We start from the raw sequence: 61,875 nt of genomic DNA, 5'->3' as shown, positions 1-61,875 counted from the left end.
AAACATAATAAAATCAACAGGAAAACAAATAAAATAGAATTTTCATGAGGAGCACACAGTTGGAGCAGCCAGTCCATATGGCACAGGGACATGACAATTTCTTTCAGGCTTTGTATTTTACGTGGGGCACATGTACTAAAAAATATTATCCAATGAATGCAAATTTGCATGGTGATGTACGGTAAGGTGGGTACAGTAAGGAAAACATTGATACAATGTCTAAAGGGCTTAGGCTGATGAGCATTTGGAAGATAGTAGGTGGTGGAGATGCTCACTCCTATCGGGATTGTTTAGTCTGTTTGAGTGTAGTGCTTTATTTGTGTGTGTGGCTATTTCTCTTGAGTTATTAATTCAGCAAGCCACCCTCCCACACACAAAAATGGTCAAAGTTTTATTTTCTCCTTATGCTACAGATTGCTTTATTGTTCTAGTTGACTGTACATTATTAAATGAAAACTGTTTTAATATGTGATCAGTTAAGCTGGAATTCCTGTCCTGCATTCCATCTGCTATGGGGCACCCTCTTATCTCATCATCAGTCATGTTTCTAGTAAAGACTCTGCCTTTATTTGTGGTTGAGCAGTGGATTTTTTTGGTATGAGACTCACAATGAGGTATATGGAGTAAAGTCATTATTTTATGTTGTTTAAAATCAGCAGAGTAAGTGTGTTTGTGGGTCTTTTTAGAAACTGAATGTGAGTGACATCTTAGGAAAGTATTTTTACCCCCATATTAAATAGTCTGGCAGAAAAAGGAAACCACCATACACTTCAGACCATATATCACACTGTCACTCTGCCCTTGTGTGTGTGTGGAGGGGTAGGTGGTGCTGGAAAGCTGGTCAGACCCTGGAGACAGTGTTACAGTGTTGGTGTATGCTGACTGTGCTAGTAGTGAAGTCCATGGCCCTGATTCTCCATCACGCTTTCACCTTGTGTTGTCGTTTACATCAGTGCAAAGTGGGTATGAGATGGTCACATTTCTCCTTTGCATTGCAGTCGTGTAAATATCCTGCACCTTGTGTGGTCAGTGGAGGAATAGGCCCCTTGTCCTTAGATGGAGGAGCACAGGGAAATACTGATAGAGGGCTTAACTTCTCATTTCCTTGCTTTTGTAATAGGTATAGTGTGAGTAACTAGACTGAACTGATACACAGTGTAATGTTTTTGTGTATGAACTTGCAACTGCCATTTGTAACACAGATGCACCATTTATAGACATAATATTAGATCATGGGCTGCTCCTGGATGCGCAGATTGTAACCGTGGCCAAGAACACTTTTACCCACCTGCGCCTGGTGCGAAAAGTAGGATCTTCTCTCTGAAGCAGGCCTTACCACGGTTATCCAGGTCCCTGTCACCTGGAGACACCGCAGGGTCCTCTGCCAGGGGATATGTACTGAGTCAAGCTGCAGCTAGCGCAGAATGTGGTTACCTGCTTACTATGTGAAGTTTCACACCAGGAGCACATCACACAAGTGAAACCTGGGAAATGGCCTCTCCCTCTGCCATGCTGTGCCATTGAGATCAGCAGAGGCAGTCAAGCTGAAGCCCCCTCAGTACAAACAGGAGCAAATTGCCAGAAGGATGTTCTGAGTGGCCCTTCATGTTGGAGTTGGTTCTACCTTCAGCTGGTCCAAGGTAACCCAAATGTGTTCACCGTCAGGGCATGCTGCAAGGCCTCTATGTATTCCCTGGCCATTGGGCAAGGGGCCGGCTGGCGGAAGTTGTTAACTAGGTCTCCTGTGATGGTGTATTGTTTATATTGTTGGATGCAGATGAGATGGGAGGCCACCCAGGGTGACACTGCTGTGGAAGTTAATTATGGAAGGGTGCCCAGAGCACGGCATGGGCACCTTTTTATGTGTTGTAAGCCTAAATAAATAAATTAAAAGTATTAAAATGGAAAAAATTGTGGCTGACAGCTGGAAATTCTCCTGGAGACGTGCGTGCTACAGCAGCTGTTATCAGAAGTGGAATGGGTTGCTGGAGCCAGAGCGTCCCTCCCTATTCCTTCCTCTTTTCCATGACTGTTGCAATGCTGGCACAGAACAATGGCTCCTCTCTTCAGCCATTGTAGTTGGATGCTGCTCAGAGGAGCCTGAGCTCTCCCTGCGTGTAGACCTGTGCAGGGCCAGCCGCAATCTAGCCCTTCCTGCAGGCCAGAACAAAAGTACCATACCCACCTCTGTTTGGTCGGAGCACCTCTTTCCCTTGCCTAGCAAGTGGTTAGCGGTTTCTCCTTTGATGCGTGCATTAGTGCTTTGTAAATAGTTTTGTTGACAGTAGTTATTTAGTGAAGTAGTTAGTAAGTTAAGGTCCTGGTGAGAACTTTGCCCCAGGCAGGGCATGCCCCAGTCTCCAGGTTTTAAGTCCAGTGTTGACTGTAACAGGCCTATGCCTGTGAGTGGCCCCCATAGCAGCTGGCTGAAGTGCTTGGGAGAATCACATGTAAAAGAGAAGTGTCGCATCTGTAAGAACTTTCATCCGAGAACACAAAAGGAACGTGACATCAGTTTGAGGCCCTCCTCATGGAGGCTGCTCGCTGCCCAGCCTTGGAGCCGTCCTGGCCGGACTTGACTCCCAGTACTTCGGCCTTGATGCGCAGTGCACCTCCGGCACCAGGTTATACCTGGCACCACTCCCCTTGTCTAGTGCCTAAGAAAAAATCGAAGAAGCGTGATCTGGCACCGAGCATGAAAGACCCAAGGGGCAACAGGTAAAAGACCCTGACTGGGCCACCCACATGCCACAGAACAACATGGCGGTGCCCCCCCAAGGGATCCACAATTGACTCCAGGAAGTGGTAGGGGTCCCAGACACTTGGCGGAGCCACCACCTTCGCAGGCCCTCCCAGCACCCAGAGAGCAAAGGCCTCTCCTAGCGCAGCTGGCACCGCATGTTGCAAAGACCCCAGTAAAAGCTCCCTATAAGGGCAAGCCAGCCGTAGCAACCTCCCAGAGAGTGAGCGAATGGCTCTGGTCCCTGGAGACAAGGCAGCACTCTCTGTTGCCACGCCCCAGATCCCCACGTCAACCCAGGTTGTCAGTTTGCCGCTTCAGATCACCTGCACCATGCTCCTGGTCTCCACCCTCTTGATGAGGTTGACCCAGAGGGAGATGCTGGTCACCATATGGCCAGCACCGGTTATCCTCCCGCCAACTGTCTCCTCAAAGTAGGTCGCCAACACCTAGACCGTGCGAACATTCCCCAAAGTGGTACTGATCCCCACGCACCCGGTACTGATGTGCATATTCAAGGCATCATTCTCCTACAGTGATGGTTAGCCGCCAGACTCAGGCATCGACAGCCCCACCGTGTTCACCGGAAGGGGATTTCTCTGGCCTGGGAAGCAAGTTCAGCCCCTCACGGAGGCAGCACCCATGCAACAGGGCACCTGAAGCGGCATCCACCTGTGCGATACCGTCCTGGCAGTAGGGCAAAATGGCCCTACTCGAGTGCCTGAGGCATGCCGTTTATGCTGATGCCTCCTTTCCACCAATCATTGGTCACCGCTTCAGAAAAGCAACAGATGGCACCGGCAGCAGGATTGGTGCGCAAAATGCAATTGGATGCTGGGGTTGAGGAACAAGTGCCCACCCCAAAACCTCCTTCCCCCATGGGGGATGAAGCCCCGGGTCCTTTCCCAGTGGTCCAGTCATCCTCATCTTCTCCAATTGAGGTTGTTGTGGGGTCCTCCCATGTTAGCCCACGGGATAATTTTAAGGAGCACAACGTCCTGTTCTGAAGGATGGCCACAAACTTAACCCTAGAGGTGGCGGTGATGGTGGAACAATCGGGTACCTTGTTTAATGTGCTCTGTGAATCAACCCCCGTATATGTCGTGCTCCCGGTGGCACAATGTGGTCCTAAAGATTGCCAAAGCCCTCTGGCAATCCCACCCACCTGCAAGAGGGCTGAAAACAAGTATTTTGTCCCAGCCAAGGGGTTTGAATACTTGTACACCCACCCTCCCTTGGGGTGGTTGGTTGTTTCAGCAGCCAACAAGGAAGACAGACAGAGGCAATCCAGTTCTACCCCCAAAAATAAAGAAGCCATGAGGCTGGATCTTTTTGAAAGGAAAATTTATTCCACGGCCAGCCTTCAATTCAGGGTTGCAAGCCACCAGGCTCTTTTGGGGAGATATAACTTTAACTTATGGGACTCCCTCAGTAAGTTCAAGAACTCCCTGCCCCGCAACTCGGCCCAAGAACTCAGGGCCCTTCTTGAGGAGGGTACTATAGCGGCATGATGCTCCCTCCAAATGGAGTGGGACGTAGCTGATTCGGCAGCCAGGGTGGTCACTTCAGCAGTGGTCATGAGGCGCAGTTCCTGGCTTCAGCCTGCGGGCCTATCACAGGAGATGCAGTCCTCAATCTAGGGCCTCATGTTTGATGGGGTTGGACTCTTTGCAGAGCAGATGGATGCGAGACTGCATGGGCGGAAGGACACTCAGGCCACCCTCCTCTTTCTGGGTCTGCATATGCCTCAGTTGGCGAGGAAGTAGTGCCAGCCACCCCCTACCGCCAAGGCCTTGGCACCCTCATAGAATCATAGAATATCAGGGTTGGAAGGGACCTCAGGATGACATCTAGTCCAACCCCTTTTCAAAGCAGGATCAATCCCCAATTTTTGCCCCAATCCCTAAATGGCCCCCTCAAGGATTGAACTCATAACCCTGGGTTTAGCAGGCCAATGCTCAAACCACTGAGCTATCCCTCCCCCTGGTCTTCAAGGAGAAGGGATAGGGACGCGAGTTTTAGTCATTGCTGCCCTTCCTCCTCCTGCTCACCTGCCCAACCCAGCCCAGCGAAACATCACGGGGGCCAGAAGCACTTGTTTTGAGGGTGTCCTTGAGAGCGACACCCCAGTCAACCCCCCTGGATACGCCCCATTCTTTCCTCAACCCAGCTTGAGAGGTGTCTTGTTTGAAGAATCTTGTCTCTTTATGAAAAGGAAGTAGGGGGTTGAGGGGTCTTTTGGAAAACCTTGCTCTTCAATTTGAGAATCTTATCTGCATAGTAAACAATATCCTAATGCATTGAGTCCTCATTAAAGAGAACCAGACTGAGACATTGTTGTGTGTCATTTCAGGCTAAGATGCATTTCAATATTTTCATGATATCGAGTCACTTGGCAGATTGGTATATACCAGTGGTGCAGAGTATAGAATAATTAGCCATTCAGGGTTGTTTCTCATAACTTAAAGGAGATCAAAGCTTTGCCATTTATAATAATGTGGGACAAAACGTCCTTAAAGATAGCAAGCTAGCTTTGCATTGGTAATAAATAATTTCAGCATTTCACAGTGCTTCAGATATAGGGGCAGATTATTTAGCTTCTTATCTGACAATAATGTAAACTGTAATCACAGCTGAAAACAATTATTCATTATACCAATCATGGAGCAAAACTAAAAGTATAAATATCATGCCATCTTTGTTCTATTATCATTTCATTTCTGTTTGTAAACAAAGTGTCTTCATATGCCAATCCATTTTTGTATATTTTTGACTGATTGCTGGCAAGGTAAATATTTCTAGAAATGGACATGCAACAAACAGACCATCAGGAGTTCTGAAACTTTTTTTTTTGTGGTGGTTTTAAAAGTAGGATGTTTGTGGTGAGTTCAGTCAACAGATCCTTGTCCTATGATTAAACTATGCGATCTTTGTTCTGTTCAGGGTCTATTCTACTGAGGGTGCAGATTTATTGATTTATATTAATGCAGAATACATAAAAGGGTTAACTTTCTTTCTTTTCTTTGAATGAGTCACTTATTTAGACAGTTAATTACATGAAATTGCACCTTAACATCATCCATTCCTAACTCTCTGGGTGACTTTTCTGAAACTTTTTTTTTAATATTCCCAATAGTTTCAGTGTTGCTTGTAAAATTCCAGCTGTTGCACGCAACCCATAACAGCACCCTAAGGAAGAAAAATTCATCTTACCAGGAAAACCAAAACAAAAAACAGTCCCATGACACACAAATGCATAAGGATGTTTGAGGTTATGCCGTGGCTTTTTCTATATCCTATAGAAACTTCTTTTTAAAGGCACACGTTAGGTAGCAGCACTTTGCTCAAAATAAATGTTCAAATAGCTGTTGTCAAATAGAATAGGAAAATTTTAGTCAGTAAAATGTTATCAGTGGAACAGAGATTGCTCTGCTTCTCATGCCTGGTATACATTGCTTTGTCCAACAAACTTGCCCCAGCAGGCTTTCAATTGTGGTCTCTCTAAAGACCCTCCCAGCTGCAAGAACTGATTGACGGACTCTGTAGGCAGATGCACTTGCCAGACTCCAATAAAGACAGGCCTTGGGAAAATATAAGGCAATTATTGATGGGCAACAATCCACTAATCAGACAATTTCAAAATTAATCCCATATTCCCTTACTGTATTAGCTCTCTTACTTGTTTGTATTTATACAGCAAATTCATGACTTCAGTGAATACTCTCCCCTCCAGCCCAATTATGTCTCTCTGAGGGTATTAAATTAAAAAAGAAGAAATATTGAAAGTGGCTTGCAATTAGTTTCTTTAAAGGGGTGTAGGCACTTTCAGGCTGTGATTCATAATGTAATGTATGATAATAAAAGTAAACAACATTTTTTCATAATCTTAGGAGGACAAGTATTCTTAATATGCCTTGTTATAAAATGGTCCATTTATAATGAGAAGGAAAAAGTGATTTGATTTTGGAGTTTAATTACATTTTCATAAAATTCTTCTCAAGTATCTGACAAGCCCACAGTCTCTCAAAATAACATAAATAATTTTTACTGCATTTCAATCTGTCTTTTCTTTCCACCATTTATTGTGATCACTTTATAAAAATAGAACCACATTCAGTTTGATAATAAACTGACTCTTAGAAAAGGACTGATCTGAAAAGATAAATTTTCCACATAAAATGCAATGTAAAGTAAACGTTGTATTGTGACAGTTTTATTGTAAATAAATGTACCTACAGTATTCTTGCTTTTTTACAGTTAATTTCATATTCCCAAAACGTAGGATTCTGTTTTCTTTTTTTCCTGCAAAATTGCTTCTGCAGATCTCTGATTGCAGACTTTCTTTCATTACCTAAATTGAGAAAAACCAAAGGTAGATACAATGTTAGCAAAATGACACTGCTCACTGTCTTTGGTACTATATTGAAGACTGGCACATGGTAGGAACATAAATAAAACCCTTTCATGGTCATACTACACACTTTTTTCATATAGTAGTGTAGTGTATATAGTGATTGTTATCATCATGTTTTGGGTAGCATTCAAAAGACCAGAGCATATCTAATCGGAGGTGAATCTGTAAATTCAATTTACACATGGATTGGAGAGCAGAGGCCGAAATACCAAAAATTGTAAGCGGTTTAGGGAAAGCATTTCAAGTTCCGGTTAAAGCACTAGCCTAGGACTTTGGAGACCCAGGTTCAAGCTCTTCTCTGCCAAAAACTTCCAGTGTGACCTCGGTCAAGTCACTTAGGGCCAGATTTTTAAAGGACATCAAAGATGTAGATAGGTGCCTCATGGGATTTTCAAAAGCATTTAGGTGCCTAACTCCCATAGTTTGGCACCTTGGCCCTTTGAAAGATCCCACTAGGTGTCTATCTGCATCTTTCGGTGCTTATATACTTATAAAAATCTGGCTCTTACCACCTCTTGTGTGGTGGTATCATCCCCATCTGTAAAACGTAAAAATCTCACGGGGTGTTATGAGAATAAATACATTAAAGACTGGTTTCAGAGTAACAGCCGTGTTAGTCTGTATTCGCAAAAAGAAAAGGAGGACTTGTGGCACCTTAGAGACTAACCAATTTATTAGAGCATAAGCTTTCGTGAGCTACAGCTCACTTCTTCAGTGAGCTGTAGCTCACGAAAGCTTATGCTCTAATAAATTGGTTAGTCTCTAAGGTGCCACAAGTCCTCCTTTTCTTTTTACATTAAAGACTGTGGATAATGTCTACACAGCAAAGAAAATCCTGTGGATAGCCCATGCCAGCTGACTTGGGCGCCCAGAACTCCGGCAGGGGTGCTGGAAAAATTTGTACAGTGAGGGTGCTGAGAGCCATTGAACCCAGTATATGATAGAAATCACTTCAATTCAGGGGGTGTCGCAGCACCCCTAGTTCCAGCACCTATGGCTGTGGGGCGGTTTCATTGCTGTGTCGACTTTCAGGCTTGGGCTTGAATCTGAGCTCTGGGACCGCCCCCCCCGGCCTTGCAGGGTCCTAGAACTTGGGCTGCAGCTTGGGCCCGGACTTCTATGCAGCAATGAAGCAGTGCCATCGAGCACCGTGAACCTGAGTCAGCTGTCATAGGCCAGCTGCAGATTTTTCTTTGCTGTATAGACATACCCTGTGAGGCACTCAGATACTGGGGAACATGTAAGCATCTAACAAAGATAGATCCTGATTTAAATACTGAAAGCACATTTCAAATTCATATAATTATGCATAGGTAGTAGATCTCTGAGTAAAATATGCATATAATTTACATTGTAAGGTAGAAGCACCTAAAGGCCAACCAGATTGGAGTCACATTGTGCTAGGCACAGGCGCCAACTTTCCAAAGTGCCAGCGGGTGCTTGACCCCTGGCACTGTCCCAGGCCCCGCCCCCACTCCACCCCTTCCCCCAAGACCGCACGCCTGCCCTGTCTCTTCCCACCCCTTCTCGCCCAGTTCCACCCCCTCCCCTGAGTGTGTTGAGTCCTCATTCCTTCCCCTCCCTCCCAGCTTCCTGGATGCCACGAAACAGCTGTTCATGGCGGGCAGGAGGCGCAGGGAGGGAGGGGGAGGTGCTGATGCACAGGGCCTGCCGGCAGGTGGGAAACACTGGGGGGGGGGATGGGAGGAGCCGATAGGAGGGCTGTTGGTGCTGAGCACCCACCATTTTTTCCCCATGGTGTTCCTGTCCCAGAGCACCCATGGAGTCGGTGCCTATGTTGCTAGATGCTGTACAAACACATTTAATTAATTTAAATGTACTTTTGCCATTTCCTAAATATTTTTATCAAGACATGTAGAGGAGGAAAGGATATTCTGTACCTACATGTTCCATAGAATCTCTATGGATAGTAATTCCATGCTCTAATAAGAATATAACAGTAGGGATCTATTATCAACCACCTGACCAGGACAGAGATAGTGACGATGCAATACTAAGGGAAATTAGAGAGGCTATCAAAATGAAGAACTCAATAATAGTGGGGGATTTCGCTTATCCCCATATTGCCTGGGTACATGTCACCTCAAGATGAAATGCAGAGACAAAATTTCTCGATACTTTAAATGACTGCTTCTTGGAGCAGCTGGTACAGGAACCCACAAGAGGAGAGGCAAATATCAATCTAGTCCTGCGTGGAGCCCAGGATTGGTCCAAGAAGTAATAAAACAGGACTGCTTGGAAATAGTGACCATAATATAATAACATTTAACATTCCTGTGGTGGGAAGAACACCTCAACAGCCCAACACTGTGGCATTTAATTTCAGAAAGGGGAACTATGCAAAAATGAGGAGGTTAGTTAAACAGAAATTAAAAGGTACAGTGACTAGAGTTTCGGAGTAACAGCCGTGTTAGTCTGTATTCGCAAAAAGAAAAGGAGTACTTGTGGCACCTTAGAGACTAACCAATTTATTTGAGCATAAGCTTTTGTGAGCTACAGCTCACTTCATCGGATGCATACTGTGGAAAATACAGAAGATGTTTGTTTTTATATATACAAATCATGAAAAAATGGGTGTTTATCACTACAAAAGGTTTTATCTCCCCCACCCCACTCTCCTGCTGGTAATAGCTTATGTAAAGTGATCACTCTCCTTACAATGTGTATGATAATCAAGGTGGGCCATTTCCAGCACAAATCCAGGTTTTCTCATTGTAAGGAGAGTGATCACTTTAGATAAGCTATTACCAACAGGAGAGTGGGTTTGTTGGGGGAGGGGAGGTGGGAGAGAGGTCACTAGATCATTACCTGTTAGGTTCACTCCCTGTGGGGCACCTGGCATTGGCCACTGTCGGTAGACAGGATACTGGGCTGGATGGACCTTTGATCTGACTCAGTATGGCCATTCTTATGTTCTTATGTTCACTTGGATGAAAACCCTAATGTCTTTATTCCTCAAATGGTGTTGATTGTAGGTGGATAATCTAGGGAAAATTGACTATGACTACATATATTAAAGGCTGCAAGTGACTTTCTGGGACCTCTGTGACTTCTGCAGCCTGCCAGTGTGCCTGACCCCAGGGCCGCCAGTCACACTAGCCCCCACACCCCCAGCAGTAGTCATCCCCACCAGTGGCAACTGCGGTGGTCCTGGGCCACTCCCCTCTGGCAGTGGCAGTCCCGGACCATCTCCCCTCCCAGCACCAGCAGGTGCCCCCAGAGCCCGCTGGAACACCCAGGGGTATATAGTACAAATCATGGACAGGTCACTGGGCCATGAATTTTTGTTTATTGCCCGTGACCTATCCATGACTTTTACTAAAAATACCCAAGACTAAATCTCAGCCTTACATATAATACAATCCTGCATATCTGAAGGGTTTCAGGGATGTCCAAAATATTGTGATAATTGGTGAGGGAAATAACCACGGTTTGACTAAATGTGTTTGTAATAATAATATTTAATTTATTTTGCCCCTTCATAAAAATCACAAGATAACAACAACTATTTCTAAACTAAATAACAACTAAACAACTAAATAACTTGTAACAATATAATTTTCAAATTAAAAAAGTGGTAAATGATTCCATAAGGGTATGTACACACAATAGATATTAATAATAATCTCATAATGTGTATGTGCATATATATATATGTTATATGTTCCTTTTTTATTTTGAACAAAACAGAATCTGCATGAACAATATACTGTAACAGGACAGGACAGGTGGCTACAGGAGAGTGATAGGAGGTAGATACATTAGCCCTAGATTAAGCAGGTCCCTTTTCCCTGAGTAAGATAATGGGCTGTTCCAGAACAATCAGGAAGTTGTTGGAACCAATTATGGCAGGCAAGCTAATTAGGACATCAGTCAAGAAGCTATTAGAATCAATTAGGACAGGCAGGCTAATCAGGGCACCTGGTTTAAAAAGGACCTCACTTCAGTTAGTGAGGTGCGTACGAGGAGCTGGGAGCAAGAGGCACACAAGGAGCTGAGAGTGGGAAGGTGTGCAGCTGAAGGACTGAGGAGTACAGGTGTCATCAGGCATCAAGAGGAAGGTCCTGTGGTGAGGACAAAGAAGATGTTGGGAGGAGGCCATGGGGAAGTAGCCCAGGGAGTTGTAGCTGTCACACAGCTGTTACAAGAGACACTGTAGACAGCTACAATCCACATGGCCCTGGGCTGGAACCCAGAGTAGAGGTTGGGCCCGGGTTCCCCCCATCCTCCCAACTCCCTATTTGATACAGGAGGAGTTGACCTGGACTGAGGGTCCTACCAGAGGGGAAGGTCCCTGGCATGTCCCCCGACCCACTAGGTGGGTCAGCAGAGACTGCGGGGATTGTTCTCCTCCCTTTCCCCATGCTGGGCAGTGATGAGGTTAGCTGAGTGAATGGAAGTTTTGAGCCACTAGCAAAAGTGGCCAAACTGAGGGCTGCCATGAATCTCAGAGGTGAGCAAATCTGCCAATAAGCGCAGGACCCACCAAGGCAGAGGAGAAACTTTGTCACAATACATTTCAGATTCTTGTAAATCAGTATTAAATAATTGATTGGTCCACATAGATAACTAAAGTGTGGAAGTAACTAAATCCAAAGTAAATAATCTGTTTCCTGATAATAAATTACTTTAAAATCTGCCCAAGATTCTCCTGATAAGGCTACAGTCACTTATAGAAGGAAACTGATGTAACAGACTTGCACACATTTTTCTGATCTGGTACTACTGACATTGGAAGCTGTAGCATAGACAGGGCTAAGGTGACTCTTTGGTAAAAATGCATAAGTTTTGTCTGTATGACAGCTTCCAGCAGTGGAGCTGTACCAGTGTGGAAAAACTCTTATAGCTTTTCCTAATGTGGACAAGGCCCAGGACTGGACCACTGGCTGAATTGGGGCAATATAATTTTTATTTGATATATTACTAGAGTTATTAACACCAACTAGCTCTTTAAACAAAACAAAACCGATAAATATCAACAACAAAAGTGCAAAATAATTTGACTTTCATTTTAACTGAACTAAATAAAGAGTTGATTACCAGAGGATTAACACCTCCACATGTAACAAAAAATGCATTCTGTCAGTAGGAAGCTCCATAAGGTAACAACCTCCCGCAATTTGGAAATATCTCACTTTAGCACAGGAGGACAGCACATGGACAGTGGGAGTATGGCAAAGAGAAATGTCCTGCAAAAATCCCTCCCGCACTGAAGGACGCAGTTTGGAAAAAATACATCTACACCAAACTGCCCAGAAGACACCTTTAAAAATGCATCAACAAGTGAAATAGGTTTTACATGAAGCAAAGAAATGTATAGAGAAAATAAAATCAAAGCTGAGTACAGTTCTGGTCTAGAGAATCTGCTTTCTTTTTAAGTGAATTTACTGTTCATGAAAGGTACTGGATTGACGTGTCTTAAGGCTAACGTCCTTCTATATAAGAAGAGAATGGTCTGGTACATCTTGAGCAAGTTTCCAAACACTGCCTCTCCAGTCTGCATCAGCCTAACCTGTTTGTCTCTAATTAGGTGCACAGTTCAGTTTCTGTGCCCATTCACCTCCTCATAGCTGTTGAGATAGGGCACCATTTATAGCGCCAGGTCTTTCTTTGTTTGTTTTTAGGTGGGCAACTGTCCACTAGGAAATGGATTCAGATGATGAACTCATTTTACATAGGCCACTGAACTGCCACCAGCTGGTAACCTTCAGTTACAATTGACCTGAACTGAATTAGAACCAGTCATCAAGAAGTGAACATTGGTGTTACCAATCCCCTGAATCATTTGTCTTTTACTCATTATTTCTTAAGCACCAGCAATAAGCTTAGCAAGGCACAATAAACAGAAATAGAAAGAGTCTTCATAGGGATAATGTAAAGAATAAAGTCCCAGCACTCTCAGTTGCAGTGAATAGCTCACATTTTTATACACTTTGAAATGAGAGAGTATGACTCTCTAGTTGAAAGGATGCAGAATCAATGTACTCCCGTCTGGATTATTACATTCAATTTAGGCCATATGAACTCCTGTGCTGAAGGTATACATCTAAGAAAATGGTTGTGAATTGAGCGTGACTTGCATGAAAGAGCAAGTTGCACCTATGCTCTCTCAAAGCATCTGCTTTTAGTTAAGATCACAGTTGGTTTACTAGACAGCATATGAGGCCCCCAGTCTCTCCTCTGTATCACCCAGCACTCAAATGCTTAATATAGTAGCAATTTTATTATGGAGCTGTGCTTGAGATTCCATTGCTGAGGTTGCAACCAGGTTATTTTATAAGCACTGCATTTAATCTGCTCCGCTGTAGCTTCCACTAAGAAGACTGCCTCGAAAATGGCAAGATTTACTCTGAAGCTTATTTCCAAATGTTTAAATTCTTCGACATTTTTAATTGTAGTGTTCCTTGATCCACATCTCTTTCAGCTTTAATGTTAACTATCAGCCTTCCACTTAAAGATAGAGACTTTTTTGTCTTTTAATAATATGAAAAACTCTGGGTAGCTAGTGTGCTGTGATCCTGATTTTTACTCTAATTATAATTGTCTCATTGTTATTTCTCTGTTGTATCCTTCTGTTGTCTCTCTTAATGCTCTGATTGTAAACCTATTGGAGCAGGGATCATCTTTTTGTTGTATGTGAGACTTAGGGCAGGTCTACACTACTGGGCTCAGTTGACCTAAGTTACGCAACTCCAGCTACGTGAATAATGTCACTGGAGTTGACGTATCTTAGGTTGACTTATTGCAGTGTCTACACCGCACTGGGTTGAGGGGAGAAACTCTGCCCTCGACTTACCTTTTGCTTCTCGTTCTGGTGGAGTCAACGGCGTCAATTTAGGAGAGTGATCGGCAGTCAATTTAGGAGGTCTTCACTAGATCCGCCAAGTTGACCCCTCGTGGATCGATTGCCGCAGCGTCGGTCCGTGCTAAGTGGAGACAAGCCCTGAGACTTCTATGTATGTGCATACAGCACCTAGCACATTGGGGGCCTTATAGAATGTAAATTAATAATAATTGGTACATATTTAAATATTTCATAACATAAGACACAATTCATAACTTCTATGAGATTCACACCAATAGAGCCGGTAGAAATTTTCCAAATTTCAATTCTAACAAACATTTTAATTGAAATCTCAACTTTTGACAAAAACACTAAGCAACTCTTCACAATCTGCGAGAAGGACGGTTTGATCAGTTATAAAACTGATGACAAAAAGCTTTATATGATATTTTAATATTTTTTTCTATTTTCTTTACAATTCTATACACCACATTTTTGTGAGAATTCCAACCTCACTCAGGTGCACTTAAATGGAGGGTAAAATTTTCAAAAGCATCTCAGTGATTTAGGAGCAAGAATCCTATTTTTGGTGAGATTTTCAGTGGGAGTTAGGCTTCTAAATACCTGTCACTTTTGAAAATGGGACTTAAGCTTCTAAGTTAGGTAGATGCTTTTGAAAATATTACCCAGGCTCTTTAATATCCAGGTTCTTCAGCCAGAGGTGCCTTGGTTGCTGCTGTACCTTAGGGGCAGATCAGCTGGAAACATTGATGCAGGGACAAATCTGCAGGAAGTGGAACATGCACAGTTGTGGTGCACTGGGCATCCTTGGACTTACAAAGATGATCAAGAACTCAGGAGCAGAGGGAAGATGTGAATCTTGTAGGACTGGGAGAAAGAATCTGGGAAAGGAAGGTAAGTCTGGAAGGAAAAGTAGGATGGAATGGGAGGCACAAAGAGGTGGGAGAGAAATTAGGACTTCTTTGAGCCTTAAGTATCCTCTGTTGTCCTCTTTCTACTTAAAGAGGGAGTCATGGTTTTTACAGCACATGTGTCTTAGCCTGTCTGATGTGACTGTGAATATTTTCATTACTGTTATTCTGCAAAATTCTTGGAGTCAATATTTTCCCATAGATTAATTATTCTTGGAGTAAACTCAAATACCCTTTCCCCTAAAGTATAGACTCATACAAACTTTGAGGTGAACTTTGTTCTCTCCTTTATGTTCAGGGAAGACCCTGGCTTCAGTGGGACCAATATGGTTTCATTTCGTGGAGAATGAGATGGATCTGAGGAATCTCTGTAAAGTGACACCCTAAGTGCTCAAAGCAGAATCTGAAGGGGCTGCCAGTATAGAGGTAGGACACTGGGTCTAAGATTATTCAAGGATCTAGATTGCATAATGGAAGGTAAGTACTGAAGGAGCTCAGAAGCTGCAATACTAGGTGCAAGGTTCTGTGACACTTCTCCCCTGTAGAACCCCCTCGTTTCAAGGTGGCTTGAGCTCAGTATAGAAGCAGAAGGATTTGATTATTTCTACCTATACAAAATAAGTTAAATATCAAACCACTGGAAATTGCTTCATTATTTTAGCAGGTATTCGCTGGTTGGCATTGAATTGAGTTGCATATAAAATCATATCCTACTACCATTAACTTATTAGCTAATTGATTTATTTGAGGCCATCCTTGCCAAATCACATTGGTGAGCCACATTTCATCAAACATGGGAAGTCTTCTAACTGATTCCCTGACAGAAGAACCACCTGCAGACCACGAGCTATTCCCTCTATACAACTAACGGCACAGAGTACCATCACTATACTATATGCTGTGTATAATTATCAACTCAGAAATATCTTTTTAGGTCTTTGTCTCTTGGATGCAGCACAATAAATTCTGCCTGGTTGGTTTTTGATTCATGGGTTTTGCAGTTGTACACTTAGTGCTGAATGCAGTAAAATTCATTTAACTTGGTGTGACATTGTTTAGTAAATTCATGCAAAATGTATCAGTTAAAAAATCACTCACATTACATGCAAATTTTAATAAAATGAAATCCCTTAGCAGTCAAAGGAATTAACTCATATATGATAGGAAATACCAAGGCAGACCTTCCTATTTTTATGAAACTATGAATAATATAAGTATCCAATTGATAAAATTTTATTAAAGCTGACAGCCCTTAAGTGATCTAAGTGGTAAATATTGAAATGAAGTTTCAGCAACACCACAGTACCAAGGGAGGCCTAAGGCAGTAATAAGAATTAAACAATGATTTAATGTTGTTCCTTGGGGGTAAGGATTGTTGTTTTAATGGAGAGCAAAAGCTCACTTCCTTTCTAAATAATTAAACTGTGATTTAAGAAATTGATCTAAGGTAGTTGTAGTGGTTTGTTAAGTCCGAAAGAGATAAATGAAGGCAGAGTATCCCGGGGCAATGGGAAGTGAGGTGAGAGCAGTGAAGAGATAGTTTTGCCGGATGGATTCATGACATTTGTCCCTTGGGAGTGGGAAAGCTGGCAATGAGCATATTTTATCTTTTATTTGTAATGTAAACAGACTTGTGCCGCCTGAGGCTGGGTAATAGCTAATGAGCAGGGGGTTTCCAGGGGGTGCAGATTTTATTAGCACACTTTATAAAAAAAAAATCAGAGAAATTAAAAATGTGGTGTCTTCTAGATAATCTGATAATCAGAGATTCTACAGGGACTCTATCTACCTAAGCACTGTAAGACGAGTGAGTGTATTAACATATTTTGTTCAATTACTGTAGCCAGCTTTATGGCTTGCTCACCTTTCTAGCAGAGAGAGAGAGAGAGAGAGAATTTCACATGCTAATTGGGGATTTGGGTGTTTTAAGAATTCAAGGTTTTTTAATGCGTTTCAAATCTGTCACTTGAGCACAGACAGCGGGTTACTTAGCCAGCATTTTTCTCATAATGTATGCCTTTTATCTGATTGTCTGCCTTTCTTAAGGTGACAGATAGAATGGTGATGGGTATAGTACAAAAGAAAGACCGAAAAGAAGAAAAAAATGTGTCTTTGTCTAAATAGATAATTGCTGAGGTAACATATGAAGATAATGGAGAATTTACTTGAGGTTAACCTGGTACTCTTGGTGTAGAAATAAAGCAATAGAAATACAAGCTCTTGCTGATACTCATAACACCTGAGTTTTTTTCAGGAGTTAAAGTCCATTTATGGGCCAAGAAGAGCCAATAATTGTCCAACCTGTCCACTGACAGCACCACACTCCTGACTGAGCACAGTATGATACTAGAAAGATGGGAAGAACATTTTGCCACTCTTCTCAATTGTGAGTTGAGCGCAAATGATCAAATAGTAGACTGAATCGAGCAAAGTCCAGTTCGATTTGAACTTGAAGATCTACCAACTTTGGAGGAGGCTATGAATGCACTTACGGAAATGGCATATGGGAAGACAGCTGGAGCCAACGAAATCCCAGCTGAAGTGCTGAAACACAATGGTCCTATGCTTCACAAAGCTTTGCTAGACCTATTTACTTTCTGTTGGGAAAACAAGATTTTACCCCAGGATTTGAAAGATGCCAAAATTGTGACTATCTACAAGTGCACAGGGGACAGACACGACTGCAATTATCATGGCATTTCACTCCCCTCCATTGCTGGGAGGACCCTTGGTAAGCTGTTGCTGAAAAGGCTTCAGGTTATCCCAGATGATGTACTCCCTGAACCCCAGTGTGATTTTCGTTCATCACACAGCACTGCCGACATATTTACCTTATGCCAGTTACAGGAGAAAGCTGCTGAACAACAAATGCCCTGTACGTTGCCTTTGCTGACTCTCTCAGACACTCTGCTCTCTGGTGTCTTCTTGCAAAGTTTGGCAGCCTAGACAAACTAATCAACCCTATACGCTGCTTCCATGACAACATGCAGGCCCATGTATCAGTGGGTGCTGACTCATCTGATCCCTTTCCTGTAGCTCAGGGAGTTAATCAGGGCTGTGTGCTTGCCTCTCCATTGTTTACTTGGTTTTGGCTGGAGTGCTAGAAGTCACTGCACATACTACCACTGCAGGTGTCGATTGGATGGCGGACCTCTAAACCTCCACTGACTCAAGGCCAAAAGCAAATCCCAGCAAAGTGAAGTAAAGGACCTAGTGTATACCAACGACTCAGCGTTCGTCATCCTTTCCCGGAATGACCGGCAATGTTTACTGAATTCCTTTGCCCATGCTGTATCCCTTTTTGGCCTCTGTATTAATATAAAGAAAACAGAAATCCTGTACCAACCATCTCCTGGCAGAAATCCATCACTTCCATTACCACCAGAAATAAAATTGAACTGCTGCCAATTAAACAATGTCAAGTCCTTCTGCTACCTAGCTAGCATGGTTACTGATGACACCAGCATTGACAGAGACCTTTTAGCACTCTTAAAGTCAGCTGCTTTAGCTTTCGGACAGCTACAAAAAAAGACTATGGACAAGACGGGGGAGTCAGTGTGTCCATAAAATGCCAAGTTTACAGAACTGTTGTGCTGCCTTGTCTTCTGTACTCGCTAGAGACCTGTCCCCTTTATCATCACCATATCCAAAAACTTTAACTGTCTGCAAGAACACCACTTATGCAGCATAAAGGGAATCAAATGGCCTGACAAAATCATCAGCAATGAAGTACTAGGGCTGGCAGCCATGCTAAGCATGGAAGCAAGGCTAGTGCGGAGGCAAATGACCTGGGATGGATAACAATCAACTAACAGAGTTCGGTACCACGAATTTGAAAAAGGCCATAGGAAGACAGTCCCAAACTCTGCTACAACGGTTGCATCAAGTGGCACATACAGTCTGCCAGGCTGGACTTAATGACTTGGGAGGATAACGTCCCATGACATGTGAGCTTAGCACTCCGCTACAAAGGAAGCAGAATGAGCAACAGAATATCGTCATGCCACTTTGGCCAACAGTAGGAGGGAACATAGAGACCAGTTTGCTGTGGCATGTCTCCTTGAACCCTACTTGTGGAAACTGATTTCCAGTGGTAGACATACTCTAATACAAGTGATAATCATTTTATATATATATAAAAAACCTGGTACAAAATGACATGGGTTCCAAATATTTGGTGGGGAGCTTTCCACTGACCACTTATTTATTTGTCTAGTTTATACAATACACCTATCAATCTCTCTACAAACAAAACTATACTACTCCTCTAAATTTACATCAAATCCTGTGAAATATTTAAAATCTTCTTTACTCATTATGACTGTGTTCAATCCACACCCTCAGAAAGAGCCTGAATGTGAATGGACAGGCCTTACTGTGTGCTGAGAATGTCATCACATTTGGGCCACATCATACGTGGGCCACATCATACCAAAGGAGGGAAGTGAATTATAGGATTATAGGTCATTGAGGACACTCTGTCCATCTAAAGCTAGCATACCACAACTAATATTCTTAGGATTATCTCAATATTTGGGGCACAGTCTCTGAGGTAAACTGAGTACAAACCATGAATGGTATAAGTCTTTATAGTGTCAATTTGATTTTTATTTCTTTCAGATGCCAACAATTTCCAACAATAAAAGAAAGGGAACACCAAATGTGTGGAGTTGTAGGACACTTTGGGATTAAAATGACAGAGGTGTCTTGAAACAAGGGATACTTCACAGAAATGTGTCTTTGTGAGTGTTTTACTCCAACCTCTCCTCCAAGATAAAAGGCAGATGGTCATGAGGGTTGGATATCACTGGCTGATATGCATGATGGACCTTTGGCCACCTGTTCCTTTCTCTACTAATTAAATGGCAAAATTGGAGTGCAACTGCATCAATAACTAAGAATATAGAAAATGATTGGCTAGTCTGCACTTCCATGCAAACTTTTTTTATTCAGCTCTATTTTGGAAACATTTTAATTTTAAAAGAATTTCCCATAGCCACCCTGATGTGGGAGCAACCTCATTAATCCCTGCCCCTGATGCTGGCTGAGATAAGGCATGGTGCATGGTTCAGACAATTATTATGATTGCTTATTATTTATTAATGGTAGCCCCCACTGTGTTTTGAGAACTTTCTAAATTCTATTCTGTGCTATATAGGTTCTTATACTGTGCTCATCACCGTAGTAACAGAGTGCCTTCTATTCCTACATTAAGTAATGTGACTGACTACACATCCTATTGTATGTTGTTTGTTCTTGTATCCACCCCTCCTCCCCCAGAGGAGAAGTGTGTGCTGTGGAGTGCTTTGTTTTGGTAGGGCTTTTGTATACACACATGTTGTCATGTTTATTAGAGAAGGCAAGATCAAAAAAGTGTGTCTTATGCATGGAGCAGAAGGTGGTGATGTTTGTGTTGGTCATTCCACAGTTTCAGACCAGCCCCGAGAAAGCTTTGCTTCTCACACAGATAAGATCTATATTTATGGTTGAGGGATTCATTGTGCCAGAGGAGCATAGTTGTCAACCACAGTCTTTATCACAGAGCTCTAGGGGGTCTAGCCCAGGTCTAGGCCCTGGAGCACCTTGAAGATAAAAACTGAAGGCCTTGAACTTGATTTGATATTATGGGAAGCCAGAGTAGAGAACTGAGGACAGGTCCGATGTTCTTATAGTAGCTTGTGTTGCTGAGGACACATGCTGCAGGGTTCTGTACTGGTATGAGTTTCCTCAGGACTGATGGCTTCATGCCCAAGTATATCACATTGCTGTAATCCAGGCCTTGTCTACACTACAGGGAAAAGTCGATCTAAGCTACGCAATTGGAGTTACGTGAATAGCGTGACTCAAGTCAACGTAGCTTAGATCTCTTTTCCACGGGATCCTCACTATGCAATGTTGATGGAAGATGCTCTCCCATCGACTCCCCTTACTCTTCTCGATCTGGTGGAGTACAGGAGTCGACCTGCTAAATCGATCGCCGATGCATCGACTGCTGTGCGTCGATCCCCCGGTAAGTGTAGACAAGCCCAGTCAAGAGGATACAAAGATATGAATAAGTGAGGCCAGATCACATCCACCAGAATGGGATGAAGTGTCCTAGCCAACTGGAGATGATAGAATGTATCATGGACGCTGCTAAGTGAGAGCTCAGCATCAGCAAGGAATCCAAGAGTACTCTTAGACTAGATTTCTAGACTGCATTGCTCTTTTGTGGGGATGTGACTTCAAGCAAAGACAACTCTACTTTACCTGCAAACTCTTCAATATACTTTCCTCTCCCCATCCACATCACCTCTTTTTTACTTGGGCTCATTCTTCATTCATGAGCTGATCCATCTTGGTTGTAGTGGTATGGTTCTGTGTGGTGAGGGATTGGTAGAGATGTGTGTCATCTGTATATTGCTGGCCCTTGAGTCCATACTGGTCACCAACCAGTCGATCCTAGAGGATCTCCCAGTCGATTGAGATCTCTGGCGGCGCAGCAGGGCTGCTGCTAAGGCAGGCTTCCTGCCTGCCCCAGCCCCACACCACGCCAGGAAGCAGCCAGCGCCATCCTGGGGGTGGGGGGGGCAAGGGTCTCCCTCCGCGCGCTGCTCCTGCCTGCAAGCACCACCTTTGCAGCTCCCATTGGCTGGGAATGGGGAGCTGTGGCCAATGGGAGCTGCGGGGGTGGTGCTTGCAGAGAGAGGCAACGTGTGGAGCCACATGCCCCCTGCCCTCCCCCCCAGCGGCCGCAGGGGTGCGTTGGCCCCTTCCGGGAGCAGCTTGGGGCCAGGACAGGCAAGGAGCCTGCCTTAGCAGTAGCCATGCTGCATGACTGACCGGGAGCTGCCGAAGGTAAGTGCTGCCTGGTGGGAGGCTGCACCCCAGCCCTGAGTCCCCTCCCAGAGCCAGCACCCCCTATCCCTCCTGCACCCCAACACTCCATCCCAGCCTGGAGCCCCATCCTGCACCCAAACACCCTCCCAGAGCGTGCACCCCTCACCCCGTCCTGTAGCCCAACCCCCTGCCCCAGGCTCAACCCAGAGCCCCCTCACACACTGTGAACCCCTTGGCCCCAGCCCAGAGACCACACCCCCTCCCAAACCCCAACCCCCTACCCCAGCCTGGTGAAAGTGAGTGAGGGTGGGGGATGGAGTGAGTGGGGTGGGGCTTTGGGGAAGGGGCGGGGTAGATCCTGGTTGCCCTTAAATTCAAAAAGTGATCTTGGGAGTAAAAAGGTTGGAGATCCCTGCTTTAGTGGCTGCATGTCGATGTTGAATAGGACTGGAGAGAGAACTGATCCTTGTGGGACTCCAAAAGTGAGGGTTCTAGTGAGGAGCCAAACACTGAAGGAGTATGGGCCCTGCTCCAAAGAGCTCAAAATCCAAGGACAGGGTATTAGAGAGACAAAGTGGGTGAGGTAGTATCTTTTATTGGACCAACTTCTGTTGATGAGAGAGAAGCTTACACAGACCCGAGGAAGAGCTCCGTGCAAGCTCGAAAGTTTGTTTCTCTCATCAGCAGAAGTTGGTCCAGTAAAAGATACTGTCTCTCCAGTCCAGTCTGGGACGGACCCTAAGATAGAACCAAGCTCCAGGACCTATCTACTGCACCATGCTGCAAATGACTACACAACAAATCTGGTGTATTTCTTGTTTTGATCCACTCCATCTATCTTTTACATCTTTGGCTGGCAGCAGATGGTGCAGAAGGACTGCTAGCCATCCACATCTCATGGCTGCTCGGCAGAAGATGGTACAATAGGACTGCTAGCAATCCGTATCACCTGCCTGCTCACCATAAGATGGTTCAATAGGACTGACTGCAGGACTAAAGAGAATGACCTGGTCAAGTCACTTCTAATGTAGTCCCTGAACCCATGTCTGGCCAGGAGCACCTCGGACATGACGATGACGGCTACCAGTCCTATTGTACCGTCTGCTGCCACAAGGCAAGGGGTTGCTGCTGCTGTGTAGCAATGCAGTACCGCGTCTGCCAGCACCCAGGAGACATACGGTGACGGTTACCTGAGCGGGCTCCATGCTTGCCGTGGTATGGCGTCTGCACAGGTAACTCAGGAAAAAAGGCACGAAACAATTGTCTGCTGCTGCTGCTTTCACAGAGGGAAGGAGGGAACGGGGGCCTGACGATATGTACCCAGAACCACCCGCGACAATGTTTTAGCCCCATCAGGCATTGGGATCTCAACCCAGAATTCCAATGGACAGCGGAGACTGCGGGAACTGTGGGATAGCTACCCACAGTGCAACACTCCGGAAGTCGACGCTAGCCTCGGTACTGTGGAAGCACTCCGCTGAGTCTATGCACTTAGAGCATTTTCTGTGGGGACACACACACTCGAATATATAAAACCGATTTCTAAAAAAACGACTTCTATAAATTCGACCTAATTTCGTAGTGTAGACATACCCTAAGAGAAACCAAAATCAGGTCCTTGGTCTTCTGCAAAGGGAACAATCCAAGTCATTTCTAGCATCCACCAATGTGTGCAGGGCATTAGAGGACTGATTAAAGGGTTCTGGGATGGCAGTCACTGTGAGGGAAAGGGATTTAAGAAGGGTATTCGAGGAGAATAAATCTCTATAGGAGATGATGTTCATTTAATACACATGCAGACACACACCCTGCTAATAATGTCAGAGGTTGATGAGATAACTTTAAGAGGAAGGATTGCCTTGTGATTATGGATCTGGATTGGCACTCAGGAGATCTGGGTTCAGCCTTTGGCTCTGCCTCAGACTTCCTGAGTGACTTTGAGCAAGTCACTTAATCTTTCTGTCCCTCAGTTTCCCATGTACAAAATGGGGATAATATTACTTCTTTTCTAATTCCCCTTTTGTGTGTCTTGTCTATTTAGATTATAAACTTTCCAAGGCAGAGACTGCAATAGAGGTCCCAATGTGGGTTGTAATATGCTTTTAAATAATAATAAATGAATGCAAAATGTTTTGTTATTGTATCTTTAAAATGCATCTTGGACACGGTCAGGTTTCTTACAACAGCTCTTCTGTGGCAAACTTTGTTATTTTTCAATTTAAATATAGCAAAATCTTCAGCTGCATGAAATTGCGAAAAAGTCACAGTTCATCATGCTGCAAAGTATGAACAATCATCACACAGGTGAAAAACACATTAAAGAAAAATAAAACTTCAAACAGTTTTTAAGTAGTTCACTTTTATGTTTTAATAGCTCTTTAGGAGCCTGTAAATATAAAGTCAATTGGATTTCAGACTTGTTTCCATAGTTATAGTACACATAGGGAGTATTCAATAAAACAAATCTTTTATTTAGTTCCTGACAGGTAATTAAACTGTGCCTATGCATTTGCTTGTCATCTATGGTAGGAAGTAGTAACAACGTTTTTTAACGGCAGAAGCCATTCACTAATATATCATTACTTAATTTCATCTTCTAGGCTGCAACAGAATTGCTAACTGAAGTCTTTATTTAGTGGAAAGTTTGAATCACATTTGGCATTCTAGACCTGAAATTTCTTTTTTCCTACAACAGTTTGTTCTGAGCTTCAAAGACATTGAGTCCCATTTACACATTTTTCAGAGTAATGTACTATGGGGAAAAGCCAAAGAGAAAGAAAAACAGCAACTGGCAACGGCTAGCTTAAAAAAAGAAAAGCCTGCTAAATCAGCTTTCTTTGAAAACTTGAATATCCTTCCATAAAAAAAAAAGATGTTCTTGACTTTTTCATTCATTTAAAGAGGAGATAGAGAAAGACAGAGATTTTTCATATTTTCTAGCATTTTTGTTTTAAAAATCTCTGGTAGTTTTTGTAATTAGATTTCTATATTTATACAGTTTCATAACTGATTGAATATGATAGTCTCACTAATATGAAATCTAGTACTCTCAGAAAATGGGAACTGGGAATATTAACTCAATGTTAGTGACATCTAACTTTATTGCTCACCTGCTACCTGCATCTGTAGCCATAAGTTCACCAGCTTCCTGCACTTGAGCACTGGGGTGAAATGTGTTGGCTGCCACATGTCGGGTGTCGTGACTGGCCAATGGCAGTGATGCTAGGGAGAAATCCATCAGGTTTGGGAATGGCTGAGCCAACAATCAGCTGTCTTAGAGTGTGTCTGCACTGCAATTAGACACCAGCAGCTGGCCTGTGCCAGCTGACTTGAGCTCATGGGGATCAGGTGGCAGGGCTGTATAATTGCAGTGTAGACTTCTTGGCATGGGGTAGAGAGAGTGGTCTAGAACTCTGCGAGGTGGGAGCATCCCAGAGCTCGGACTGCAGCTTGAGTCCAGAAGTCTATGCTGCAATTAAACAGCCCAGTAGCCTGAGCCCCATGAGCCCAAGTGTAGATACCCTTTGATGCTGGCTAGTTGTGAAAGTTGTGAAAGGTTATTGGACTGAGAAAATGGTGGCCAAGCTAGAAAAGAGGCTCATAGGCTCCCTGTCTGTGCTTGCCTCCCATGTGCATGCAGGAAAAGTCATTTTAAGGAAGTGCTCATAGAGCCTTACATTAAATGGCAATTGTCTGCATAAGGATTATGTTAGACTGTTATCAGCTGTCTGTTAACTTTCCCTTGTGTTGCTGTATCTCCCTGTGTCTATCTTGACCTGTTGGCTGTGATTGGTTATATACATTGGTGATTTTTCTGTCTTGTTCTTGTGTGATTCCAGGTGCCTGTTGTTGTTACTGCATTTGTTTGCACTTTTTGGTGGCTTAATGTATTTTGCCTCTTCAGCCAGTGCTGGCAGGTATCTCTTGTCGATTAAGCAGGGAATTCAGTGGTGAGTCTAGCTGGTAATGTGGAAGTTGGATCTTAAAGTCAATAGTATCTGCATAAGCCCTCACCACTTTCAGCAAACGGAACCCTCAGAAGTTGGGAGATGGCTGACTAGTCTTTGAGAGGAAGGGTTGTGAAATCCTAAATAGATAACCAGATTCCAGTAAAAAGAAAAGGAGGACTTGTGGCACCTTAGAGACTAACACATTTATTTGAGCATAAGCTTTCGTGAGCTACAGCTCACTTCATCGGATGCATTCCAGTAGAATGCTTTTGATAGTATGGAGACTGTAGATGGGGGGCCTCCTGGCTTCAGAGCGTTGTAAAAGGAGGATATTGTCTTCCAGATGGCAGAGTGGGATCCTATGCAGGGGACAGTAATGTCTGCAACGGGGTATTGATATCTAACTGGCAAGGTTTGCTGGGTTAGCATGTTGGTTATCTCAGCTCTGTTTCGTAAAGGAATTAGTTACTACAATTATTTTGCACACAAACGCATTCCTGCCCCTTTCTGAGGGTTGGCACTCAGCACAAGGCTTATGCTGTATGAGTATTAAAATATCATAGCTGTGGTACCGAGTTGTACGCACTTCTGGTATAAGACAACCTCTCATTTCTTCTTTAGTTTTTGGGTCAGAAACACAGTTTCCCCTTTTATTGTCCTTTAAAAATAGGCTCAGAGAAATTATTACTGAAACTGGTGTAATCGCCACAGAATGATAAGATTTGCAGTGTTGCTGATGGGCTGAGCTCGGCCAATAAAAATCTAGAAAGCAGCCTAGGCTGCAGGGATTTATGAGGTCTTGGCATGCTGAGGCGTAACTGTTTCTGTGAATGGCCATTTTATCCAAAAGAAAAATTACAGAGTCATGTTGCACAAGATGTTTGCAAGGGGGGGAAAAAAGTCTTCGTTTCTGGATTTCTCTTGGCTCTGCCTATGGTCAGAGCTAATTACACTGAGCTGTTCATCTGTTTATTATTGTAACATTATATTTAGGGTGCATATAAATACAGTTCCTTTCAGATTAAGCCCAATAACTGCTTTAGAACGGCCTTTTATCTATTGCTGTTACTGTTCTAACCCACTTATTGCATTTGCAGATACTTGAGCAAATTTATGTGTTTTATAAACCTAACAGAATGCCTTGTGCACTGATTGATGGGAAATCAGTTGTTCAGTTGCCAGGCAATGATTGATTCTCCAACACAGCTGTTCCAGCTGTGCTACAGATGCTATTTTTCTCAGATATTATAGCTGGTGTTGTAAGCCATTGAATGTGATCCTTACTTGTAATGATCTCTGCGAAATCAGTTGTTTCAGCATTTAATGACTATTTGGTTACCATCTCCAGGTTTGCTTCACACTGTTAACTAATAAACTTGCCATTAGCAGCTTCCACTTTGAGATCACGTTATCTAGTGTTCACTTCACTTATGTCACAGACTGCAAATTAACTCTTCACAAAATGTTGCACACAGCCAGATGACACCAGTGAGGACACCAGACCTCAGAATGGTTGTCATGTTCTAGCCCTTTATTTTAAGCCTTGCCCGCCCTTGTCTGATTGATTAAATAATAGATAAAAGTGTAACTCAACAGAAAATTTGAAGGCCTGCTTTTGATTTGGGGAAATTGTGTTTGATTGCCTGGCAGTTCTTTCAGATGACCTTCATCTAGTCACAGGTTGTGATTTGGGTATGCTATCTATTTCCAAAGTAACATCAAATATTAAAGTCAAGCAACATCAATAATTCATACTTCTATGGCACTGAGGATCTCAGTGAGACAGAATCATTTGGCTTCACTAAAATTAAAAGCTCTACTCGGCTTAGGAGACAAATAAAAGTTTATGCCTTTTTAATGCTTTTCTTATGACAGGTGCAATTAAACTTAAACTCATGTTTTGTCTAAAGAGCTGTAGCTGGTAAGTGTTTCTGCAAATTGTATATTAGCCTCCTATTCACAGCAAGATAATATGTCCACGTGCTAGACTACAGGGGAGAGTTGGCAGGCTGTTTTTCCCGAAATCAGAAAGACTTCTCAACACTTGATTTAAAAATAAAAAATAAACTAGTGGAGAGACACCAACATTACATCTCGTAGACAATAACTGAAAGGCAGTTTGGTCTGGTGAACAGGGTATTTGACTAGGGATCAGGAACCTCGGTTCTATTCCTTACTTTGCCTCTGATCTGCTGAGTTATGCTGGGTAAGTCACTTCACCTCTCTGGTGTCTCTCTTTCCACCCTTTTTCTGTCTTGTCTATTTAGATTGTAAACTCCTTGGGAAAGAGATCGTCTCTTACTATACGTATCTACAGTGCGTAGTGCATTGCGCCCCAGAAGCCCTGCTGTAATACAAATAGTAGATTATAATATATTAATAAGGCTAATGAACTTTGTTTCAATACCAGACAGCCTCCTAAAGTGTAACATTCTCCTTGATTTTTGCTTTTTAAAAATTATCTTGACATCTCCTTCATTTGGTCTTGTCTCTGATTAAGTTAATTTTTAGAAGGTATAAAATATTAGGAGCCTTGAAACTCTTGTAATCTTCTGTTATGTAAATATTTGTTTGTTTTACACAGTGCCAGGAGATAAGATAAGATTAAGATAAGCGATAAAATTTTGAGCTATACGGAGTTTTCCTCCAGGTCCTGAAGAAGAGCTCTGTATAGCTTGAAAGCTTCTTTTTCTTTCTCACCAACAGAAGTTGGTCCAATAAAAAATATTACCTCACCCAACTTCTCTCTCTAATATCCTGGAATCAACATGGCTACAACTCTGCAAACATGAATTCTAACTGTGATTTTGAGAAAATTGTCTGGGTAAAGACTATGTTCCAAATATCCTTTCAAAACTGAATGAGGCATGGATTGTCTCAGTCTCCTATTTGAGTCAGTGAGTGCTGATCTCTGTCATAGGACAGCAGTGTTGGCCTTTTGTAACTTTGACCCATTTCAGATGACTAGGGTCAAAAAATAAAAATCAGTCTTTTACCAGCACTCGTGTGTGCACACTTGTCAAAAGAAAACTAAATCTTTGGCAATAATGGAGCAAATGAAGCCACCTGAATCCCTTAGTCTGGGCAGGAACCTTGCAGAGAAGTGGAGGAGGTGGCCGTAGTGCTTCCAGATTTTGCTGAAAGTAAACAGTATTGCAATGAAATCAGGGATGGTGAAATTCACCCACTGCTGCATGTAGCAGGCACAGGGGCATCAAAGACCTGCAATATATCCTAGTGGGAGCATGAAGGGGACTGCAAACTGATAGGTAAGTCATTCAAAAATGTCAAGAACACTTGGATCCGTGCAAGAACCTCACTTGGGAAACACACTGGGTATACATCTCCCCTGTGTGTAGCACGGAAGGGGAAGCATAGGAAGGGGACACTGTTAGGCAGTCACTTAGGGTTCTTTGATCCTGCTCCAGGCATCAGTTAGAGCAGCTTCTGGATTCTTCTGGCACAGGAGCTCTCTCCATCAGATTTTCAACACTGAAGAATCTGCTCCAAGGAGAATTCTCCACTGGCCATTTATGAAGTATCATAGAATTGTAGAATATCAGGGTTGGAAGGGACCTCAGGAGGTCATCTAGTCCAACCCCTGGCTCAAAAAGCAGGACCAATCCCCAATTTTTGCCCCGGATCCCTAAATGGCCCCCTCACGGATTGAACTCACAACCCTAGGTTTAGCAGGCCAATGTTTAAACCACTGAGCTATCCCTCCCCCCTCAAAAGAAATCTGGCTTTTTTCTTTAGAAGAGACTAGCAAGCAGGGAAGACCATTGGCCATTATGTTACTGACCTGTGTAATATACTTAGCCATGTGGATATGAACAGTTAACAACTGGATTAATTCTAACCCAAATTACTTGCGGAGTAGCTGATTAGCCTAACCACATCAAAGCAGATTATTGCAAGAAATAGAGTTAACTTTCCTGAGGTCCTTAGTTTCACTCAGTCAGTCCTCAGATAAAGGTCCTGTTGATGTCAACGGGGACTAGCCTTGAATGAGGGCTATCTCTGACTCTTAGTTGTATTTATTTATTTATTTTCTTCTGGGTGGGAAGGTTAGCATTGCTGCTCATTGCGGGTAATTATAAGTGGATGTTTTTGTGATTAATAGATTTTGAAGTCAGAAGGGATCATTATATTTATCTAGTCTGAGTGCCTACATACAGTACAGACCATAAAATTCCACTTCGTAATTCCTGCATGAATCCCAGTGACTTGTAGCTAAACTAGAGCATACCATTTAGAAAGACATCCACTCTTGATTTAAAGACTTCAAGTCAATAATCTACCATAGACCTTGATAAATTGTTCCAATGGTCAATTACTCACACTGTTAAAAATGTGCACCTTATTTCGAGTTTGAATTTGTCTAGTTTACAGCTGGTAGAACTTGTTTTGCCTCTACCAGGTAGATTAAAGACCCCTTTACTGTCTTCTGTCTATGTACATATTCAAAGACCATGATCACGTCAGCTCTTAATCTTCTGTTCAATAAGATAAATAGATTGAGCTCCATAAATATCTGGCTGTGAGACAGGTTTTCCAATTCTTGACTTATTCCTGTAGCTCTTTTCTGAAGACTTTCCAATTTTTCAACATCCTTTTTGAAATGTTGATGCCAGAATGGAACACAGTATCCAGTAATGATCTCACCAGTGTCATATATGGATGTAATATTACATCCCCACTCCTACTCAGTATTTCCCTGCTTATACATCCAAGGATGACGTTAGCCCTCTGTGACTCCAAGGACCCTGTATTCACACCCTAAACACCATTGTAATAACCTTTGTACAAAACGTGTTCTATGAGGTATTATTTGAAAACTAACAACTCACTGATCATTAATATTCTTGTGTGATATGTGTGGATGGTGTGTGTTAAGAGTTATGGATATATGTTGGAATTATGACTAAAATGTATAAACCAGACATATCAGGGGGAGTTGGTGAACGGGTCTGCCTTAGACAAAGGAATGTGTATTTGATTCTCTGAACAGCCCTGTTTTCAGGCAGACAATGATGGTCCATTTTTTACATGTTAGGTAAACAAAGCTATTATGCTAACAAGTGGGGGAAGAAAAAGAGTATGGAGCGTCTTTCACCACCAAACTCTACATCACCTTTCTCACAGCTTGAATGAACTTTACTTTGATGGGTGACCAGCGGAAGAATCCATTGCAAATGTTCACTGGTCTATAAAGACAGGGAGACTGACCCTCAAGTGATAAGCAATCAAATTAACTGCTTGTATACAATATTACTGTATTATAAAAGAATATAGAGTAAGATATTTTCTGGAAGCGAATGACACACTGGGGGGTCAATACCATTGTGAAATGTATGTATTAAAGTATATGAGGAAATATGGGTACTTAATGATTTTATGCTTTAAAGTCTATGGCCAAACAGAGAGAAACAGTTTCCCTTCCAAACAAGAGAGAAGGCAGCTATTTACTTGTCTCCTATGTTAATTAATTGTGGAGGATTCAAAACAACGGACGCACCATTTACATACAGGGGGATGGGAAGCCCACAGGAATGGGAAACAACATGAGGTCATCCTACCTCTGGAAGATATAAGCAAAGACAGAAGTGATCTTTGGCATCCATCACTAGACAGACACAAGGGAAAGCTGAGAAAGATGGGTCCTTCAACCAAGTGGGGGTGCGGGAGAAGGACAAAAGTCTCTGGAACCTAAATATAGGTGAGAAATCTGATTAGGTAGAGATCTTTCACCCAGGAAGGGAAGGGAAGCCAGCCCTTGTGCTTCTGTGGAAAATCCTGACTGAGAGAAAGTCAGCCAGGGCAGGAAAAAAAGGAACACTGTCAGAGAAACCATCTTGAACAAAGCCTGAATCTTGCTCAATGAAGTTTTAGACTTTAGAGACAGGTTTTCACTTTTATTTGCTTGTCACCTTTTCTAACTTTACTCCTTTTACTTGGCATCTCTTAACCTATGTCCTATGGTTAATAAATTTGTTTTGTTTTTTACTATCAACCAACTGAGAGCTGTGTTTAAATGGAAGGATGTACTTATCCAGGTTAAGTTAATAAGATGTGATGTGCTTTTGTGTCTTTAGAGGAACAAACGCAACTTATTATTTCTCTGAACTGTCCAGGGAAGGGCTGGACATTGTAAAGTACACAGTTTTGGGGAAATTTGGGACTAGGAGTATGGTGGGGTCACCTTTCTGATTGCAACCGAGGCTGGTGGAAGCCAGAGTGGGGCTGTAGACAGGCTGCTGGAGTGAGAGTTGCTGAACCAGGGCTGGCTGCATACACACAGACATTCAGGATGTGACATGCATGCTTGTAGACTGGTAAGGAGCATTCCAGGCTGGGAGTTACAGTAGCAAAGCATTTTGAGGCACCCAGGAATTTAAGGCAAGTGGTGATACAACCCTTGACCGTCTGGTCTGGTCTGGACTGCACCCAGAACTCCGTAACACCTCTTAGGTATGTCATCACATGGGAGTTCATATTTAGTTGGCTATCCATCCTGATCTGTAAGTCCTTTTCAGAATCAATGCCTTCCAAGATACAGTCCACTAATCTGTCAATCTAATTTACATTCTTTATTCCTAGAAGAATGACCTTTCATTTGGTTGTATTAAAACTCATTACTCTTATCTTAGTAAGTGCATAGGTGACCTTCCTCACCATTATTTACCACTCTACCCATCATTGTGTCAAATCTATAAGCAAGGACTTTATATTTTCCTCTGGATCACAATGGGTCCAGAAGTCACAACAGAAGGAAACATTATAAATTATGGAATAAATAAAATTTCAATATTTGTGCATCTGCTTTTTAATTTTTAAAAAAGGCTTTCAATTTTTTTAAAGCAAACTACCCAAATGCCAGGACACAAATTTATTTTTGGATAAAATAAGCACAGGACTCAGGCTGCCTCTCCCACGTCTCCTCGGCCTTTTGGGATTTGTAATATCAGAGATGTGTAGTGATTGCTGAGGAAATTGCTCTAAGTGATATTGGAGAAATTCCCCTTCATTTGAGTAATAAAGGTTGCATATGTTTTATGAGAATAGCACCCCTGCTGTACAGAGAGCTACTGTTATCCATCACTTTAAATCAAGAAATCATTTGACACGTTTATTTCCTGAACAGGAAGTGTTCTGTCAGATCAGTTGGAAGCCCTGAAATTTGTACATGAGAAGATGAAAGTAGAAAGAACACACATTGCTGTTTTACTGGGCCAGTTCCATTTTCATAGGGCAGGCCACTCTACCAATGGGATGTTGAAGTGGTATCTCTTTCTTGCCTTTCAAACTATTTTTGAGTGGGTTGTACAGATAAGAAATATATTAAAATGGAGTGAGGGACTTTAGTGTTTCAAAGGACTCTAGATCTACTAAATTATGTTATAAAAGTAGATCCAACGTATAGTTTTCAAATTTTACATAGTTTCAAAATATTTTTTGCTGATAAAAACATCTTTAAAGGGAGAGAAGAGCTTCCATACTATTTTAATCAGGTCATTATACATTATAAAAAAAAGTGTATACGAATCATATGTGAATTATACATGGATAGATGGGCAAAAAACAATCCAAAAGTTTAAGAAGAGTCTTAAGCAGAGACCTATTTAGAATGGTCAATTGCACTTTATTTCACAATAAACATTATGTCTAGATTGCATCTATTTAATGGGCCTCAACCCATATTACTAATTGTGTGTGGAGTAAGGCTAACAAAATATTCCAAGGTTAGGCAGCTTTGGCGTCAATATTAGTAATATAAAATCTACACTGGAGATGTTTAAGCTTTGAATGCCAGCTGCATTTTTATTGGCCGTCTGCAACTTCAAAGGCTTTCCTGCTCTAAGGCTAGACAGGTACCATAGGCTGCCCTGGAATCTGCTTTTGCTGACTTATTGATTCTTAATGTGGCTTTTATTTATAAGCCTGTGGATTTGTTTTCGGTGTAAAATTGGCTTGTATTTTCTTCACTTCAATTGAATGTTTATGACTTACATATTTATTACCAATATTAATAATTTGAGTTTTTGCTGTCTTTGTCTATATTAATTGTTTCAGCTATAAGTGAGATCCATCTGTTTAAATAACAGACTCTTGAAATTGTGTTTTGTTTTAAGAAAAGGAGTACTTGTGGCACCTTAGAGACTAACCAATTTATTTGAGCATGAGCTTTCGTGAGCTACAGCTCACTTCATCGGATGTAGCTCACGAAAGCTCATGCTCAAATAAATTGGTTAGTCTCTAAGGTGCCACAAGTACTCCTTTTCTTTTTGCGAATACAGACTAACACGGCTGTTACTCTGAAACCTGTTTTGTTTTAGTTTCCAATATAAAGCTGATCTGGTTACAAGCAGACTGCATAAAAAGCTTTGCCTAAACTGGATCACAGAAGTATCCCCCTCCCCCAATATTTGAACATTATTCTGAGGTTTCAAGCATTTGAGCCCAGACTTGGCATACACTTAAGTATGTACATAATTTTACACACGTGAGTAGCCCTACTGACATCAATGGAACTGCTCATATGAATGAAGTTATACATATGCCTAAGCGTTTGCAGATTGGTTCCATGGTTTACAAATCTCCATCAAATTCTGAAATTACAGATGAAAGAAAGCCTGATGAGCTTTACCTTTAGTACCTCTGCTTTCTGCCATAGGATGTATATGGTTCCTCATGCCAAGTCACACACCAGTATATGGTCCTTCACACCAGTATGAAGCATTAGACTGAGGCTACTACAATTTTAACCACTTTGTTACTATGGATCATACCTAGTGGAGAGGACAACTCTCCTCATAATAAGGCCAGATGTGTCCTGGCCTTCCATGCATTTGAGTGGACATTCCATAAAAAGAAACTGCTAGAATCTGTGCGTTTTTAAGTAGCAGTAGTGGGGTCTAGGTGCAGCATTCACCTCAGTCCCTGCCAATCAGGAGATCTGATATCCTTTATTCCAAACAGTTGTAGAGTTAACTCTGAAATTATCCGCTGCATTTATGAAATGTCATGCATAGTGCTTGGCCAAAGAGCTGTAAAATAATGAAACATAGCAACATTTCAACTTATTCTGGCTAAGTTCTGATCTCAGTTACATCAGGATAAATCCGGAATAACTCCACTGAACTCTGAGTAAGTGCTCTTGTAACTGAAATCAGAATCTGTCTCCTAAATTCTGCTGATGGTGGACCTGGGGAGAGGGGCAGGGAAGGGGAGAAAAAATGTCTATCAGTTGATCACTAAAGAGGGTGAACCCACTTCATTTTTAAATGGCCACTATAAAGAAACAGCATGCAGTGATCCAGACAAAACTAAGTCCCTGGCCATTACCATCAAGTAGCCTCCAGCTCCTGATTACGACAACCTTGGTATTAACCTGACTGGATGGGACACTGAGCAGGTGGCTGTCAAATACATGAGGAGTCATAAACGGTGCTGGAAGATATTGGAAAGATGTGGACACTTGTATAGCAGCTGCTGCTGCTGTGTTTCAGGCCCTTCAGTGGTCTCTGTAGGGACATCATGACACCAAGCTTGCCCTGAAGCTGTGAATCTGCAGAACCACACTTACACCAGCTGTGTTATAGGCACGTGAAACAGGGGCTGAGGAATGCTGGAGAACACTGGATTGACATTTTTGATTCTCATCATCTTTGTCAGCTGATTCATGTCACATGGCAGGACAAGTTCAGAAATGAGACTGTTCAAAGCCAAACCCAGCAATCGCCTCCATCATCACTGGTTCAGTTTCATCAGCTTTGTTGGTATGGGTATATTATAAGGGAAGACAGCAAATTCAGAAACGTGTGTATCAAGGAATGCTGCCACACAGCCAGCGATCACATGGTCACCAAAAGCTTTGGTGGAGTGGTAAGATTGCCAGCGATGGACATCAAAGGAAGATACAACCAGATCACATTAAGGACAGATCAATCCGAGTGGCACTTGATCTTCAAGGTGGCCACCTCCCTTTGGGATTTGCCATGATGATGACTGTCATGATAAAAATCACCTATACTTATAAAATGTCCTCAGAAGGACATTTGTTGCCAACATTTTATTGTTAAATTGACTTCAATGGGGGCTCAGAATGGGCAAAGAACAATACAGGATCGGGGCTTATGGCCCCAATGGTGCACAGCTCTTGTGGCACTGGGGCCTCAGCATGTAAGCTCTTTGTGGCAGAGACCAACTTTTCCTCTGGGTTTCTTTTGGTTCAGCATCTAACATCAATGGGGCCCCGGATCTGGGGTGGGGCCTCTAGATCCTCTTCTAATGCAACTAATAATAACAAGAGCATGGAAAGTAGGAAATAAATTAAAAATCTAGTTTCCTTGGTTTTGCCTCACTTACTGAAAACTAGTTATCTTCTGTTTATAGTTAGCTTCATTTTCTCATTCCTAAGCCTACAGTCCTGATCCAAAGCCCACTGCAGTCAATGAGAGGCTTTCCAGTGACTTCCTTGTTATATTTGGGTTTCCAGCACTATGAGAGAGTTTTAAATTTTACAAAAAGAAAAGGAGTAACAAATTTATTTGAGCATAAGCTTTCGTGAGCTACAGCTCACTTCATCGGAAGTGAGCTGTAGCTCACGAAAGCTTATGCTCAAATTGGTTAGTCTCTAAGGTGCCACAAGTCCTCCTTTTCTTTTTGCGAATACAGACTAACACGGCTGTTACTCTGCAACCTTAAATTTTACAGAAACTATTGTTATTAAAATAAAAAACAAAGACACTGTGGCCCATTGAGCTCATTGTCTTAAGTATGTTTCAGTAGGAATACTTATGAATAAAATTACACATGTGCATAAGTATTTCCAGAATCAGGGCCCAGTTTATGAAAACATTTCTGTTTGTTAAATATTGTGTATTTTTAAAAAGCACATTTTTTGTTTAAACAGCAGGATCGTCTTTCTCCAATTCAGAGTATGAGCACTAATAAAGATACCCTCCCTAGACCATTTGGTATATTCAGTTAGAAATGAACATAGCCCTTAACAAACTAAGGGGGAGTTAACTTTTAGCTAATCCAACAGTTTGATTGCAGAAGTACAGAATACTTACCTGCTTATCAGAATATTTGCTATTCTTAGGTACCTACTTTTAAGATTTTGGAATTAAAATGTGTAGCGAAAGTTTACATGAATAGAGAGAACATCTCCACTTTTCACATAGGTAAATTTTTCTCGTCATAATTATATTTCAGTGCTGTAGCTGGATTATAAAAGGCTGAACATCCTTTCAACCCCAAACCATTTTTAACATTCATTTTAAGCCATGTAAGGAAATTCACAAGCCTTCGGATAAAATCAGTCACAAATCAGTAAGTCAGCATGGCAGAGAGATTTCAGGGCAGTCTACCTGTCTAGGCATTAGAGCAGGAAAAGTCTTTGAAGTTCACAGACTGCCAATAAAAATGCAGCTGGCATTCAAAGTTTAAATGGCTCCAGCATTTAGTTTTTACATTGCTAATGCTTAAGCCAAATTGACAAATCTTCAAATGTTCTCTTGCATACTGTGCCACTTCCACAGTAAAAGTGCACTGCTTGTACGATTGACTCCCATCATCTTCCTTTCATTGTGACTAAAAACTCATTGTGAGGGCACTCAGATAATTCAGGGCTCCTGACAAATGTGAGAGCCTTGCGCAGTGGCTATGATGACAAGATCTTCCAGCAGTTCATGATTCCTGTCTGCCAGATACACAATCAGCTGAAGAATTCCAGAAGCTCTGCCTATCCTCAAGCTAGAGGATTAGCTCATCAAGGATGACATGGAGCACATGCTGACATCTCAGAAGTGGCAACCACTTGAAAAATGTTTTTGGAAGATAAACATATTGGTTATATAAAGTCCTTTCCCCGCCCTGGCTGCTACCAGACTGCTTTATTTCCTCAGCAGTGCTGCGTGGTCCAGAGCAGGGGTTTTCAACCTTTTTCTTTCTGAGGCCCCCCCACATGCTATAAAAACTCCACGGCCCACCTGTGCCACAAGAACTGGTTTTCTGCACGTAAAAGCCAGGGCCGGCATTAAAGGCAGCAAGCCGGGCAATTGCCTTGGGCCCCATGCCACAGCTACATTGCTCAGGCTTTGCATGCAGTCCCGGGGGTTTCAGTGCCATGCGGTGGGGCTTGGGCTTTCTGCCCTGGGCCCCAGCAAGTCTAATGCTGGCCCTGCTTGGCAGCTCCCCTGAAACCTGGTTGTGGCCCCGATTGAGAACCACTGGTCCAGGGAATATGGCAGAGGGCTGGGCATCAGGAAGGAGATGGGTTCTATTCCCAGCTCTGGCCTGCTGTATTGCCTTAGAGAAGCCACTTCACCTTTTGGTGCTTCTGTGTCTTTCTTGTATATTTAGATTGCAAGCTCTTTGGGAGCAGGGAACTCTCTCTTGCCATGAGTTTGTATGGCACCTAGTACAATGAGGCTCTGCTCTTGGTTAGACACTAGTGTAATACAAATAATAGTAATGGCTGAATTATTCATGAATGGTGAAGCACAAGAACCAATAAAATCTTTGTGCCACAGGACACCATCAGGTGCTTTTCATGTGCCATATTTTGACAGAAAATCTGTACAGTAAAACCTGTATGAGAAACTTCCCTCATTCTGAGCAATCGCGTGTGTTGAGAGAGCACCAAAGTATCCCTAAATCTACCAGCCCTAATATATCTTGGGTCAAGGTGCTGAATATGGCCTAGGCTAGGCTTCGTGGGAAATAAAGTGAAACGTTTTATGGCTGGTGGCTTAAAAAAATAATTGCAATTGTTAGTAGCTGCTCAGAGGTTTTGAATGTTAGAAGTAGCCTGGGTGGAGATGGAATACTGAGCAGAGTGCAGGTGAGGTGGTGGTCAAAAGTACATGAGGCTTTGCAGTTTTTCAGATGGGGACCCCTGTGTGTGCATGCAAGTATTGTAGATGGTAACACACTACCAAAATGGTCTGTGAAAAATGTTACTAATTTCCCACCTCCTTTTCATTCAAATTTCAGACCCTTTGAATTTTCCCACCCCATTATAGAGCTGGTCAAAACATGTTGTTAAAAAAATCAGTGAAAATGTGTGCTATTTTTTTTCCTGTTTTTTCATCAATATTTTGAACTTCTTGAAATTTTCCAGCTAGCGCTCCTTCTCAGAGAGACAGAAAGTGTATTGGGAGTTGCGTGTGCTCACCACCTCTCAGAATCAGGCCATAATGAAGTCCATTCCAGATAAACACTCCTACATTTATTTTTGGTGGCCATATTTTACCTCCTATGAGGTTTAAATCCCACCTGGTTATGTATATAATTTTGACTAGTACTGAAAAACAATTTTAAAAAGGCAAGCACTGCTATTTACAAAATAAATGCTTTCCTGTGCTGCCAAAACCTTGCTGTTCAGCATAAATGCCTCAAGCATTCATTGGATTAGGAGTGTAGAAAAGCAAACGTGTTCAAATCTTAAACACATCATAATTTTAAGCATCCACAAGTGTTTAAGAAGTGTTACTGGGAATGAGCGCATACATCCATTCACTAGTTAAATATCTTAACCTGTTTCTTTTCTAAACATATGGGCAGGGGAACAGAACACATTTAAAATGTTAAAGACATTGACATGTTTACAATGTGTTGCAAGAAAGTGTTTAACTTCTTGTGCTCCAAAGCTAAACACTTTGGAATTAGAGGGTTTATTAATTCTGTATTTATTCAGTCTGACTTACTGATGCTTATTGGTCAAAGTTTGAATGGATTCTGAAAAGGCCGGAAGGCACACAAATAAGGAGATAGTTTTGGTTTTGGAACTGTAGGAGTGAAGTTTGTTAGTGGCTTGTAGTGAAATATGTGTTTCCATGAGCAAAGAATTTAAGAAAGATTGGTCTTAAATTTATGAACTGTGCTACCTCTAATTCATGTAAGATTTAACGACGATCATTAGTTCAAATGAGAGTTCAAATTAGAATTCATTGAAAAGGTAGATTTAAGGCACGTGAAATAAATCTTTACAAATAAATCAACTTCTGCATGAAACATGCTAACTAGAGGGCCTCTCGAATCACAAATAGTAAGTATAAGAAATCTGACATAGATGGAGTAGTTCTGTCAATATAACGGACAAGGAGAGAATATACCCACCATTTATTGCCTTAGGTGGGATTTTCAGAAGAGCTCAATGTTGGCATAACTGCTTCATGGGAGCAAAGTTAGTCTAGTGCTGAGCACTCTGGAAAGTATCATCTTATGCAGACAGTTTTACCAGCATTTTGTTTTTACAGGCTAGAGAATGGAGTCTGTGCTGTCTCATCTTTGTTCCTTTGAGAACTAATCATGGGTCAGGTGCCCAAAATTACTTAACATTGATCCCAAACCCCTTTACACTTGACATTTCATACAACCTATTCTCCGATTATCATGAAGCTAAATTTGCGCTTCCGTGACGCTTACTATGGGTCCAGTGCAACTCCATTTAAGTTAGTGGGAAAAAATGAGAGATGAATCCAAGCCCTAACCTGCTATTTGGAAGGTAGCTTATATTGCTGATGCAGGGGAGCTCTCTCATGAATGTTCACACCCAGGGATCTGAGTAACACCACCACTGCAGCAGATCAGAGGGAAACCTACAAAATTGCTAATGTCTGCTCCTAATAGCTTGCTGCTTGATGGCTGCCACCATGCCAGCTAGTTGTATTGTTATATTTTTGTGTCTGGAAGCTCTGTGCACTGAAGGCAGATTATTATTGATTGCAATTTTGCTGTGCTCCACACAACTGGCTGTTGTATTTTTCAGATTTGATGTTTAGCTGCAATAGTCACTAGTTAATGGGAAGTGGATGAGGTTTACATTTTGTTCAGCTGGGTTTGTTCTTTATGGTTTAATTTATCTAATCAGTCCAATGTTTTCTACACAGAGTACTTGCCTGCAGGCAGTCAGCACATTTGTGTTGCATCCTTTGGTATCACCAGGGACTGCCATGGGTTTCTGAGGTGCTTACTGCAATAGAATCTGAGTTTCTTGGCAGCTAAGGGTGTATATGAAATACTGTCTAGGATTCTGGCAATGTTTTCCCTTCATACTCTGTTCAGGTATTTTGTTGGCACATAAGTGACAGCAGGTGCAAATCAATGTAAAGAACCATGTGGCAAATTTCTCGTTCAGTGGCAGGTTTTCAGGAACAAAAGGTGTCTTTGGCTGGCCTAATTAAGATGCTAAACTCATCCATCATGGCCTTGTATCTTTTATGGAAAGGGCCTACGAAATCTGAGTGGGAATCTCAACTTCCAAACAGGTGGGTATGAATATGGAAAGCCAAGAGGCTGATAAATGCATCAATTATGATTAATAATGGCATTGTTCGGAGCTGGGAATAACAAACTAGTTGTCTATCAGCAGCATTAACACCTATGTATGGAGAGTTAATATAGACATGATTGTCTTCAAAATTCATCTGGCTAGTGACATTAAAACACTGCCAGAAGCAGAAGTCTTAATGATGATGAACTTTTTTGTCGTTCCAGATTTTCATGTTTTTCTAAAACTGTGTGAGATATTTTTGCAAGTCAAAGGTGGATTATGTGAGCAGACAGGGGCGTGAACAGGAACACTCTGAAGTGAATTATCCATAGGATGGTGCAGAATCTGCCATGAAATTTCATAGACTCACAAGACCAAATGGGTAGAGTCACAGGGTTGGAGGGGATAAACAGTAGAGCACCTGGATAGTACAGATCAGACTACATAAGGAAAAAGAGAGTGGAGAGGCACTCCCTGAAGCTTTAACATTTGCAAACAACAACAACAAAAGCACAAACCGCTACTATACCATAACCAAGTTACAACAGAAATGCGGGGCTGACAAGAACAGTTATATAATATACTGAACTGGCTGACATTTTTGAATGAAAATATATTTGCCCAAAATTGGAAATGTTCTCTAAAATTTTTCTCCTTTTTCTCCCCAGCAAGACTAGAAATAAAAACAGTTTAGTCATTTTTTTATTTTTAGATTTTTAGTATATCTTTCCCCGTTTCTTCCCCCACTGGCAAAAAGAAAAAATAATGAAGAGAAAGTGGGGAAAAGGCAAAAAAAGGGGGAAATATTTTTTAAAAATTGAGAAAAAGGGAAGGGAAAAAAGGAAAAAATTAAAAAATGAATATTTTTGATGTTTTCTTGACTTTTCAAATAACATAAAAAACCCATTCCTTTCCCAAACCTGAGGAATGGAAGTGATTCTAAGATCTTCTGTTGATTTTATTTTATTTCCATTTGTCAAACGGCTGTAATAATATATTGATCAGTATGCTCTGGGAAAGATCTTACTTGTACAATTGGCCACTGGCATTATTTAGGCATTTGGGAAGCCAAAAAGGTCTGGTATTATTAAAGGTCTAGTATTAAAGTTTCTGGGTGCAATCCTGGCTCCATTGACATCAATGGCATAACTCCCATTGATTAAAAATAGGGTCAGGATTTCATCCTCGATGTTTTATGTTGCTGGTGTGCAGTGTTTAACTCTCCCAAACTTGTGTTCTTTAGTTAATTGCCAGTCTATTTTTCATCTGCAGCTACAACTCAAATGGATATATTATGTTTTTAAAAAGCCAAACAAAACCTCCACACCTTGAGATTCCTTCTTTAAATCTTTCCACTTTTGAGTGGTTCTATAGTGCACTATGCAGGATACAGTGTGTCTTTCTGCTGTTACTAGTTTGGATCCACAACAACCAAAGTATGGCTAATCCGGCCCCCCCTCCCCTGGAAATCAAAGGAACATGTAAGTATAGTTTCATAGAATATAAGGCCAGTTGGGAACATTTGTCTGATCTGCTAAAAATCTCAGGGCCTAATAACATCAGCCATGCTATCAGAGGCTCGTTCACCTGCACATCCACCATCATGTGCCAGCAATGCCCCTCTGCCATGTACATTGGTCAAACTGGACAGTCTCTACATAAAAGAATAAATGGACACAAAGCAGATGTCAAGAATTATAACATTCATAAACCAGTCGGAGAACACTTCAATCTCTCTGGTCACGCGATTACAGACATGAAAGTTGCTATATTACAACAAAAAAACTTCAAAACCAGACTCCAGCGAGAGACTGTTGAATTGGAATTCATTTCCAAATTGGATACAATTAACTTAGGCTTGAATAGAGACTGGGAGAGGCTAAGTCATTATGCAAGGTAGCCTATTTACCTTGCATAATGACTTAGCCATTAACCTATTAACCTATGCAAGGCTCCTGCCTCATACTGAGAATGAGGGGTGATCAGCAGGTTATCTCAAGTGCTTATATACGAATGCACAAAGCCTTGGAAACAAGCAGGGAGAACTGGAGGTCCTGGTGATGTCAAGGAATTATGACTTGATTGGAATAACAGAGACTTGGTGGGATAACTCACATGACTGGAGTACTGTCGTGGATGGTTATAAACTGTTCAGGAAGGACAGGCAGGGCAGAAAAGGTGGGGGAGTAGCACTGTATGTAAGGGAGCAGTATGATTGCTCAGAGCTCCAGTACGAAACTGCAGAAAAACCTGAGTGTCTCTGGATTAAGTTTAGAAGTGTGAGCAACAGGAGTGATGTAGTGGTGGGAGTCTGCTATAGACCACTGGACCAGGGGGATGAGGTGGATGAGGCTTTCTTCCGGCAGTTCACAGAAGCTACTAGATCGCACGCCCTGGTTCTCATGGGTGACTTTAATTTTCCTGATATCTGCTGGGAGAGCAATACAACGGTGCATAGACAATCCAGGAAGTTTTTGGAAAGCGTAGGGGACAATTTCCTGGTGCAAGTGCTAGAGGAGCCAACTAGTGGGGGAGCTTTTCTTGACCTGCTGCTCACAAACCGGGAAGAATTAGTGGGGGAAGCAAAAGTGGATGGGAATCTGGGAGGCAGTGACCATGAGTTGATTGAGTTCAGGATCCTGACACAGGGAAGAAAGGTAAGCAGCAGGATACGGACCCTGGACTTCAGGAAAGCAGACTTCGACTCCCTCAGGGAACGGATGGCCAGGATCCCCTGGGGGACTAACATGAAGGGGAAAGGAGTCCAGGAGAGCTGGCTGTATTTCAAGGAATCCCTGTTGAGGTTACAGGGACAAACCATCCCGATGTGTCGAAAGAATAATAAATATGGCAGGCGACCAGCTTGTCTTAACGGTGAAATCCTAGCGGATCTTAAGCATAAAAAAGAAGCTTACAAGAAGTGGAAGGTTGGACATATGACCAGGGAAGAGTATAAAAATATTGCTCAGGCATGTAGGAATGAAATCAGGAGGGCCAAATCGCACCTGGAGCTGCAGCTAGCAAGAGATGTCAAGAGTAACAAGAAGGGTTTCTTCAGGTATGTTGGCAACAAGAAGAAAGCCAAGGAAAGTGTGGGCCCCTTAATGAATGAGGGAGGCAACCTAGTGACAGAGAATGTGGAAAAAGCTAATGTACTCAATGCTTTTTTTGCCTCTGTCTTCATGAACAAGGTCAGCTCCCAGACTGCTGCACTGGGCATCACAACATGGGGAATAGATGGCCAGCCCTCTGTGGAGAAAGAGGTGGTTAGGGACTATTTAGAAAAGCTGGACGTGCACAAGTCCATGGGGCTGGACGAGTTGCATCCGAGAGTGCTAAAGGAATTGGCGGCTGTGATTGCAGAGCCATTGGCCATTATCTTTGAAAACTCGTGGCGAACGGGGGAAGTCCTGGATGACTGGAAAAAGGCTAATGTAGTGCCAATCTTTAAAAAAGGGAAGAAGGAGGATCCTGGGAACTACAGGCCAGTCAGCCTCACCTCAGTCCCCGGAAAAATCATGGAGCAGGTCCTCAAAGAATCAATTCTGAAGCACTTACATGAGAGGAAAGTGATCAGGAACAGTGAGCATGGATTCACCAAGGGAAGGTCATGCCTGACTAATCTAATCGCCTTCTATGATGAGATTACTAGTTCTGTGGATGAAGGGAAAGCAGTGGATGTATTGTTTCTTGACTTTAGCAAAGTTTTTGACATGGTCTCCCACAGTATTCTTGTCAGCAAGTTAAAGAAGTATGGGCTGGATGAATGCACTATAAGGTGGGTAGAAAGTTGGCTAGATTGTCGGGCTCAACGGGTAGTGATCAATGGCTCCATGTCTAGTTGGCAGCCGGTGTCAAGTGGAGTGCCCAGGGGTCGGTCCTGGGGCTGGTTTTGTTCAATATCTTCATAAATGATCTGGAGGATGGTGTGGATTGCACTCTCAGCAAATTTGCGGATATACTAAACTGGGAGGAGTGGTAGATATGCTGGAGGGCAGGGATAGGATACAGAGGGACCTAGACAAATTGGAGGATTGGGCCAAAAGAAATCTGATGAGGTTCAATAAGGATAAGTGCAGGGTCCTGCACTTAGGACGGAAGAACCCAATGCACAGCTACAGACTAGGGACTGAATGGCTAGGCAGCAGTTCTGCGGAAAAGGACCTAGGGGTGACAGTGGATGAGAAGCTGGATATGAGTCAGCAGTGTGCCCTTGTTGCCAAGAAGGCCAATAGCATTTTGGGATGTATAAGTAGGGGCATAGCGAGCAGATCGAGGGACGTGATCGTCCCCCTCTATTCGACATTGGTGAGGCCTCGTCTGGAGTACTGTGTCCAGTTTTGGGCCCCACACTACAAGAAGGATGTGGATAAATTGGAGAGAGTCCAGCGAAGGGCAACAAAAATGATTAGGGGTCTGGAACACATGACTTATGAGGAGAGACTGAGGGAACTGGGATTGTTTAGTCTGCAGAAGAGAAGAATGAGGGGAGGATTTGATAGCTGCTTTCAACTACCTGAAAGCAGGTTGCAAAGAGGATGGATCTAGATTGTTCTCAGTGGTAGCAGATGACAGAACAAGGAGTAATGGTCTCAAGTTGCAGTGGGGGAGGTTTAGGTTGGATATTAGGAAAAACTTTTTCACTAGGAGGGTGGTGAAACACTGGAATGCATTACCTAGGGAGGTGGTAGAATCTCCTTCCTTAGAAGTTTTTAAGGTCAGGCTTGACAAAGCCCTGGCTGGGATGATTTAATTGGGGATTGGTCCTGCTTTGAGCAGGGGGTTGGACTAGATGACCTCCTGAGGTCCCTTCCAACCCTGATATTCTATGATTCTATTTCCCCTTGTTTTTTCCTATTCCCCCCCCCCCCCCCCCCCAAGACATTCTTGTTAAACCCTGGATTTGTGCTGGAAATGGCCCACCTTGATTATCATACACATTGTAAGGAGAGTGATCACTTTAGATAAGCTATTACCAGCAGGAGAATGGGGTGGGGGGAGAGAAAACCTTTTGTAGTGGTAAACACCCATTTTTTCATGCTTTGTGTGTATAAAAAGATTTTCTGTACTTTCCACAGTATGCATCCGATGAAGTGAGCTGTAGCTCATGAAAGCTTATGCTCAAATAAATTGGTTAGTCTCTAAGGTGCCACAAGTACTCCTTTTCCTTTTGCGAATACAGACTAACACGGCTGTTACTCTGAAACCTGATCTTAAAAGAAGAATTTTAATTAAAGAAAAAGTAAAAGAATCACCTCTGTAAAATCAGGATGGTAAATACCTTACAGGGTAATCCGATTCAAAACATAGAGAATCGCTCTAGGCAAAACCTTAAGTTACAAAAAGACACAAAAACAGGAATATACATTCCATTCAGCACAGCTTATTTACCAGCCATTTAAACAAAACAGAATCTAACGCATATCTAACTAGATTGCTTACTAACAAGTTCTAATACTCCATTCCTGTTCTGTTTCCGGCAAAAGCATTACACAGACAGACAGACCCTTTGTCCCCCACCCCCCGCCTCCAGCTTTGAAAGTAACTTGTCTCCTTATTGGTCATTTTGGTCAGGTGCCAGCAAGGTTATCTTAGCTTCTTAACCCTTTACAGGTGAAAGGGTTTTGCCTCTGGCCAGGAGGGATTTTATAGCTTTGTATACAGAAAGGTAGTTACCCTTCCCTTTATATTTATGACAAGCTCTAAATACTTTTCAGAGTCATTGCATTCCTTCAGTCTATAGGCATGGGCTTCATTCCTTGCTACTTTAGATGTATAACTTTGCATTTGGCTGTATTAAAACACATTTGGTATGAATGGTCCCAGACTGAAGTGGTCAGATTGCTTTCCCTAATCTTTGTCATCTACAGTTTTATCAGTGATTTCATATTTACTTCCAGATTATTGATGAAAATGTTGTGTTGGACCTAGACCAATCCCTGTAGAACCTTTCTAGAAACACATTGGACAATACTCATGGGATATTTGTAGGGGTGATATATTAGAGCACCAGCCTAGGACTTTGGAGACCCCGCTTTGCCACAGACTTGCTGTCTGACCTTGGGCAAGTCACTTAGTCTCTCTGTGTCTACATTTTCCATCTGTAAATGGGAATAACAGCAGTTTCCTACCTCACAGGCAAGTTGAGAAAATAAATACATTGAAGATTGTGAGGTATGCAGCTACTACGGTGATGTGGGGCCATATAAATACATAAGGTAGATGGAGAACCATGATGTCCGAGCTCATGGCTAGTTCTGGCTTACTGACAATTGTCAATGTATAAAAGTGGCTTCTTCACATTGGACAGCATTTTAATTACCTCACAGGATTTCACTGTTGAGAGAATTTCCCCAAGAAGAAATGTCAGGCTTTTTTTCATTCAGTTACCAGATCACTTTGTCCTCAGGGGACATTCCCTGGGTGGTCCTATGTTTGCTGTCATTGCTGTTGCCTGGTCTCTGATAGCTCATAGCACAGGCTGGTTCTAATGTGTGTCTTACTGTTGTGCTGTGCCCAGGTTGTCTCTTGTGCTATGTGTGTGGGGTGTATAAGAGTTTTGTTCCTTCCATGTAATTTTGTTTTTCTTGTCCACATCTGCTTTGCCATATTGCTGGTGCCATCTGTGTTAGGCAGACACTGGCATGCACTTTGCTTTGTTTTCTTTCATGATACCAGTACTGTGTTTTCCCCTAGGTCCCTGACCTCCTTATTTGCTCATAGAAGTGATGGAATATGTTTGTTCAGGCAACTGTGCACACTGCCATTGCCAATGTGCTTGGTCTGATTGCCACTGCTGAGGCTACATCTTAGGGACACCTCCCATATCATGGTGTTGGCTGTCCTCAGTGAAGGCAACCACTCCCATGACAATTTACTTTGTTTGTCAGCACTTGCAGATATGCTGATAGTACTGAGGAGAGCTGGCTTTGTGTGTGTTTCAAGGCCACTTTATTGGCTGGCGGACTGTATCTTGGACGAAGGGTGAGGATATCTACCTTCACTTCCATTACTTGCTTAATTACTCTTGCACCTATATACACCATCTGCTTTTCCCCATATCCCTATTTTGGCTTTATACTCCCCATTTATAGCCCTCTCTGGACTAACTGCCTTTCTATTCGATTTACATCACAGCAGGACACTTCATCATTTCATGTTACATGTTTCTACAGTTACAACATTTATGTGTGATTCAAACTCACCCAAGTATTCAAAGCAACTTTTTTACACCAGCACAGGATTGGGCCCTAAGCATAGCAATACAACAGATTCAATAATTCATGGTGGTTCATTCTTTCAGTAATTCTCTAATGTGAATACCACCTCAGTTAATACAGATGAAAAAAATGTATTAAATGTGTTTATTAGGGAGCAAAACCATGCAGTGCATATATAATCTTTTTCTGCTTTCTTACATGTATTTGGCTTTTTAACTGCTCATCTTGCTTTCAGGCACCTTCACGTAACTTGACTGCCTTAATTACCATATTTACAGTAGAAACTTGATGCTGGACCAATTGCACACTCATTTTTCAAATAAATACAAATGTATTTGTAACGGATTTCCCCTGGAGACTCTTGAAAAACTACTGTGAGTAACAATTCTTACTCTTTCATTAAGTTATTACTTTTTTGGTTGCCTGCAAACTTTTTCTCATTCAAAGTTATCATGTTTTAAACAAATTATTCTCTGTCTTCTGCCTCCATGTGCGCACAAAGCATTCTGTGTTCCATTCTTTCTTCTAAATTAAAATGGTTTTAGACCTTTATTTCTGGATAGCACTTTTATTATTTGAAAGCAATGACCCTAAATTTGAACTTCCAGAATGTAGCAGGACACTTAACCCAGGACATCTCTGAAACTGATGATCAGCTGAATGAAATAGTGTCAAATGAAATGAACGAAACATTGTAGGATGAAGTAAAGACACTACTTGCATCACGGGAGTTCATGCCTTCTTGAAACTACAGGAAAAGCTCCATCAGTGCAAGTGGCAGGTTTTCCTGTCCACACTAGTAGTTATACTGGTACAGCTACACTGATGGTTGTAAGTGGGAAAAAAATCCCCAGTCTAGGCAAAGCCTAATTACATTTATGCAAATGTCTGCATATTATAAATCTACTGGGTTTTTGCCCAAGGATGTTGTCAGGTACAGGATAGAAGTCAAAGACGGAGGCGGGGGAGGGAGGGCGTGGTGAAATTAAGGGGGGAACTAGAGAAAGTAAAGGGATGTGTGGAATTTGAGTGGGAATGGGAGAAGGCAGGAGAGGGAGAAGGATAGGGTGAGCTCTATGGAAGAAAATGGAAGTCAACAGAGGCAGGGAGAGAAACCCAAAGATGGGAATAAGGGAAACTTGAGGCATGAAGGCAGCTGAAAGGCAAAAAGTGAGGCAGCGGGAAACTGGGTGGGAGCCAATGGTGGGAGCAGAGGAAATTGCTGGATTTTGAGAGGAGATGGCTGAGTTCAGAGGGGTGGAACTGATGGGGAAGGACGAGGGATATGCAGTGTTGTTGGAACCCTCATAAGGATAGCAAGGATAGAGGTATCTGTATCATCATTTGTCCCCACCAAGTTCAGGGGCAAAATTACAAGGGGGCTAAGTCAGAATCTGCCAGGATAGGGTGCTATTGTCTTGATGAAAGTGTGCGTCTGAGGTATTAAAAAGCAATGAGGAGCAGAGCAGTGTGAATAACCAATTTTTGGTTTGGTGGCTGAATCAAAAAAATTGGGGAAAAAATCATTTTAGGTTGACTGAAAACAAAAACAATTTTTGATTTTGTTTGGCAAACCAAAAAAGTTGATTTTTTTTTTGTTTTGAGTTGAATGAAACATCTCATGGGACCTGAGACTAAACGTTTCATTTTGTTTTAGATTATTTCACTTTTTTTAAAAAAAATTGAAGTTAAATTCAAAAATAAAAGTCATTTCAACTCAAAAAATCAAAACATATCATTTTGACTTTCTGGGTTGTTCCCCCCCCCCCCAACAACTGGACAAAATTGACAAAAAATGTGAATTTTTTTGCTGGGAAAAGAAGTTTCATCCTAAAACTTTTGCCTCTGCCTAGTGAGTGGTCTATGTGACCTTGCAGGCTGCAGATTGAAACAAACTATAATGTCTGTTTAGGGTTATAATACAGCTATCAGTACAGACACTTACCTGTCAAATGGGACTGTTACCAAAATGAAAACTACTTGCATTTGTGAAGACAGCTAGCATGATGCAAGTAATGAAATGCTTGGGACATGTTACAGCTCAGACCAAGCAATGAATGTTGCCTTTTTCTATTTGTAATTGCTCCAAATCATTAAAACTACCAAGGAGCCAATCTTGAGAGGTGCTGAGTACCTATTGCAAATGTGTTCAGCAGCACCATCAACTCACTTTGAGCTTGGAGTGGAGGGTTCTGAGTACCTGGCAGGATCAGGTCCATAACAGCTAACAAAAGCTGAAATCATATTTTAAAAGAAGAATGAAAAGTACACTTAGATCTTAAGAATAAAATGTTCTTGATTATTTGCACAGAGGCTATTCATCCATTTTAAAAAATGCACTCAGATTTTTCTTATCCATAATATTCCTCTATAATATTTTTATCACTTCTCCACATGAACACTAAGTTTACAAAAAAGTAAAATAATTATTATTTATTATTTGTATTATCATAGCACCTAAGAACCCCCATCATTGATAGATTCATCCCTATCACAGAGAGATCATGGATGGAAAGATCACCATTAATTTTATTAATTAATATATTCTATATATGGATTTCAACACAATCAATTAATACAATTCCAGGGGTGGGATGTTTTTTAATGAAGTGAAAATAAAAAATATTTGTCTAGTATGCAAAATCAACATCTGCCAAGCGGAATGCTGAATGCTCAATATCTAGTTGATCTGAGGTTTTTGTTTAATCTTTTACTGTAAATACATTAAGAAAACCAATGCAATTCTATGACAAAAAACAACTCCCCCCACCCCCAATCATTATTTCAGTGATGCAAGTGAAAAAGCAAGGTTCCATTGAATAGAAACTAATAATCTGACCCCAGGCCTCCTTCCAGATCCCTTTTTCTTTTTGAAAAGCCAGGTGCTCTGACCATATTTTACCTTTTCTGCAGCACTCAGTCCCAGCTAGATTAATTGGTGATCCTGGCTCACCCGAGACGATATGTTGAGTATTTCCTTCTCTGCTGACCGTGTCATCTGGTGTGTTTGTGCAGCCCTGCTGTGGCTTGGTCAGATGCTGCATAAATAAACTCTCTTTCCCTGTTCTCATTTCCCCCTCATCTTTGAATGGAACCTCTAACTTTATTAGAACTCTATAATGGAACTGTACATACCACAGTACAGTTTGTTATTGGATTATAAAGATGCCATTTGACAAATGTCCTCCTTTTAAAATAAACATATTTCCTTTACATTTTCCACACTGGTCCCCAAGAAATCCAGTGCACAGCTATTATTCCAAGAAAATTTTCTAATTCATTGACATAATCTCTTAAGGAATTTAAATCAATTGGTAGAGTAAGTACAGAGACAGTAAAGTAGAAGAAACTAACCATATTTTTAAAACAAAAGAAAACCTTGGGACTGGAAAACAGTTGGTGGCTTGTTGCCATTTTTAAAGGGAAGAATATGGGTCAGTGTTCATGCTTCAGGAGAGATTGGATAGATACTGTATGTTAGGAGGAAGTATGCATATAAAGGATTTTCCATAGTTATAAACTCAGCATAGAAAGCAAAGTTATTTAACCCTACAGCAGTGCAACTTCAGCTGCTTGAGGAAACTCTAAACCACCAACGCTGGTCATACAAGTTGACTTGTCATGTTCTTTCTTTTTAAATGATTAAAAAATACCAAAGAAGGAGAGATTGTCAGCTTATTTAGAGTAAAGTCATTATCTTAGCAATTTTTCCCTCCACTTCAGGCTCCTTCCTGTCTCTGAGCAGGTTTAGTAATGTTTTTAAATTTAAGAAACTGATTGTGACCAATGGCTCCTATGCATTGCAAACTGCTCTCTGTGTATTGCCTTAGAAGGAAACCAGTGTATAGAAAGAGTAAATTTAGCACTGTGGGGAGGGCGTTATTTTGGTAGAAATGGGTTTATTCTGGAAAGTTATTGTTTCTTTGGGTGTCAGCTGATTTTTTTAAAAATGTCAAATCTTTTGTTTCTTCGGTGAATATAAAGATGATGAGGGGGCCAGCTTCATGACACTAGAGATGAAGCCCTCTATCTACAGTACAGGTACAGCCTGAACAACAGAGGCAAGATTCGCCACACTGACCCATCATTTGTTTCAGTCCTCTCTGTCTGTATGATTTTCCATGCAGTCTCAGCTGGCTGTTAGTTTGAGATTCTCTCTTGCATTATGGGAGTAAGAGGAAGATCACTAATGTTGCCTAGAAACTACAGTCCTTAGTCTGATAGATCCCATGACAACTGATACCATGGTGTGAGAGATCCCATGGTGATTTACTTACACTGCAGGTTTTTTGGCTATGATTCAAGTTTCTCCAAGCAATTTACTGAAATTACTTGCCTAGGCTGCCCCCAACTCCTTAAACTTGTTTTCTCTTCTCCCTAAGAATCTTGTTTTTTATAGGACAATCTCATCTACCTCTGCTGAGTTCCTAGCAGCTTCAGAGCCACCTCCTGGGTAGTGATTGATTAGCATGACACATTTTTTCAGTTTGTCCTTATATCCTACTCTCAGCTTTGGTGCACCCTCATTCTGGGTTTGGTGTGAATATGGGTCAGAATTTTGCCTCTTTGCTTCTCCTTTTAGTTCTCTCAGTATTATTTGATGCTATTTTCAGAGATTAAGATCTCCCGCCACTTCTCTGAGCTCCAATAGAATTAAGCTGTCTTGATGGCTTATGACAACCCTGAATTGCTGATTATGTTACTCGTATATTTAGTGATCTCCACTGGTTTCCAGGGGAGAAATGAAGTGATTTAAAGATCCTGGTCCTGAATGTGCACCATTAAAATTGATGGGAGTACTGTCATTGACTTCAGTGTGCACAGGATCAGGTCCCTGATTTTGAACTGTACAACACTGCATGCTGTATTGCATCTGGGAGACAAACTCAGTCCCTCACCTGTGCATTGGACTATTTGGTCCACTTGTATGAAACAAGGGCCTAGTTCAAAGCACATTGGAGTCAAGGGAGTCTATCCATTGACTCCAATGGTCTTTGGATGGGCCTCAAGTGAGTCTCTGTATCTTCACACAGTATTTGGATCTCTATATTTTATTTGCTTACTATGCTTCTGTTTACCGAATACTGTTCCTCTCATCATTCACTGTTCTGAGCTGTTGTCTAAGCTTATGGCTCGTTGTGCTATTTGGTTGCCTTCCTTTATAATCATCTTATTTATTCTCTTATTGAGTGTTTTGGGGAGTAATAAGAATGAGGAGTACTTGTGGCACCTTAGAGACTAACAAATTTATTTGAGCATAAGTTAAAAACCCACTTCATCGGATGCATGCAGTGGAAAATACAGTAGGAAGATATATATATATACACAGAGAACGTGAAAAAATGGGTGTTGCCATACACACTATAACAAGAGTGATCAATTAAGGTGAGTTATTAACAGCAGGAGAAAAAAACCTTTTGTAGTGATAATCAGGATGGCCCATTTCCAACAGTTGACGAGAAGGTGTGAGTAACAGTGCGGGGGGGGGGGGGGGGCAAGAGAATAAGCATGGGGAAATAGTTTTACTTTGTGTAATGACACATCCACTCCCAGTCTTTAGTCAAGCCTAATTTAATGGTGTCCAGTTTGCAAATTAATTCCAATTCAGCAGTCTCTCATTGGAGTCTGTTTTTGAAGTTTTTTTGTTGAAGAATTGCCACTTTTAGGTCTGTAATCGAGTGACCAGAAAGACTGAAGTGTTCTCCGTCTGGTTTTTGAATATTATAATTCTTGACGTATGATTTGTGTCCATTTATTCTTTTACGTAGAGACTGTCTGGTTTGGCCAATGTACATGGCAGAGGGGCATTGCTGACACATGATGGCATATATCACATTGGTAGATGTGCAGGTGAACGAGCCTCTGATAGTGTGGCTGATGTGATTAGGTCCTATGATGGTGTCCCCTGAATAGACACGTGGACAGAGTTGGCAATGAGCTTTGTTGCAAGGATAGGTAGTCCTGGGTTAGTATTTTTGTCCTGTAGTAGGTAACTTCTGGGTACTCTTCTGGCTCTGTCAATCTGTTTCTTCACTTCAGCAGGTGGGATTTGTAGTTGTAAGAATGCTTGATAGAGATCTTGTAGGTGTTTATCCGAGGGGTTGGAGCAAATGCGGTTGTATCTTAGAGCTTGGCTGTAGACAATGGATCGTGTGGTGTGGTCTGGAAGAAAGCTGGAGGCACATAGGTAGGTATAGCGGTCAGTAGGTTTCTGGTATAGGGTGGTGTTTATGTGACCATTGCTTATTAGCACTGTAGTGTCCAGGAAGCGGATCTCTTGTGTGGACTGGTCCAGGCTGAGGTTGATGGTGGGATGGAAATTGTTGAAATCATGGTGGAATTCCTCAAGGGCTTCTTTTCCATGGGTCCAGATAATGATGATGTCATCAATGTAGCGCAAATAGAGTAGGGGCATTAGGGGACGAGAGCTGAGGAAGCGTTGTTCTAAGTCAGCCATAAAAATGTTGGCATAGTATGGGGCCATGCAGGTACCCATAGCAGTGCCGCTGACTTGAAGGTATATATTGTCCCCAAATGTGAAATAGTTATGGGTGAGGACAAAGTCACAAAGTTCAGCCACCAAGTTTGCCATGACATTTCGGGGATACTGTTCCTGTTGGCTTGTAGTCCATCTTTGTGTGGAATGTTGGTGTTGAGGGCTTCTACATCCCTAGTGGCCAGGATGGTGTTTTCAGGAAGATCACCAATGGATTGTGGTTTCCTCAGGAAGTCAGTGGTGTCTCGAAGATAGCTGGGAGCACTGGGAGCGTAGGGCCTGAGTAATGTTATTCACAGATTCTAAGGCCAGAATGGACCATTCTGAAATGGGATAATTGAGTCTGAGCTCCTGCATAAACATAGGCCATAGAACTTCCCCAAAATAATTCCTGTTTAAATGAGAGCATATATTTTAGAAAATCATCTAATCTTTATTTTAAAATGGTCAGTGATGAGAATCTCCCACAACCTTTAGTCAATTGTTCCACTTAAATTGCTGTGAAAGAAATGTCTGTATACCACTGGCGAGAGCTAGCAATACTATGAGCATGTTCTATGCAATCTTGTTCACACAGCTTTGCTTATACTTCTCGATTCAGACCTGCCAAGCACATATCTTTGTTATTTTAGAGTAAAGTAGAAACTAGAGCACCTAATGCTTACAATGGAATGTTTGCTATTTTTAAAGATTAATGTCTATTCCCATCTATTGATGGTACATTTTTAAGCTACATGGCACATGTATTTTCGAATCAGAAAGATTAAATGAGAAAGTCTGTACAGAAAACTATAATAAAACCTTAATTTTTTTCTTCACTGGAAGATCACAGGCTAAACAGGCTGTTTTACTGCTCAGCATCTGATTCAGATTCTTACCACCCTTGGAGGATAACTTTTTAAACTAAAATGTTGTCTTAAAAATAACCCCACTGACTTCATACTGACAGAAACATCCTCTTACATGAACCAGGCTTTTTTGGGAAGGAAAGATCAGAAGTGTTTTTGAAAAGGCTTCCTGGAAGAAGCTAATCAGTATAAAAGGGGGAAGTGGTCAGCAGCATCTGTGTAAAGTTTTGAGGAAAAACTGAAATAATTCAGGCAAGTAATGAATGAGGTATTTTACGGAAACAGGAAAGCACAATATTTTTCTCAGCTGACTTTGAAATATCTTGGGATCAATATTTTACTTTTTCCCTGGGTGATTTAAAGAGAAAATGGGTATAAACTATATTTTTTAAAAATGTCTTTGTATAGTCACTTCAGTTAACTTTACTGATCTTATTCAGAATAAGTGCATCTGTGTTATGTATCCCTTTATTCGTTCTGTGGATGTGGAATCCTATAGCTTTTGGTTTGCCTTTCTCTGTGAACTTTTTTAAATGGTGAGCCATAGCTACTAAAGCAACTGCAATTTTATTAACCATGCAGGCATCTCTGTCATCACAATCCATTCCTATGCTTGAGTTATGGCTGTAAGAGGTCCCCCTTTGATCTCTGCTTGGGGAAGAGAGAGAAGGCAGGAGGGCAAAGAGAAAAAGAAACAGAAAGAGGAGAATAATTTTAAAAAAAGCAGAGTAGAAAGAGTAGAGTGAGAGCTGCCAAGAAAAAGAGAGAGTGAGTGACAGGAAGAAATTAAAGGTGCTGAGATTTATAAATAATGTGATTATTTTGGTCAACTTTTTTGGTAAGTGCAGTGAAATAGGGCCTTGGACCAGGAGTCAGGAAACTTGTGTTCTGTTCCTGCCACTGACCTACTGAGTGACCTTGAGCAAGTCACTTAATCTTTCTGGGTACGTCTACACAGTGAACGGCAGCAAGTTTCTGAGCCTGGGTTGACAGACGTGGGCTTGCAGGACTCATTCTACAATGCTAAAAATAGGTGTGTAGAAGTTGCAGCTTGGGCTGGGGCTCGGGCTCTGAAGCCTAGGGAAGGGGCTTGGCTTCAAAGCCTAAGCTCGAGCCTGAGTCACAACATCTACACAGCTGTTTTTAGTGCAGTAGCACGAGCCCCTCAAACCTGAGTCTGTTGACCCAGGCTTGGAGACTCACTGCTGCGGATTGTGTAGATGTACCCTCTGTTACTGTAATTCCCCTCCCACTTTTTGTCTGTCTTGTCTATCCAGATCAGGGATCTCAAACTCAAATCACCACGAGGGCCACATTAGGACTAGTACATAGGCCTGACGGCCGCATCACTGACACCTTTTCATACAAATATACAAAAGCCCTGCAACCTGTGCCCCGCCCCCGCCCCCGCCCCCACTCCACCCCTTCCATGAGGCCCCACCTCTCCCCACCCCTTCCTGCCCTTATTCCAATCCCTTCCCCAAATCCCTGCCCTGGCCCCACCTTTTCCCCTGAGCACACCACATCCCTGCTCCTCCCCCTCCCTCCTGGAAACTCCTAGGAGCTGCCAAACAGCTGTTTGGTGGTGGGAAGTGCTGGGAGATAGGCGGAAGAGTGGGGACATGGTGTGCTCGGGGGGGCGGAGGCGGAGAGGTGGGGGGTGAGGGGAGCTTTGGTGGGCCGCAGGAAATAACTCTGTGGGCCGCGTGTTTGAGACCTCTGATCTAGATTATAAACTCTTTGGGACAGGGATGTCTCTCATTATGTGTACCTGCAATACCCAGCACACTGTGGCACTGATCTCTAGGCCTCTAGGGACTACCATAATACAAATAATAATAATAATAATAATAGTAATAGTAATATTGGTTGTCCTAATGTCCTGGAAATATTTTTTTTTAAACTCTGGGCATCGTTTCCTAGTCTTGTTTGTAGGATTCTAAAGACACTTCCGCTTTTATTCCATTTTCAGGACCAAAAACATGAATGGTGCAAGTGCTTAATAAGGTATTATCAAAAGCCAATTGCTGTAAATTGAAATATTTTCCGTTGACTTTTGGACCAATTTAGAAATTGCTCCTTTGGAGTTAATCTTTCTATTCCAAACCCAAGAATCCGCATATCTAAGAAAAAATTCTTTACCTTGCTGGAGTGGATAAATTTCATAAATCCTTGTGCCACAAATTCTCTCACAAATTGTCAATAGTCTTGTTTTTTTATCAGTGTAGTTACTAAGCTCACCTCGAATAGGTCACAGGATTTAACTTTGCTGTTTGGAATGTGGTGTGATTTTTACAATCACATCCCATCCTTTTCGTGCAGTAATTGAAAAATACCCAGAGTCATATTTTTATAATAATCATGGAATTATAGATTCCGTTATGCACTTAAGGGGGCATTTCTCCATCATCGCCCCCCCCCCCCCGCACACACACACTGACAGGCAAAGTGTTTATTCTAGCTTCATAAACTAGAATAGGCAGCTCAGAAGAGAGGTGAAAAACAGCAACAGTTTGTCATAGATAATACAATTTATTTAGTATATTGTCTTTAATATTAGATTATTAGCAAACGTGCAACTGATATCAAACTCAAGGAAACTCTGTACATTAAAACATAGCAGGGGTTTTCAGCCTTATATTAACATACTGAAAACGTCTTATAAAATCCAACCAAAAGAAACAAACAAGACTAAGTTTATAGATAACATACAGACTGAAAATATCTCACAGTTATCCTTTTATTGTGATGAAGATTGTTTGCTGAAAGGGCTCACAGGCTATCTATCTATCTATCTATCTATCTATCTATCTATCTATCTATCTATCTATCTATCTATCTATCTATCTATCTATCTATCTATGAAAATTCTACTATTTTAAAAAGAAACTATTACTTCTAGAAGATAAGCCATAATTTGCTTAAAAGTTAAATATCCAGGTTTGGTAACCCTCAGCTCCTATACATCATTCTGGCAGCATGTAGCTCTAGTGGGCCAAGGATGAAGGAGGTTATAATGGCCAGCTTTGGGAGAATGAATGAACCTGAGGAAACTCAGGCAGTCAGATTGGATTGTTTCACTAGAGTTGTTTTTCCCAGTCTGAGGGTAGGTGGACAGAGTGGACATAGGGCAGGGGAGAAGAGCTGGGGTGAGGGGCAATGAATGCTGCATGGCCCTTCCTTCCAGCTGCAAGTTGCATGTATTATGATTCTTTATCTTAGAGAAAAATCACAGCATTACTGACCAGGGGTGTGTGTCAGTGTGGACTGGGGTGGGTAGTTGTAATATAAGATATGTAGCCATACTGTAACTAGAATTGTTTTCAACCTGAGTCACATTTTTACAATTTGAAATGGATTTAGTTGTGTGTTACCTTGCTGAGACCCCATTGAATCTAAGTATTGAGACTTAATAACGAAGTGCGTATGTATGTAACTGTGAGTTTTAGTGGTCATGTTTGCCTTGCCTTGAGTATCTACAGATTGATGACTAAATTCCCAAGTATTCATTGTACTCACTACAATGCCTAGGCTGGGTTTTCAAGGAGCTGCCTATTCTTTGGTTGTTCCAAAATCTAAGTCTGGAACCTGGAGGGAATTTCCTCAGGTTGTCCCAGAGCAATTGTTCTTCCAAGGGAAAAGAGAATGACTGACCTGAAAACAACACGTACTTTATGCAAAAAACCCAGCATTCCATGGCCTGATTCTGATCTTCCACCAGTTTTACACATTGACTTCAGTGGAGTTATTCACACTGGAAGATCAGAATCAAGCTTTTTCCGAGTGAGGCCTTCAAGCTTAAATGGGAGAGGGGGAGATTAAATACTTTGAATCTGGCCCTTAAACTTTGATTTTTAAATTGTTTCAGCAGAGGAAGTAGCAATGTTTCTGTCTCCGGAATTATCAGTAAGCATATAAATCTAGATGTCAGTTCATTTTATTCAAAGAAGCTTTGAGATTTAGGGGAAAATATGTTGAACGTATGTATGGTTGGCTGCAGACCTTGTTTTCTTCCCTGTATACCTGCAGGTCTTTGCTTTAGTCTTCTGTTATTGCATATGTTTCTGGTCTACAGACAATCTTTCACAAGAATCTGCAACATGCTCTTTAATAGAGAGCCATGGGAAACACCTGCCTTCTACAGTTGCCAGGTTTTTTATACAGTCTTCATTGCTTTGTGCTTATCTCATTTATAATTATATAAAAAGATTCTGGCAGCTGTCATCAAATAATAAAAGTGCAACAGCTAATACCTTTTATGTCCATACTCTTAGTATGGCAGTGATTTCATACTGTGCCTTTACATACATTCATTATTTTTAATTATAGATATCTTTACTATCATAAAAATGAATTGTATTGAATGGTAAATGAACAACAGATGAGTGCATACACCTCTAGGCACAATATCTGTATTTAATATCTATCTCAAGACATAATTTTATTATTTTAAATTGCCATTTTATTTTTCATCCAGAATGTTTTCACTCAACTTGAGCCTGATCCTGGACAACTGAAATCAGTAGCAAAGCTCCCATTGACTACCATGGTGTAGGATCAAATTTTGTGTATTAATAGGAGAGAGGAATTAAAGGCCAACAGAAAACAAAATACACACATCTGTACCAGACTGTTCATTTTTCCAGGCAGCATTAAGACCCACACTATTAACATGTAAAATACGATTTATCCAGTGTTTCATGTGAGAAAACTGGGAGTAGGAATTGAAATATATGACAATGTATATGTTAAAGGATGGGCAGGGAGTGAGATCCAAATGAGCATCTTGTAGGGCAAGAAGGGATGACTTGCACCACCTGTCAGAAGTTGGAGAAAAGGTTGAGATTGCCTCATATTGAAATGGGGATTTTCTCCATTCGGAGTGTTAGCTGTAAATGCTGTTTTCCACCCCCACTGGGGAGAGTAACGGGGTCTTTCCATTGTCATAAGATGATTCTTTATGCACAGTATAAGGAAAGGGCTATAAAGAAAGAACCCCTCTTGCTCCTAGACCCCAAAACTATTGCTGTGTAATCAGAATGCTGATAACCATAGTGGCACTATCAGGTGCTGCTATGATGGGGGTGGGGTGCATAGTATAACTTAATGACTTAAATTTGAGGAGAGTGAGATGAGGTGAGAGTCTAGAGGAAAATAACTTTTGGTAAGATACTGCCTCTTTGAGCTGGAATAGGAAAATTACTTTACAAATAAGGGGAAATGCAAGGAGATGGGAGTGGGAGGTAAGGTATGGCATATAAAATTAGTAATTTCTAGTAAAAAGAGATTTCCTGCATTTCATCATGACTCCCCACCCTATGACTACTTCGATATTAGCATAGCTTGGCATATAAAGTGCTTCCATAGAGGGAGCCCTCCAGATGACCGTTTGCATTCTCCTGTAGCTTATTCCACATCTAGCCATTCCAAGGTGTTTTCCAACTTAAATTAAGCCAAAAATTCAGCCTTTTACAGGGAACTTTTGCTGAACAAATCTGCTTTCAGAACCAAAACATAACTGGAGTGAAATCTCTCTCAATATAATATGCAAGAGCATTCCACACAGTTGGAAAAGGGGAAGAAACAACATAATTTCAAACGGGAAGCTACTGAATAATCCACCAAGGACTATAACCTTCTAATAACTACGGATGTCAAGTTATACTCTACAGAGAAATGGTATCACTGACATAAAAAAGAGTGAAATTATGAAACACCTAGTGTGAGGAATAAAATATTAATACAGCACCAGTCTGTCATCTGGTTATGTGTTGTAAAGTGTGATGATATGATTGTTAAAAGACATGTTTGAATGTACTGTAGAAGCAACCCTAAGGTGAATACAGAGAAATTGGTGGGACGCGATGAGCCTTCAGCAATAATAGTTAATAAAAAAGCTATTTAAATGTGCAGCAAATCAGGCGGCCACATTTCAGAACTGTTTCATCAGGGGAGGGGAGAGATATGGGGAGAGCTGTGGTCTTAAAACATTGTGCTCTCACTGCACAAAGGAGAAAGAAATTAGATCAGTGATCTTGCTGAAGCAAGCTGCCACTTGCTAGCACTCCTTGTAGGAGGGACACAATCATGAAACATGCTACTGCATGACTGGCCTATCTGGTGTTTGTTAGACTCCTCTTATGGGAGAAAGCACCATCAGGAACTAATTTGTCCATCTGTGTGTGTGTGTACAAGTGTGTATGTATTTATATTTATTACTTGTATTGTGGTGGTGGCCCTGATTGAGGTGCTATATAGTGTAAAAAATTTTTCTTAGAGACAGTCCCTGCCCTGATCTAGGTTACAATAGAACAGAACAGAGCCAAACGAACAATGGGAGGGTAATGTGGAGAGGTAGAGATGAGGTA

General features: G+C 41.8%; 1 long non-coding RNA gene across 1 annotated transcript; it reads right to left on the bottom strand.

Annotated features, from left to right (window-relative positions):
- Window positions 1-6,942: 6,942 nt before the first annotated feature.
- On the bottom strand, window positions 6,943-51,169 carry LOC140908330 (uncharacterized). The gene is made up of 4 exons (XR_012157837.1): window positions 51,066-51,169; window positions 50,334-50,397; window positions 13,972-14,164; window positions 6,943-7,091 (listed from the first exon to the last, which is right to left on the bottom strand). It is a non-coding gene; the product is annotated as an uncharacterized lncRNA (long non-coding RNA).
- Window positions 51,170-61,875: the final 10,706 nt, after the last annotated feature.

Source organism: Lepidochelys kempii, chromosome 3, assembly GCF_965140265.1.
Source record: "Lepidochelys kempii isolate rLepKem1 chromosome 3, rLepKem1.hap2, whole genome shotgun sequence".
Lineage (NCBI taxonomy): Eukaryota > Metazoa > Chordata > Testudines > Cheloniidae > Lepidochelys > Lepidochelys kempii.
Note: the sequence above shows the minus strand (reverse complement) of the source record. Positions and strands in the feature narration are given on the sequence as shown.